Here is a 70,795-nt window from a genome sequence, read left to right on the forward strand (position 1 = left end):
AAGTAACGTCCGAAATAAACTGTAACTGCACACGCAGTTTTAAAACTTCATGGCAATAAACCCCACAGCTCGCATGAAACTGACACATTCCTTAGAAAAACCTGGGTCACCAACCCTTGTGCAGGACAAGAGAGACACACGGGAATGAAGTGTCCAGCCTTCGCAGAGGACAGCCTGTGGCAGGGTGAGGAAAGTCCCTGTCCTCCAGCTCTTGCAGCTCAGCCCTGAGCACCCTGGCAGCAGAATCCGCACACTCACAAGACAGACTTTGCAGACAGGCATCTCTCCCGAGCGTGCACACGAAGTCTTCTGAAAACACGTGAACCACGGCGAGGATGTCACATTGTCACCCAGGAAGGCAAGGATGCCTTTGACCTTCCAGCTGCTAAGCAGCGGTGACCATGGTAACAGAACTAGACACGACGTCATTGGGATTCAAACTTTATCATTGAAACTCTCAGTAAAGGAGGAATACAAAAGAGGGTTCTCAATCCGATGAAGGTCCTCTGTGGAAAACTTGTAAGTGACATCCTAGTTAATGTGAACTATTGTATGTCTTCTCCTTAAAATCAGAAATTAGGTAGAAATGTCTCTCTTGTTTTCAGTCTGTTACCAGAAGTCTTCACCGATGCAAAAAAGGCAAGAAAAAGACACAAAGAGCCAGGTGCCTGTGGTTCACACCTGTAATCCTAGCCACTTGGGAGGCTCAGATCAGAAGGATCTTGGTTTGAGGCCAACCCAGGCAAATTGTTTGCCAGACCCCACCAAGCTCCAAAATAACCAGAGCAAAATGGACTAGTGGTGTGGTTCAAGAGATAAAGCACCTGTTTTGCAAGCCCTGAGTTCAAACCCCAGTCCCATCAAAAAAGAAAAAGAAAAAGAAAGACACAAAGACAGGGAGGAAACAAAATACTCTCCATTAAGAGGTGACAGGTTTATTTATTTAGAAAATTACAATAAATACATAACATGACTTATGAGAACAGAGTGGATTTAGCAAGGTCACAGGACACAAAGTCAATATTCAAAAATCAATTGTTTCTCCATGTCAATGGCAAACACTGGAAGTAAAATTTAGAAAAGAACAATTGCAGCAGTATCAAATCCCTAGGAAAAATCTAACTCGCACCCAAGACTGTTATGTGGAAAGCAACAGCATTGCTAAGAGATGTATTTTTCAGGTAAATAATGGAAAACCCATGAGGGTGACGAAGCCACTGGGCCTGAGCTGGTCCTGACTCAATGCAGCCTGGCGTGATCTCATCACTAACTTATCTATTGCCAAGTAATTTCCTCGAAACATAGTGGCACAAAAGTTAATTATGGGGTATTACTTTTTATTTGGAAATATTTCAGTCTTGGAGGAAAGTTGCAAAACTAAAAGCAATATACAGAATACTCGAGTATGCTGTGCCTGTACTCTCCACCTTCCCTCCATCATCTCTCTCTCTCTCTCTCTCTCTCTCTCTCCTTTTCTTTCTCTTTATCTCCCCCTCCCTCTCTCTCCCTCTCTTCCCCCCTGTATCTCTCTTCTTCTCTGTGTGTCTCTCTCCCTCTATCCCTCTATCCCTCTCTGTCTCTCCATCTTTATTTCTCCTTCTCTGTTTCTCTCCCCTCCTTTCCTCTCTGTGTCCATCTCTGTATCTGCCTGTCTCTCCTTTCCTCCCTCGCTCCCTCCCTCCCTTTCTCTCTCTCTCTTTCTCTGCCCCCTCCTTTTCTATGTCTGTCTCTCTCTCCCCTTGTCCATACAGGCACAACCGAGCCGATGTTTTGGAGAACAAAACAGAGTCCTGCTTTGTCCTAGGTGAGGTCCAGGCCACGAGTAAGCACAGCCAGGATCTGCAGTGCCTCCCGGGACCCCAGCTGACCTCAGGTGCCAGGCCCCGCAGGACCCACTTGGCCTGAGAGCTGTGTAGCCACCTGAGGGCACTGCACACAAGCAACGGTTGATGCCGTGTGGCTCTGAGGTTTTGTCATCCCTAAGCAGCATCATGGTGACAGGTAGCTGATACAATGGCCCACAAAAGCCAGTCTCAGAGCAGCACCTTTGAAAGATGGTGTTGAACTCATACTGTCACATGGAGGTGGAATGGAGGACATGCCAAGGTCTTGGTGCTGGCCAGGCAAAAGTGTGGAGAGACAGAAACCACCTCTCAGGCAGAGAGGGTGACCTGCTGTCCCCAGAGAGATACCAGCCCCACGGGGAGAACCAGGTACCAGGTGCAGTCCCCTCCTCGATCCCCCAAGAATCCCTGTGTGCACCTGCAGGAGGTCCACTCTTACCAGTGGTTGTGAGTGGCTTCTGTCCCTCCCACCCACTCTCTACTCCTGTGGAGTGGATGGAGCTCAGTGTTCACAATCCCATAAAAATCACACAATTTTGCATACACGCGTGGGCCCAAACGCGGCACAGAGCTAACCACATGGCCAGAAATGTCAGGACATAGTTCCAGGCAAGGCTAAGCCCACACACATGGTCAAAGTCACTGGGTCCCCTGACAGGCACCGGTTCAGCAGGTACACAGGGGAGCCAGCTGCACATCGAGCTCAGGCATGGTGAGCCAGACCAGCTCCGATCCAGGCCACTCTGGGCCTCTCGAAAGCGTCCTTTCCCTGGGCACAGTGGGGACCTGTCCTTCTGCAGTGCAGAGAGGTCAGGCTCCCCGGGAAGCCGCAGGAAAGCACACAGCTTCTTCACACAGTAGGAAAGGCTGGCACTGGGAGTCAGGGCGCACCTTACACCGCACCTGCGACTCCCGCGCCATCCTCTGGGGTTCACGTGGGAACTCTGCCTCTCCACGTTTAGACAAGCGCCAAATTCTTTCTGGCAGGTGTTCATGTATGTGAGCAAATTAATTTGGAAAGTGTGTGCGTGTGTGTGCATGTGCATACGTGCACGTGTTCTTAGGCCAGCAAAAGAGCAAGTCTCACTCCTGCTGGAGTCCCAGGTCTCGAGCTGAAGCAGAGGAGGAGGAGAAAACTGGGTGGATGACATCATTAAGCGAAGTTAGCCAGACTCATGTGCAAGCTAACCCTGCAAGATAAAGGCACTCTTAAGCACATAGGTGACCTTGCGTGTGTGTCTGTTGGATGTTGGATGCTAGGGGTGCAGGGATGTAAGAGGAGAGAGTAAGCGAGGGGGCTTAGCGTGATTGAAGCATGATATACACATGGCTGAAACTCCAAAACAAAACACTTTGAACTACCAATGTACACTTTGAAAAACGAAGTACTGGAAGGTAAAACAGGTCCTTCTAGGGTGGGTATCAGTGAGAGGGGAAGGACATAAGGGAAGGATGAAGGAGGGTGAATATGGTGGCAGTATTTTATATTCATGTGTGCAAATGGGACAATGAGACCTGTTGAAGCTGTCCTGAGGAAGGGGCCACACCACCCTGAACGATCACACGCCCGGTGATCTCAGAAGCTAAGCAGAGTCGGACCTTGGATGGAAGAAGGGGGGCCAAGGGGATGAGGGAGAGCAATGGAGGAGGTAAATCTAAGATACATTGTAAGCACATATGTAAATGTAACCATGCATTCCCTGTACAACTATTATATGCTAATTTTAGAAAGGAGAAAAATAACATGTGGAGCACAGAATCAGAAAGTCCTGGGTTTGAGTTCTGAGAGGCTTCTCAGAAGCTTCCTGAGCCTCAGTATCCCCATTTGGAAATTGGTAGAACAGTCTCCTTGCCAGGGTGTGTGGCCATCCAGCAAGATGTCTCACGTCCAGGTCTGGCTCAGGGCTCGCACTTAATAAATGGTGGTGTCAGGATTCTCGATTGCAAGCTGTGTGGTAATCAAATGGAATTTATTGGAAGCCTATCAGGGGCTCATGGAATTGGCAGAGGCCATGGAGTCTGAAAATGACCAGAAGCCACGGGATGGCTGGAAGGTGAAGCAACAGGGCCTTTGCAAGGTCATAGGAATCCTGGCCTGCCCACCACCTGCTGCCTCTGGAGAGGTCCAGATCAGTCACTCTGGACTCCAGGTCCCTAAGGAACATGTGACCACCCTTGCCTAGATGGAGGGCTCTGGTGGCAGCTGAAGCAGAGAAGGGGAGACAGCCTGCACTTCCAGGTAGGAGGCAGGCCCACCATGGGACACAGTGACTCCAGGAGAGCCCGTGTGCACAGGTGCCCGAGGCAGGCTTGGCTGTTCATCCAGGAGTGAGGACTGTGCTTCTGGGTTAGATGGGGCCCTTCTAGGGTGGGAAGGGGAGCTTGTGTTTCCTGAAAGCCCCTATGCAGGGGGTTCAGTGCCCAGGGTGAGGAAAGCTGAGAGGGGAAGCACCCAAGCCTCCACCCATTGGACCACGGCCTCTTCAAGTTGTGTCCCCGCAGGTGACAGGCCTGGACTGCACCTGGGGCAGGTACCTGGCAGATCCTGCAGGGGATGGAGGCACTTCTGTGCAGAGAAGAGGGGCTCCCCACAGCAGGGGAGAAAAGAGGGGCTCCTACAGCCAGGGACAACGAGGAGCTCCCTGGAAGCCAGCTGAGGAGAGAGAAGGGCTCCTCACAGTGGGGAGCAGGCAGAGAGCAGCGGACCCCATCTGGTGTTATGGGAAGACGTGGGCTTCAGTGAGCACAGCCACCAGCTGTGGGGGGGGACCCAGGCCCTCTGGGGCCTCAGGCAATGACCCTCAACTGTCCAGCACCCAGGCGGGGGCCCCATGCTTCTGTCCTAACAGACTCCACACTCACCGACTCCTCAGAACCTCGGCTCTGTCCTTGGAGGTCTCCAGGGACATGGAGCAACCTGCCTGCCGCTCAGCCTGGCTTCCCCCCACTCACTCATGTGACACTCGTGAGCCCGAATGTCAGAAAGCCCCCAGCCCAGTGTTGAGAGTGAGCACGCTTCTGGGTGGCCACCCTGCACCCCGGGAAGAGAACCTGGGTCAGGGGCAACACTGGAGACCAGCAGACACACACCTCTTGCTCTTTTTTCTGAGAGATGGCTTCCTAAGTGAGGTGCAAGATCCGTTTCCTAAATGAGAAAACAATGGCTTGTGCGTGGCTTCTGGGGGCCGAAGTCTTGTCATTTGTTAACTGAGGTCCCAACTCCATAGGGAGTACTGCATTTATGTCTTTAAGCAATGCTAGGGGAAGGCCAGACACCCAGAGCCTGTCTGCCCTGCATTTTCTCCTGATTCCATGTCCCACCCTCCTTGTTGTCTTCTAACATGAAACACCACTGACCGTCACACCCTGGCTCAAAACCCTTTACTGACTTTGCAGAAGCTCTAGGAGCCTCTCCATGGTAGGCAAGGCCTTGCAAAGGCCTGGCCACCACCCTTGTCTCCAGCCTTCTTTCCCTCTCCTGCCCACCTGTCCCCTCGCTCATGTCCTGTTATTCTCTCGTTCCTTCCTTAACCAAATACTTCTCGGGCAGCCACTCCAAATCAGGTGCTGGGTCAACCACTGGGGATCCAGCAAGAGGTGGCCAGACAGATGACACCCCTTCTCCTGAGGCTCACATCCTAGGGGACAGACTGTAAATGAGGAGAGATAGGACCTTTCAGATTGTGACAAGGGCCACAGACACTCCTAGGGTGGTGTGAGGCAAAGTGACCCAGGCGTTTTAACGGGTGGTCTGGGAAGCAGCCATTCCAGGTCACCCGCAAGTCTGAGGTTGCCAGTGCTTAGTCCGTCTCCAAAGAGCGTTCCCCGTCCTTGACCCCCAGTCCTTCATGTGCCTGAGGCGGGTTCCCTGTCATTTCCACAAGGAAGCTGCACCCCTTCTCTGTGTTCCCCACATTTGCAGAGCCTTGCTCAGCTCATGCTGCACCCAGTGTCACCCCACTTCCTGGGAAGGGCCAGGGAAGGAGGAAAAAGTTTCAAGGGTACGGGGTGCAGGGGAGACCCAGTTAGGATCTAAGCTTGGTGAACAGCAGTGATTTTTCCAGCATTTTTTGTTTGATTAAATCCCAAAGGACATTTTTTCCTCCAAGTCTTTTTGTCCTTAAACTTTTAAGCCATATGGTTCTGATTCATTTATACTTAACTAATTACAACACTGGTTTTGTAAGAGCTATTTGATGTCCGCGAGTCTCCTAAGCCCTTTCATGCAATTTTCGAACTCTTTTTACTGTGAAACCAAAGTGCTCTCTGGCCAGCGGTAAACAGTGTCCAGTGCCAGGAGGTTACGGTGTGGTCTCGGTTTGGTCAGCAGGACTGGGCCCTGTGGTTACAAGGCCTCTGAATTTGGCAAAATGTGTTTTTTCACTCACAGTGAAATTCTGAAGAGGTTTTCAGAAAAACAGAGATGAGAACACGTAAATAAGACAAGAGGGCCTTCAAAAGCCCTTCCTGTCCAAAAGTCATCCTGCAGCCATGGTGTCCCCCACCCTGCCCCGCCCCCCGGGGACCACAGCCAGCCCTGTGGTTGCTCAATAAAGTCCTGCAGCAATTTCACTCAGGGCCCTGTCTCCTTGGCCCTCAGGAAGTGGCATTTGTGCCACTGGTGTTGGTCCAACTTGAGGGCAAAGAACCTCACTTTTGTTGTAGGTGAGCCGACTCCAGCTGAGGGCACACCATGTGCCAGGACTTGGCAAGGCCCAGGGCGAACAGGAAGAGCAAACACAGTCCTCGTGCTGAGGGCTTCAGTCAGTGCCACAGTGACCTGCAGAAGCGATGGCATCCGTGGATCACTTTGAGGTCCCAGTCATGGAGCATAACTGTGGCTAAGGTCTGTGGTGACTACAGAGGTTCGGCTGTCACCGTCTCCCACAGTGCATGAGGACAGTGAGTCTTGGGGTTTCAATGATCAGTGGGTAAGCAAAAGGACTGGGACTGGACCCTGAGTCCATCCCACCTTGTGACGGGCCCTATGTGGTGACACAGCCAGGGGGACCCTCGCCAGGACACCAGCTGGACTCTCTAGCCATAAGACGTGTGAGCCAAATAAACCTCTTTTCCTTATAAAGTACCCAGCAGTGGGCACTGGCTCTATCCTCAGCTACACCTCACACGGGAGAAAAATGAAAGCCCGGGGACCTAGCATGCTTCCCGAGGCCACAGTCTTTGGACGTATAATTGGATGGATCCACCGCGGCCTTGCGTGCACTCAGAACAAAGCACACAGTGGACCAGGACCCACGCACGAGTCGTGCCCTGCTGCCCTCTCTGACCACATGCTACAGCACCCTGAATGTTCCCATCACAAACCAAGGTCCTTTCTTTAATTTTTTTCCGCTTTGAGGCTTTCCCATATGGCCTTTCTCCCCATGCAGAACAACCCTCTGGACTGTGGGTGCTTTGGCTCCAGAGCCGTCCTGGCCTTCGGAGTCTGTCACGGGCCCCCCTCTGCTCTTGGACAGCAGCGGTCAGCTGTCACCATATCACAGACCATGGTTCATCCTGGAGGATTCTTGGGTCTGCTGTCCACTCCCCACTCAGGCCGTGCTATACTTTGGATCGTGAATGCTCTCAGGGCCCAGTATGCAGCCCATTGGGAAATAGAGGAGCCTTCACAGGGTGGAGCCTGGTGGGGGAAGTTAGGGCACAGGGCCCGGACCCTACAAGGGGGGCCCTGGCCCCTTCCTATTGCTCTCTGCCAAGAATGGCTTCCATGAGGTGAATGGCTTTGCTCCACCACCCACTCCCACCACACGCAAAACCAATGGGCCAGTCCACCATGGACTGAAACCGTGAGCCAGAGCAGACCTTTTGCCCTGTACACTGATCACTTCAGGTACTTTGTCACAGTGACACTCAGGCCATGGACTCCATGGCTAATGACTCAGGAGTCTGAGCCCTCACCAGACATGTTCTTCACTGACTCAGTGGGGGTAGGGTTTGCTCAAGTCCATCCTTGCTAGCAAAGTCCGGCAGCCCCTCCCCAGGGGAGCCTGAGGCATCACCTGACTGACAGAGACCCTCAGGTGTCAGTGCTGAGTGACACAGCTGTTGGACCTGAGGTGGCAACAGAGCTGAGAATCCCCACACGAACAACAGCCTCAGGTGGCCAGGGAACGGTTTGCTTAGCCACCTGTCCCTCACTGGACAGCTTCCACCAAGAACCAAACCTGAAGGGACACCATGGGGCCTTCGGGGATGAGGTGGGCACCCTGCTTACAATGATCCAAGGGAGTGGGACTCAAGAAGGCGGAAGGCCATGGTGGATGAACGGAGCCAGCATGGCACACGGGAAGCACCAGCCCCCGTCCCCTGGGCCGTCTGGGTTTCTGCCTGCACCCCAGCTGTAGTTCCCATCACGGGGTTCTTCTCCAGGAGTAACTCACAGACACTTGTATCCAAAAGAGCCAAACCGGAGCAGTTTCCCTGCCAAAGTTAAAAGCCAAAACCACGAAGGGGGCGTGTAACTCACGTGTCCTACATATGTGAAGATATGGAGAACTTCCAGGACATTGGGCTAGAGTGGACGCCTCCATGGCCTTGGCCAGCAGGTCATTGACTGGGCAATGGGTGTATGAGTCAGTACTGTTCCCATTACGCAGTCAGCTTCAGGAACCAACAGATCTAGGCGCTCAGAGGGCCTGTGGTTATCTCCCGTTTCCGTGCGCCTCCGCTTCAGCTCCTCAGACAGGGCTTTGCACTCAGTCCCCCAGCGGAGAGGAAGAAGCTCACCTTTCCCAGTAGTGCCACACTTGCCCCAGGTTGTGGATCATGAGACGACTTGAGCACCTGGCCTTGACCATTGGTCAGGTGGAAGGGACACCAGGTCACATGACCGTCCTTACTGGGAGGGCTGGAAGTGAGGGGAGAGGGGAGTTGCCAGTCTCCCCAAGTCTCCACGTGGACTAAGAGTGAGCTGAGGACACACTGGGATGCTGAGCAGGGAACAAGACCCACCGAGGCAGAGGCCACTGGGGAGAAGTCGCTCTGCCTCACCTCACCCGGGAGGCCTGCGGGACCAGAGCTGACCACACAGCCTTTGATCTGAAGAGAGAGGGACAGCCAGGGGACAAAGCCAGGCTGGGAGGTCCCATCTTCATTCTGGCACCTACCAGCTGGGTGACCTGGGACAAGTCCTCCCCATTCTGAGCCCCAGTGTCCAGTGTGCAGGATTTGGTGAGAATGCCCACCCTGCAGGACTGTGGTGGAGACTCAGCGTGAGCTACACGGGCGGGGACGCAGGACAGTGCTCGGGAGACGGTGATGATGACATCAACGAAGATGACAACAATGACATGACAACAACAAATGCCACTGTGAGGGAAGAGAGGAGGCAGTAATGCTGCAGAGAGACTCCAGCCTTTACAACGTCCCTTCACCAGCTATCAAGATACACACCAAGACCCTAAGACTGGACTTTGCCCAAGATGGGGAAACTGAGGCTCAGAAGGGAAAGGAGCTTGCTGGAGGGCATCAGCCGAGGGAGGGACATGGCGACCCCATCAGGAAGCTCCTAAGCCTGTGCTTCTACCTTGCCACCCAAATGGCACCTCCACCTTTGTCCATCTATCCATCTGTCTATCAGAACACGCTTTGTGACTCCCGGCCATGACCTCGGGACTCGGTGCCCACGCGCGGGGGCAGGGAGACCCCTGCATAGGATCCACGGGCTTTCTTTCTCTCCACAGTGTGCACCTGACCAAAAAGAGAGCGCAAATTCTGTCCAAAGCAGATTCCCAGGCGCCCTGAAACCCACACACTTACAGACGCCACAGACAAGAGCAGGCCTCCGTCCCTCGCGGCCACATTGGGCCTGGCCGTCGTTTATTCCATGAGCTGTTCGGAGAAGCGTCGTCTGGCCATGAAAAGGAGACCACGTAAAAACATCTTCAGACGCATTCCGAAGAGCTGAAAAGAGCCACGCAGAGCCAGAGCCAGCCCTCGCCGGACTGTGGGACTCGGCTTTGCCCAGGTGCCTGTGCTACCGTGGCTCTGCCGCCCGTGTATCTGGGCTTAGGAGGCTTCGGGTCACAACGTGGTACGTGATGGTCTCTGGACTTCTTGGACACGGCACCCTGACCATTAGCTCACGTAGGACGCCATGCCCCCCTCTCAGGGTGGCAGATGGGCTGGGTTGCCTTTTCAACAGCCATCCCCTACACTCCCGTCCTCCCTGGTGAGGTCTCTCTGATGAGAGAAGTTGAAAATTGAAGCTGGTCTGTCAGATTCCCTTGCATCTGCGGTACCGACTGGTGAGATGTAGGAAGAAAGCTCTAACGACTCCTTGAAAGAAGAAATCCATGGATAGCATCCTGTAAAGTTGTGACCACTGGAGCGGTGGCAGCTGTTTTGTAACCACAAAATGAAAAAAGCCCAAAGACAAAAAAATCTCACAGGCTAAAGATGGAAGAGCTGAAAAGGAGAAAGGAACTGGCTTCTTGGTGGTAAGACTGACACACGAATGGACCCTGGCACAAGTACCTCCAGACTTCTTGTTATAGAAGACAATGAAAGTATTCGATAGTTAAGACACTGTTAGTTTGATACCCTGTGACTTGCAGTTAAAAGTTTTCCAACTAATACACCTGGGAAACCACTCTTGTAAACTGAGGCAGAGAGAGGGCAGGTCTGCCCAACTCCCAGTGACTGTCCACTCACAGAAGTGGGGCCCTGGCAGCCATATTTGCACCATGAGGCCTCACCTCCCTGCACCCACTGACTGGAGCAGCAATGGCTCCTCCTCCAATGGAGTCATTCTGAGATGCTGCTGGGAAGCGAGAATTGGGATGCAGCGGTTAGCCAGTTTCTACGTGTAAAATTGGGAGAGCCAAATGTGGACATGTAGCAAGACGATGGCATACTGACTCCCAAAAAGGCGGATGTAGAACAAGTGGCTTCTGGTGACCTTGAGCCGGTTCCAGGCTCTTGTAATATTCCACCTGCATATTCTCCACCCGGGATCCCATTTCTTTTCCTTACACCAGCTTGAAATGGATTATTTGCTTCAAAAGCCCTGCCCTGACCGCAGGTGGCTGGCGCTCACCTCTCCTGCTGTCTGCAAAACCCACAGCTTCTATTCAGCGTTTCCTGAGTACCAGGAGCTCTTTCCTCACAGTGGTCCTCAGGCAGTCCCACTTTGCAGAATAGGAAACTGAGGCTCAGAGGTGTTAAGTAACTTGCTTAAAAACACACAGCTGGCACGTGGCTCAGCCATGATTTGAACTCACTCCAACCCTCAAGCTTGTAACCACTGGGCTTATTGTCTCGCTCTCAGCCTCCTGTCCCTCTTTGCCCCCTGCCACCCAGAAATCTGGCAAATAATCCATATGTCTTCGGTGGTGTGCTCCAACTGTCTCCTGTCTTGTTATGCCCCCGGTAACACCTTGTATGCACCTGAGATCCCAGATGCTTTAGGTACTGAGGAACCCTGGGAGGCTTCCTGGAAGAGGTGTTGAGTAGTGTTTAAAGATGAGCAGAAATTTGCTGAACGATGGATGGGAGATAGAAGGAGTCTGGTCCAGTCAGGCTGCTGTAACCAAATGGCACAGACTGGGGGGCTAAAAACAAGAGAAACCTGGTCTCACAGTTCTGGGGGCTGCAAAGCCAAGATCAAGGTGCTTGTAAACATGGGAAGATGTGGTCCACGGACGGCCATCTTCTCACTGGCAGAGGAGCTCTGCCTTGGCCCCCTGTGTCTCCCAAAGGCCTCCCCTCCCCACACTGCTGGTCTGGGGTGGCGTGAAGGTCAGGTCTAAGAAGGCCGCACCGGTCAGAGTTCATGGGCAACCACAGGCACTCTTTTAAACAGGTAAAGAGTGTGTGAAAAGGAGGCTGGGCACTCGAAGCTGCCAGAGGGGTGGTCAGCCATGTCTCCACAGCACGGCCCAGAGCACTGCCCCAAAGTGTGTGACAGAGTTGGCCCAATGAGGACCCAGCATGGGATACCCAGCTCTCCCACCACCAGCCCCCTAGGGGTGTCCCAAGGTCCCTAACTGTTCCTTCTTCAACAGCTCCTGCTCTCGAGGTCAGTCCTGGAGCGCTCGACGAGCAGAGTCAGCCAGGCCCAGCGCAGGGGTCTGGGGAAGATGCCACTCACATTCTGAGTCCGGGCCCTGAACCTCCAGCACTCACAAGGGCATTCGGACACTGGGGGACCAAGGACAATGGCAGGTGGCCACGACAGGAGGTACCTGAGGCGAAGCCTGCAGAGGCTCAGGGGGCATGTGCTCCTCAGAGTCCATGTCCAGGGCCGACGTCTGCCTCCTGTGCCTGCGCGGATGCCTTGCAGGTCAGTGTCTGCCATCTGAAGGGCACACTCCGCTCCTGGCGGCCCTCCGAAAGCCTTGGGAGCCATGCGTCCCAAAAGGCTGCACTGCTGCTGAGAGGAAGGAGGTGAGGGTGGCATCGGGATGGGGAAGAGGAGGGGGGACAAGCCAGGCGCAAAGCCCTCCCCTGCACAGCCTGAGGCCTGGCTGCTGACCCGCACAGCACCTCCTTCTCCAAGGCCCAAACCCCAGAGGTCCAAGTTCACAGAAGGACCCCAGCCTCCCCAGGAAGGTCACCCTGCACACAAGCAGCCTTTTCCCAGAAAAGCCAAAGTCCTGCTGAGAACAGTTCTTAAAGAGCCAGCTGTAGCCTGGCCAGTACTCTGACCCCAGGACCTCCTCCTGCACTTGCATGAGGCTCCAGGAGGGGGTGGTGACACCTTCTCTAGCTCCCTGTCCCTCCCCCTGTCTTTAACAACCTAGGACTGCCTTCGCCCTTCCAATACTGGCTGGAATCCTGCTCCAGGCGCCAGTCCACTTAAACCCAGTTGAACAAATGTCAGACAGTAGCTACGGAAGGACAGAGCAACATTTTCTGCTGGGAAGAGGCAAGCTGCCACAAGGGCGGTCCTACCTGGCTCCACACAGGCTCCTGCCTTGGACAGCAGTGGCCAGAGCCATCCTCCAGGATGCTGAGGGGACAGATCTCATGTGACTGGAGAGGGCAGGGGTGGCGGAAGGTGGACTGGAGTCAGACTCTGCCTGCACCCCTCCTGTCTAGGCACCCTTCCCTGATCTGCACCGCTCTGCAAGTCAGACACCAGCTGCCACCCCCGCTCCTCCCCCCACCACGCCCTCAGACCCCACAGCTCCCCATCCCTCCCCCTCTCCTTTCCACAGCCACCCCAAGGCCTTCGAAGGAACCCTGCTCTCCAGTTTAGCTCTCTCTAAATGATGGTCCACGTGGCCCAAGCTCCATGGCAGTTTCTATGGTCTGGCAGAATGTGGTCACACGGGGAAAGTCCCAGTGCCACTCTGCCTCTGAGAGATGCTGGTTGCCTGCCCAGGGCTGCATGTGGAGAGCTTTCCAGGCCTCCCCATGGGGAGGAGCTACTAGTGTCTAGTGGGCAGGGGCAAGTGCACCCTCAAATGCACAGGACACCCCCACACACAAGGAGACCCACCTACCCAAAATGCCCCCAGTACCCAGTGGAGAAACCCAGCACGGGAGCCTCGAGGCCCCCAGGGTCTCACTCACCACCTGCCATCATCCTTGCCTCTGTGTCCGGTTACAGTCGTGCCTGTGCTGTCGCTGATGGCTGTCAGACCTGGACAGCCCCCCTCCACCCACTCTGTCCCGCTGGGCAGCCTCCCAGCAGATCCAGGGAGACCTGAGACCTCCCAACCCTCGCACCATCCCGAGACGGGAAAGGCGCCTTCCCTGATGCCACGAGACAGGGCCAGGCCAGGGCCACTCCCCAGGCGCCACTCCACTTCAGGGAAAAGTACGCTAACCAAGGAGGGCCTGCAACGAGGCCTGAGTCATTCCTGTCTCCCGAGGCCCAGCGTCACGCCCGCTGCCAGGAAGGTCAGCCAAGGTTGGGCCACAAATGGCCGGGGTTCGGTGAGAGCTGAGACGAAGACGACCGGCCCCTGCCTGACCTTCCCTGCCCCGCTCCCGAGAGCCCAGCCAAGTGACCACCCGGCTCCACTTCCTGCCTCCTCGTCTGTGCTGACCCGGGGCTCCCCGGACCTGCCGGCCGTGAGAGCTGCTCGGGCTCGGAAGGCAGTTTCCCCTTTGGTTTCCAGTTACGGTGTTCATCCATCTTCCTGCCTGCTGCTGGTCCACCCTGAGCCCTCGGGGCCAGGACAGGGCTGGGACCCAGGGAGGGACGGCTAGAGGGGAGCCATGCCTCACAGGCAGGACCCGTCCTTCCTCTTCCTCTCCTAATTGCGTCCCTCTGCCTGGGACACCGCTCCCTCCCTGGGGAAAGCAGACAACCCGAGCCCAGAGCAAGGAGACGCTTATGCCTGCCACACACGGGTCGCCTTCCTGACATTCACTTCCCTGCCCTTGGTCCTTTCTGGTACAGGCTACATCCCTTAACAGAGGCTGAAAATGGCAGTCACTGCTTTCCCAGCCTCCCTTGCAGCAGGAGCACAGTCACGTGACCAATCCTGGCCAATGGGAACTGAAACTAGGCAGGAGGCTTAGTCACGTGACCAATCCTGACCAATGAGAGCTGAGAAGTAGGCAGGAGGCTTAGTCACGTGACCAATCCTGACCAATGAGAGCTGAGAAGTAGGCAGGAGGCTTAGTCACGTGACCAATCCTGACCAATGAGAGCTGAGAAGTAGGCAGGAGGCTTAGTCACGTGACCAATCCTGACCAATGAGAGCTGAGAAGTAGGCTAGAGACAAAGTCACGTGACCAGTCCTGGGCAATGGGACCCAACGGAAGTCAGTTGTAGGCATCAGGGAAGGGGCTCCTTTCTTGGCTGTGTGTACCTGTGTGTACCAACTGCTAGATGCGGGAGCCATTTAGGACCATGAGGACAGGCATTACTAAATCTCTGAGGATGGCAGAAAGAGATCCATGAAAATTTCTGTGCCCTTGACACTGCTGAGCCACGGTAGCGCAAGGTCCTCCCGGCCTCTGACCCTCATGAACTAATGCAGGTCTTCCTCCTCGAGGCCAGCGGTCCTCACACTGTGGGCTGCACCCCATTAGCGCATCCGAGATTATTTTAGTGGGTCATGACCAGCACTTTTTTCCAGTAGAATGGAAAAGATGGAGTAGACCAGAAAGACATCAGGTAGCATCACACAAAGCTCTTTGTTGTTTGAGGAATGAGTTTCAGCTCACAGGGTGTGCTTGTCTAGGTGGCTGTGCACAGAGCGACCGTGTAAAATATGCTTCTTGCTCTGTGTGACTTTCAGATCGCATGCCGTGTGTGTCTAAGGGCCTGCCACAGTCACTGGAGGATGCGTGAGCAGCTCCCGCAGCTTCCCAGTTTCCATGCAAAATCACAGGTCCTTGAGATCCACAACAGTGAAAAGCATTTCAAGGTGTCTCGCAACAAGGAGCCTCGCCAGGCGAAAGTTTTAGCAAGGATTTATCTCAGTATAACAGAATGAAGTATAGACAGTAGGGGGTGGGGGGGCAGACAGACAGAAACATTTCCAGCCCTGGTGCAGGAAATGGGAGCAAAGGCTCAAAACGGGGTCCTCATCTCCTGGTCTTATACTGGAGAGCAGGGGGGATGCACATGGTCAGAGATAAGGGGTCCATCCTGGCCCAAATCAGAGACTGGATGCTTTCGAATGCCTTTTGCTAGCTGTGATTATTCTCCACCCATCCCAGGATCCAGGTGGCATGTTCTTATCTGTGTTGCTTACTGTGTGTGAGTTTCAGTCCATATTATGCTGTGTATCCAGGGCTTTTTATAAAGCAACCTTGAAAAGCTAGTTTTAGTTACAGTCTGTTACTTGCAGCCACATGTGTGGTGTCTAATACAACCACCCACAGCTGAGCGTGAATTTCTCCAACCAAGGAAGTTGTTGTCTGACTGAAAGGCCATTGCATTTATTTATGGTGTCAGTTGTTTATGGCACAGGTACTCAGTATCATGACTAAATTACTTCATAACTATTGTGCAAGTGACAGAAATATGAGCCTTAGAGGGACCATGCTCTTTCTAAGTTGACTGCTTTGAAAAGAACCAATAAACGCAAATCCCAGAAAAGACATTATTGGATGGAGGAGGTGAGCGAAAACTAAAAAAACTGGTAAAAATAATCATAAAACTAGAAATATTCTGTTCTTGTGTTAACTCATAAACATCTTGTTTCACCTTAAGGAAAGTGGCTCATGCAAGAAAAAAGTATACAGGAATTCACTCTGCAAACCTCAAGAAAAAGGCTCATGTTTCTTGGTTTTTGCAATACTGAACTCAGGGCCTCACGCTTCCTAGGCAGGTGCTGTATCACTTGAGCCATGTCCCAGCCGTTCTATCTTTAGTTATATTTAGGATAGGGTCTCAAGTTTTTTTTGCATGGGGCTGGCCTCAGACCTCAGTCCTCCTGCCTATGGCCTCGCATGTAGCTCGGATCACAGGTACACACCACCACATCCAGCTTACTGATTAAGATGGGATCTTGCTAACTTTTTGCCCAGGCTGCTCTTAAACCTTCATCCTCCCTATCTCTGCCTCCTGAATAGCTGGAATTAATAGGTGTGAGCCACCACACCTAGCCCAAAAATAGTCTTTTTCTTCATCAAACCACTGGAATGAGTACACATGTAACCGTGTTTAGTTACTATAAAGTGTTTAAGGTTGGTTGGGAATATATCTCAGTGGTACAGCACCTGTGTAGCTTGCACAAGGCCCAGGAAGGGAGGGAGGGAGGGAGAAATAAAAAGTGCTTAAGGCATATAAATATCATTTTGTAGTTTCTTACTGTAAGCTCAATTTTTTTAACTGACTACCATTCCCTCAGTCTGGAGTGTAATTATCCAATGTCTGTCCCAGCAACGATCATGAGCTCCATGGAGCACGACCTTGTTCCTCACGCTGTGCTCCTGTCCAAAGCCAGGTGCACAGGGTTCTCGGTGATGTTTGGATGGACGAGTGACTAAAGAAACGAAAAAGCAAAACCCTGAGTATTACCTCATTGATCCTTACAGAAGCCTGGCTGGAGAGAGAGCCCTTGGACACTCTGTCCTTCACTGGAGGCAAACGGTCTCATTACACACTGGTCTCCAGGGCCAAGCTGAGCACCAGAGTCCTTGGAGGATATCAGCCGTCACAGGTCCCCTTCCGGGGCGTTGACTTTGATTCACTTGGAGTGCTGCACAGAGATCTGAGGTTTGTGAGTCTAGTAACATTTTGAGGTTATTGATGAGGTTTCATCAGGAAATTGGGTTTTTAAAGTGTGAGCCCACAGCCAGAGGCCAATGCTTGCCCTCCCAAACACAAGGTGTTTTCAATTTAGAACAGGAGTTGAGGGGGAAAAATCACTTTTGACAGAAACTCACTTTGTAGCAGGCTTTGTGGGTCGCATCCCTTCAATTAAGTAAAAGTTCCTGATCCTGCATTGTCACCAATTTCATTCCAACAGTCAACAGGTGTCAAGCGTTGGATGTCCTTAGCTTAGCTTCGATCGCCACCCTCCTTAAGCCCCCGCTTCTTTTTTTATTCTAGGACATTAATGGCCTCTTACAGGAGAAAATGTATAACAAAAATGAACTGTCTTTTCGTTTATGCATATATGTGCAAAATGTGTCAGGAAGCAGGGCACGAAAAATCCCATATCTTTATCTGAACAGTGACTATCCAGAGCAAACGTGTGAGGGACGTTTCTTAATCTTACCGAGAGCTACAGCACAGGGAGACAGAGAGTATCCCAGAGCAAATCAACTCGGGTCTACAAACACTTATTAGGCACTTAGGGTGTACAAGGGGCTGTGCTAGACCCTGAAGAGCCACAGGGCTCTTAGCACCGATGCTAAGGCCATCAAGCAGCACTGGTGCAGTCAACGAAAGAGTTAATAGTGAGCACAGATGGAAGACACTGGGCCCTTGACCACAGGAAGAGGCACAGAGAAGAGAGAGTGTACTGCACTGCAGGCTGGATCTGGGGTGCCCCAAAGTCTCCTGTGTTGAGGGCTGGTGGCACTATTGGGGGTGTGCCTTGGAAGGAGATACTGTGTCCCTGGCCACTTGGGCATTCTCTCTCTCTCTCTCTCTCTCTCTCTCCCTCTCTCTCTCTCTCTCTCTCCCTCCCTCTCTCTCTCCTTCCTCTGCCCTTCTCTCTTTGTCTCTCTCTTTCACACATACACTCTCTCTTTCACTGTCTTTCTCTCCCTCTCTCTTCTCTCCTTCCCTCCCCTCCCCTCCTCTCTCTGTCTCCCTCTCTTCTTTCCCTCCCTCCTTCCTCCTTCCCTCCTTCCTCTCTCCCTGCCCCTCTCTCTCACCTTCCTGGGAGGTGCGCCCTTCACTGCAGCATGAGCTTCCCACCATGATGCTCGCCCCCTCAGATGCAGAAACAGTGAAGCAGCCAACCGTGGGCTGACACCTCTGACACAAATCTTTCCATCCTTAAGTTGAGTGTCCCAGGCATTTTGTCACAGCAGAGGAAGCTGGCTGCCATGACTGGTGTCCCTGAGGTCCCAGGAGCAAATCAAGCCTCTGTGAGCACTTGGTCTAGCTCTAGAACAGCGGCGTTTTCGTCATGTATGTGAAGATGAACTTGAGACTCACCGCAGCTCGGGAGCGAAGCCTGGCGACAGACAGCAGCCAGTGCGTCCTTTGCGGGACGGGATCTGGGGTGGGCTCTGTGGGGCAGAAGGAAATCGCAGGACTCTCCCCTGTGGAAGAGTGGGAGAGAGCGGGAACAGGAACGCCGAGACCTGAGCTGGGAGCTGAAATAGATGTCATGGTCTCCGCCATGGTCAGCGGTTCCATCGTCTCTGAGGATGGTGAACCCTTTCTCCATTTACCATGAGTCTCTCAGACATTTGTCACAGCAGTGCAAAACAGACAGACTTGAGGAGCTTTTGAAAAGTCTCGACAAATATCGGAGGAATGCAACCTTACAACACGTGCCCTGTGACCATAGACAGCCCCCCAACTCCTCACTCAGCATCTCTGCTTTGAACTTCAGTTTGTCATCTGTTTCTCTGATTTTCTTCTTTCCCACTGGGCAGTAATGCTCCGAAAAGAAGTCCTCCCCTCCTTGTTTGCTGTGGAATCTTCAGTGCCTGGAGGGCTCAGCTCAAGGTCAGCTTGCAGTAACTTTGTTCAATGAAACAACAGTGCTGATGGATGTGGGGGGTGACAAAGAGCCAGACACCCCGAGGCTGGAGCACCGAGGACAAGGATGGGTGGTGTGTTGGTCACATCGATCAGGACATTAGTTGGCAGTAAGAGAAATCCAGCTTAAACTGACTGAGGAAGGAGAAGGGGATCTGCTGGCCTCCTTAACCAGAAGTCTGCAAGTAAGCACTTCCTTCAGGAAGAGCTGGATCTAGGGGTTCAAATGATGTCTTTCTTTCTCTCTCCATCTTTCAGAACCATGGTCACTACATGTCCCCATGTAGGAGTTCTCCCCATGATGCAGAGAGACCCAGGAGGAACTTTCAACCTTTCCCACCTATCTTAGCCCCCCACCAGGAAGCTAGCCACTCATTCCCAGTGACTCTTAGGGGGTTCTCGCTGGACGTTCTTCAGTCGTGCATGTATTCAAAACCCCGTCAGCCTGGCCAAGGAAAGCAGCTCTGCATACTGGACACCTAAATCCAGACAATGAAGTCACTCCTTGTCCAAACCAGACAAACTCAGTCAGCAAGAAAACAAACAAATGCTGGTGAGGGTGTGAGGGAAGGGACCCTTTCACACTGTCAGTGTGGACATCGGGATGGAGGTTCCTGAAAAGGCAAAGACAAGACCACGTGTTCCTGCTCTGTCCTCCTGGTCGTGTGTCTGAAGGAACGTGAGGCGGCCTTCAACAGAGACGCCTGCACTCCCGTTCCCAGCAGCCCAACTGTGGAGTCAGTCGAGATGCCACCAGTCCATGAATGGATGAGGAAAAGGCAGTGTGAAGAATGAAATTATGTCGTTTGCAGGAAAACGGATGGAACTGCAGATCGCCATGTTGAGTGAAACAAGCCATGTTTTCTCTCACATGCAGACTCCACACGTATATGTGCCTGTCTCCTTGACGTGAGCATAACAGGCGCCTGCCTGGGGGAGACCTTGGGGGATGAGGAGAAATTGATGGGGGGATGAATATGATTGAAAATAGCATTAAAAAAAAAATCCCGGACAGGTGTTTTAAAAATGGGGGAGAGAAAAAGAGGAATAAGATAAAGTGTTAGAGGGAGTGTGATCAAGCACATTGTATGTGTGGAAGCTTCACAATGAAACCCATTTGTACGAGCAATAGAAACTAATTTTAAAAAAATAGAGGGAGAGGGGTTCCCAAAGGGAAACTGAGATGCTATCACCAGGAGGACAAGGACCTACAGAGATGCTCTGTGCAGACGTAACAAGTTTATGGGCAACGAGAGCAGGACGTTGTGAGTGACACCCCCAAATGGCCTCCCTGGGCCAGCACGAAGGAGACAGTGGAGGTCTGTGAGAGGCCGGGATTAGCTGGACAAAAGCAAGACAGGGCTGGCCATCGGCACAGCAGTGTCTTCACGAAGTCTGGGTCCTCCTCCTTTGCGTGATACTCACTGTGAAGGAGACCATGGCTGAGATACAGTTTGAGAGGATGGCCAGGCTTGGAGACAGTCTCAGCGTGTACCCCATGGATTCCTGTGCTAGAACCTTGGTCCCCAGTGTGGCAGTGTGGGGGTGGTGGAACCTTTAAAAAGCAGGGCCTAGTGAGAGGTGATGGAATCATTGGGCAACGCCTGGGAAGGGGTTGCTGCTGGCTTTCTTTCCTGGAGTGACTTAGTTTTTGAGCGAGCATGTTGTAATGACATAGCTTCCAATCCCTTCTCTGGCCTCTTGTCTCACCAGGTGACCTCACCCTGTCACGTGCCCTCCACTGTCAACTTTCCCTTTCTGGTTCTCCACCATGTTGAAATGCAGCCACAGGGAAGCCAACAGAAGAGGCCGTCTGCTATTAGACTTTCGGTTTTAGCTCTGCAAAACTGAGCTAAATAAACCTCTTTTCTTCATCAAGCACAACTTCAGGTGTTCTGTTACAGCAACAGAAAAGATTGAGGCAGAGAGAATCTGAAGACTGTGCCTAGCCAGCATCTACTCTCCTTTACTCTTGAAAACTAGTACCTCTATTCTGTTTTTGTTTTTGGAGAGCCACCCGTCTCCATGTTGATTTAGGAGGATGGTGTGATGCCGATCACACCCAGAGTCCACAGTGGACATGCCACAAGGCCTTAAAAAGCTACCATATTTTATTCTCTTGTCTCCTAGGGAGGACATGTGACCCAAACCAAGCCAGTGAGAGCCTTGCCTGAGACCGTTGCTGAGGCCACTAAGAAAAAGTCTTTTTCTTTCTGCCGGAAACATTAACATGCTGCAGTCTGGATCTGCTCAGGGCCTTCCCACAACATCAAGGGCAAGACTGTAAAAGGAAGCCCATGAAGAGTGAGGAAGACTGGAGGAGAGAAAGAAATGCCTAAGGATGTCCCTGGTGCTTGGAGTTCTAGGTCTGTCCTTAGACATTTCACGTCTTGTAAAGCAGACACTTCTATCCCCAGATACCACAGAGGGGACTGCAGCCGATCCCACCCCCTTCGAGAACAAGGGAAAGCTGCACCAACCTTTTAAAAAACAAACTCATTTAAAGATTTCGAAATGACACAACCAGAACTGGGGGCCCAAGATTCAGGGAGCAGGAGGTGCGAGCTGACTTCCTGAGGCCAGTGAGGAAAAGAGAACAAAAATCCACTTTTCTGGGCAGAACTCGCCACTGCGGGACAGAGAAACCAACCCAGATGCCAAATTCCTCAGCTACTCAGAAACCGGGTCTGTGCTCCTGCCTCTCAGTGCAGTGTGGGGAGCAGGATGGCAATCCAGGCCTGGTTGGTGAACATGCCGACTCCCAGCCCTGGGGAGCAGAATCAGAGCCTCAGCCCAATTGCCAGATCGCTGCACGCAGCTCAACAGGCACAGAGCCTGTCTAGCAAGCCTGGGGCCCTGAGTTCAAACCGCAGGACCACCAAGAAAAGACCCAGCATGGCAAAATTGCCACTGTGGCCTTAGCTGGAGGCATGGCTCAAGCTATAGAGCACTTGCTTAGCAAGCTGGCCTTGAGTTCAAACCCCAGTACTGCCAGAAAACAAGCAAAAGCCAAGTAAGTCAGCCCTCCTCAACTCGAGTTGGTGAGGTGAAGGGGACCAGCCCCACACTCTGCCTGACACAGGAAAAGTGTACAATCTTTCCTGAGGATAACACCATCTGGAGACTGCAATTTTTTTTGAATAAAGGTCTGATATTGAATCAAAAACTCCAGACATGCCAAGAAGTAAGACATGTGACTAATCGAAAGTGAAGTAATAAACCAAAGAAGCAACTGTGTGAGCCAGTAACCCCCACCTTTCCGCTTAAGCCTCTCAGAGACAGGGTCCTGTTCCCCATCATGGAAAGATTCCCGCTGACTCCCTGAGAGCCCGTCACCGCTCACTCCGGCGCCACACCGCACACTGCAGAACGTGTACCACTCTATCCCTTGTGTTTCATCCACGCTCAACGACAGGGTCCTAATTTTTTACTAAAATACTACTGCATTTCCGTAACCTAAGGTGCCATGTGTTTGTATTCCGTTGTCCTGGTTCGTGCAGCCGCTGTAACAAAATACCTTAGACGGTGCAGCTTCCGAGCAACAGAAATTTACCTCCCACCACGCTGGAAGCTCAGAAGCCAAGACCAAGGCAATGGCGGGTCCTGTGCGCTGGGACCCGCGCTGCAGGTGCCTTCTCCTCACATCGCAGGAGGGAAAATAAGCCCTTACCACGCGGCCAGCTTCGCAAAGGTGGCATCTCCTTACACCGATACACCGAGAGCAAAATTTCAACCAAGGGATCGTGACGTTCAGAGCTTTGCCCACGCCAGCGCTTACTTACAAGCTGCTTCCGATGCCTAAGTGGCGAGGCGCACCCGAGGGACATTGCAGCCTGGCCACTTGTAGGTGAGTTGAGACCGAGCGCATGCCATGGCCTAGCTGTGGAAGAAGCCCCTGGAGAAAATGTCCACACGGCTGAGGAAGCAGCCTGAGGTTGCACAGAAGTGACAGAGGGGACCCGAGGTGACACAGAAATAACAGAGGAGGCTCATGCCCAGCCTTCCTAGTTCCACTGAACAATGAGTACAGCGCCCTGAGCTCTGGTCCCAGGTCTAGCGATTTTTGGCTGTGCAACTTTGAGACAGTCGCTTCCCTTCTCAGTGCCCGAGTGTGTTAACTGCCCTCCGAGGCCAGCTGCATTGCCCTTGTCCCTTCCTGACTTTTTTCACAATGTATTAGTCTGTGTTTCCAGCTTTTAGGGCAAGAGTATCTTAGTGTGAGGCGCCAGGTTTCCCATCTCCACGGTCCAGTAACACCTTGGGATTGTGAGTAACTTTCATGTGAGGGTACGAAAGTGTATTGGTGAGCTTGGGTCAGAGTAACGAAGAAGTCTATGGCCCCCAAAAGTCGAAGAGCCCTGCGCTGGAGCCATGATTCCTGAGCAGCTGCGTGCACTGGCGTGTCTCCTCTTTGGTAGATTTGCATGTGAAGGAGACCATGATCACTGTCAAACTTTTCAGCCACCATGGCAGGGCCGGTACAGAGGACAGCTTGAAATGGAGGTTTGCTTCCTTTGATGACTCAGTATTAGTCACGATAGCACCTCACGACTGAGACAGGTGTGGCTTCCGTGGGACAGCCCTGACAGGTCGGCCCTCCGTGCCTGGCTCCTTCTTCTCTGGTTCTCTGCAGAGCCAGGGTGTGACAGCGGGGACTCCAGATCAGTGGCCGTGTGCGTCCACGATTCCTCCCCAGCTTGGAGCCCGTGCGGTGAGGAAGGAGGCAGCGCCCGAAGCACGGTTCTTTCTTCTGCTCCCGTCCTGCCTTCTGCGGTCCCACGTAGCAGCCCTCCTGAGACAGCGAGGCCATCCGCAGGCACAGAGGGGTGGCGAAGGAGCCAAGAGTCACCGCATGGGGTTAGCAAATCACATTTGCTCCCTAGCATACCATCTCCTCGGTCACATGCGTGTTTGTGGGCATGCTGGAGATCGCTAATGAAGTGCAGCTGGCCTCCTGCTGACGGCCAGGACACACGCGTGTGCACAGGCGCGCGCACACACACACACACACACACGTTTACAGGATTTCTTGTCTGGCAACCCAGAAACATTTTAGTGGTTTATAAATATGGTCTCAATTCGTCTTGGGACGCTTCTCAGGTTCAAGCCCATCTGTGTCAGGTGCTCCCAGGGCTCTGAGCCTTTTTCCATCCCCACCCACACTCCACCCCACCAGCCTTCCACATCCCATGATGCACAGCGAAGTCTCAGCCCCAAACTTCCAAGCTGGGCGTTCCTCAGGCTGCATCACCCCCGTCTTGATTTGTTCTTTTTTCTCTCGTGTTATTGAAATGTTATTTTTTTTTCCAACACCATCTTACACCCCTCCCAAACTGGCCTGCTGGAAAAGATGTTTATTTTGCTTTTCCTTGGCTAACTTAATATCAGACAAGTGCAACCTTGATGCAGACAGTGTATGCTCAGGGCATACATTTGAAATTCTGGTTGATTAGAATTACAAATTTGTCATGCAGTCCTGGCCAATTTGGAATTTGGAGCCCTGACATCATGCTTCTGTCCTTTTGGCCCTGCCAGCGGTTGCTAGGGTTGTCGGGGGGCTTTTTTCAGCAATAAGTTAGGATTTTATAAATAGTTGGCAGTGCCTTCAAAGACGCCTGCTCTTTACCGTGAGACAGTGTATGTTTTCTTTCTACTTGGAGTAGGTCACATTGGGAGACGTCCAATTCGCTTTTAAATCATTTCCCCGCATGCCAGACGTGGCTTTTGAAGTAATCTGTACCAACCCCAAAGAAGCCAGCGCCCCGGCCTCTGCCCGTGGCCCCACTGTGCGCCCCACCGCCCATAACAGGAAGGGTGTCACAGCCGGGTGGGCACAGGGTGGGTGGAGCAGGCCCACAAGCTCGGAAAATCATCTGACATGTCCTCAGCGGATGTGTCTGAAGTAGGAGCAGGTCAGATGTCACCCTGGCCTCCAACTCTCCACACGCCTCTCTGGTCTGCCCTGTTGGCCTTCAGACGCCGTGCATGGCGCAACAGCAGACTCCCGAAAGCACAAGCCACAGGAAATCTCATCTGAAGGGCCTGGGTGGAGGGTATTTTTATACCGTTCACTTTTTCCCTTTCTTTTCATCTGTTTTCTGCATTTTTTTCAGTTTGCTTTTTCTTCTTGATTTATTGTTATGTTCTATTTTTAAAGCAAGACGTACTTTCCCATCAGACTCTTTAATGCAACTCATATGAAAGTCAGGGATGGGCAGACTCAGGCGGGGCAGGGGCTGGATTCGGGAGGAATGGACTTCCCAAAGCACAGATGCTTACCTGAGTCCGCTGCGGTTGGGGGTGCAGAGCCGCCCCTCCTCTGCCTCCCAGCCCACCTGTGTGTCCATGGTGTGGGCCCCTCACCCCACACTTGGGCATGCCCTCCGGTGGCTGGAAGTCACTGTTGGCTTGGAACACAGGTGCTTGGTAGGGATCGTGAAACACTCAAGACAGAAAGAAGAAAATGAGCCCGGCCAGCCTGGCCTGCCCACCCGAGCCACAGTTCGAAGCAGCATGGGATGGGGTCAGGGTACACACGGCCTTCTCTGTGGCTCTCCCGAACCTCCAGGAGGCCAGCTCAGCTTTGAAGCCAGGGAGACCTTCACTGGTAACCATGTGGCCTGGGGTGAACCACTGACTCCCTGTGCCTTGAACAAAATACAGTTGGCCCTCGGTGTCCATGGGCTCCCCACCCACGGAGTCCACCACCCTCAAATTGAGGACATACAGGAAAAAAAACTGTATCCATACAAATAAAGTGCAGACTTATTTCTTTGTCATTATTCCCTGAATGAAAGTGTAACAACTATTACTTAGCATTTATGTAATTAGATATTACAAGTCATTCAGAGATGGACAGAAGCTTACGAGAAGACCTGTCTAGGTTCCCTGCAAACACTGGCCAGTTTATCTCAGGAACTCGGGCACCTGCAGATTTGGGTGTCTGCAGGGATTCTAGATGACAAGCGTTGGTAGAATGGTCAGTCCTCCGTGTCGCCATGCAGAAGTGTGGAGCTAACACCCCCAAGGAGTCTAAGGATGACTACTTTTGTTCTAGCATTGAAAAGCTTACAGCCATAGGGCTCTCAGTGGCCCAGCGCTTGCCTAGAATGTGTGAGGCCCGTTTTGATCCCTAGTACCACCAAAAAAACGAAAAAAGTTAGAGAAAGCTTGCCAAACAGATGGTGGATGGTCAGTGAAGTGTAGGTGGCCTTCCTCCCTCTTTGGTTTTTGTGTCTCTCTCCCCAAGCTGCCCAGCTCAGAGATAAGGAAGAGTGAGGACCATGTACCATGCAACCTGGCCTGAGTCTGCCTCAGCGTCCTCGTGAGTTGAGCATTTACTCACACAGGGCACTGCTGAGGGGCCAGTGGAGAGCAGATGACCCTGGCCCTTCAGGGGACCCCCAGCCTCTCCACTGACTGCAGTCCCAGTATGGCAGGCATCCCTGTGCAAATGCAAACCGAGCTGCCTCATTGCACCTGCCAGGTGCCCAGCATAACACAGCTTCCTGTCCAAGAACTCATCTGTGGCCAGAAGAGCCTAGGAGAGCCTTCTGCAAATGTGGTGTGGACAGTTGACATTCCCAGGGGCCACCCCCACCACTAGGGGACACACTGGTGGACAACCCTCCTGCATCCTGTCCTTGTCCTAGACAAGTGCTGGAGATATTGTAAATGGCAGGACCCCCTTACCCACAGTTTCAGTTCCAAAGTTTCAGTCACCCCAGGTCAACCATAGTCTATAAATATTAAAAGGAAAATTGTAGCAAGAAACCAATAAATTGAGCACCTTGCTGAGAAGTTGGTGAACTCTCACTCTGTCCACATGGGACAAGACATCTCTCGTCCAGCACATCCATCAACCCTCAACTCCTTTAAAGTCTATGTGACAGTCAACCTTGATGGTCAACTCGACTGGATTGAAAGCCAGCGAGGAAACAAGTAAGCCTACCTGTGGATGGTGTCTGCAAGGGTGTTTCCAGAGACCATTAGATCAGGAGGATGACCCGGTTATGGTCCACTCCACGACTCATTCAAAATGAGGAGGCAGAACGTGGAAGGAGGCGCCTGGCTGGAGGAAGTGGCTCCTGGGAGTGTCTTGAGGGTAGAACTTGGTCCCCCACACCCGGTTACTCTTTTCTGCATCGTGGCCGCTATTAGGGGAGCAGTGTCTGCCACATGGTCCCCACCGTGATGTTCTGAGCCAGACCCCAAGCAATGCAACCAGTTGGCCATGGACTGACACCAAGGGCAAAATGAACCTTTCCTCCTTTAAACTGCTTCTCTGAGTATTTGTCACAGCACCAAAAGGTCTAACACAATCTATGAGTTTTCTATTACATTTTGAAAAACTAATTGGTTGCTTTTCATGGACAATAGAAATCTATTTACTCAGACTTGAAAACTGGGTAAATGTGGAGAATCAAGCATGTACTGTATCTTTCCTATAGACACTTGCAAGTAAGCAATCAAACAGCCGATCAGAGAACATTCTCCTTAAAAATCATTCCAGCAGCATTCAGCCATTGCCTTTGGTTGTTTTTGTTTTTGTTTTTGCTTTGGTGGTACTGGGGGTTGAACTGGCTAGGCAGGTGCTCTATCATTTTAGCCACTCTGCCGGCCTGAGTTTTTACGACACTAATGAATTAATAGGTGAACTAATGACTGTGATATCATCCGAAAAGCCTCCAGATGAAAAGCCCTCGATTCCATCTGTGGTCCTGCCAGAGGGGCTGAGCTGAGTCTCTCCAGGCCCCTGCCAGCTGCTGGTTTGCAAGAATTGCCAGGGGCAGAAATTTGTGTCACACTGACCAAGCAATCACAAGATGTCTACAGATTAAAATAAACACCAAGTTTTTAATAAGTGAGGAAAGTTAAACTACCTTGCCTCAGCATCTTCGTCCATTTTCTGTTGATACAACTAAATATGATCTGGGTCTGGTGGTGCACATCTGTAATCCCAGCTCCCGATCGGCAGAGAGCAGGCCGATTGTGGTTCGAGGCCAGCCCAGGCAAAAAATTCGCTATGCCCTGGTCTTAACAAAAAGGCCGGGTGTGATAGTGCAAATGCCAGCTGGGCAGGATGCATGGGTAGGAGGATCACAGTCGGTCCAGGCAAAAAGCACAAGAACCCCATTGAAAAATAACTGAAAGCAAAAGGTTCTGGGGAGGGGGAGGGATAGCCCTTGCTTACCAAGTGCAAGGCCCTGAGTTCAAACTCCAGTGCCAAAAACAGTGAAAAGAGGTGAATTTAGCTAACAGTTCTGGAGCCTGGGAAGTGTAAGAACCTGCTGGAGCATCCGATGGGGACCTCCGGTGCACCCTAACATGGTAGACGGCTTCACACGGCGGGGGCAGAGCAGGTGTGCTAGCTTGGGTCTCACTTTCTTTTGTTATAAAGCCACGAACGCCACCATGGGTGCTCCACCCTCACGACCTCATCCAACCCCAGTCAGCTCCCAAAGCCCCCCTCCAAATACATCGACGCATGAGTGTGAATCGAGTATCCAACCTGACAACGCTCTGGGGACTCTTAAGCCACAGCAGTGGGGTTGACATGGAGATGATAAAACCTCGTGAGGGCTGACTCAGGATGGGGGTCCCCTTGGAGGAGAGAGAGGTTTGGGCTCAGGACTGGGCACGTGGGGGGCCGAGGTGACGATGAAGGTGCTCTTGTGATCATCACCGCACAGATGTCTGTTTTGTGTGATTCCCCCCACACCCCCGATTTGTGTTTTACTTTACAATTTAAAAGTGAAAAAGACCAAGACCAAGCAAGTGGACAGAGTAGCCCTGTTGGCTTTCCACTGCTGTGACAAAATGCCTGAAAGAAACAATCTAAATAAAGGAGGGAAGGTTTGTTTTGGCTCTATTGATGTGGGCCTGAGGTGAGGCAGAGCACCATGGCGGGAGGGCAGGAAGGAGCAGAGATGCTCACTCCATGACAGCCAGGGAGCAGAGGGAGCAGGAAAGGGGCCAGGGACAAGGCACACTTTTCAGAGTAGCCTTCAGTGACCTCCTTCCTCCACCCATGCCCCGCCTCTTGGTTTCCACCATCTCTCCACGGGGATTAACCCACGGATGCAGTCAGAGCCTTCAGGATCCAAACACTTCCCCCAAGCCCATCAGCTGGGCAGGCAAGCCTTCAACACAGGAGCCTGTGGGGGACACCGGATCCAAGCCACAGGGGTAGCACTCGAATGTGGACTCCTGCTGGCTGGCTGGATGACTGACAGACTGACGGAGAGGCTAGAATGAAAGGTCAGGACCTCGTCTGTCTTTTGGCACCGCTGCCCTTCCAGCATGTGCAGAACCTGGCACATGGACGGGGCTCAGGGCTGGTTAGCTGAGTGCCCGGCAGTTGTCACCAGCAGAGGTGAGCAGTGATCTTACCCCACGCCCTCCTCTGAGCCTCCATGCTCCCTGTCCTCCACTTCTTCACGATGCTGAGGATACAAGCTGACTTCCTTCTCCACGCTGTGCACCTCACTCTCTGAGAGCGCTGCCTGGACACCTAGAGCTCAGTCGCCTTTGTGCATGACTTCCGCCTGGTTCTGTAGCCAATCCCATAGCCTCCTCATGGAGCTGTGCCAAGATCTGGCATGGTCTGACCACTCCTGTCCTCTCAACCTGGCCTCCCACTGCCCTCCTGCAGTCCCCCAGTGAGCCGTGCTCTCTCCTCTGGGGTCACCCCCTTATCACACAGACTGTGCCCCCTGCTCTTTCTGTACCATTGAGTTCCTTCCAAAAGTTTTTTTTTTTTTTTGGCAGTTCTGGGGTTTGAACTCAGAGCCTCACACTTGCTAGGCAGGTGCTGTACCACTTGAGCCACTCCACCAGCTTTTTGAGTTCCTTTCCAAGTTGACGCTTCCAGAGGCCTCTTTTGGGGTCCATCTGCAAAGGCTCGGACTGAGGTCCTTCTCCGTGTTCCCTGGTACCTGTCATACACTTATACTGTAGTGTGATAGTCTACCAAGAGGGCTGACTTCCTCTGAAGACCGTGAACTTCGAAGTCAAATTGGGTCCTTTGTCTCTGTACCCCAGTGCCTGGCAGAGCTCCCTGAAGTCTCCATTCCTGAACCCACAAGGACCCTTCTCTAGTTTCCTCTTTTGAAATGCTGTGAGACCCTCTTGGGGTGGGGCTGTCACCTGCTCCGCACAGGTAATAACCCAGATCCACACTTTTCCCTGGTGGTCTTTGTATGGATCTCCATCAACAAAACCTTGGGCACTTGGGAAAATACTTGTAGGAAAGAAGAAGGTGGGGAGAGGGAGGAAGATGAGTGCAATGGATCAGAAATGAGGCGTTAAACTTGCTTATCCTGAACGGGAGTGAAACGGCTTCCAGAAAACGCAGCTCCCGCGTTCACCCACCCACACGTACACACCCTTCTCCCCGCCATAGTGCATAGTCTGACTTTTTAAAGCTAGGCGTTCCTTTCTGCTTGAAAGACTGTGTTAGCTATTCAGGGAGTACTGGCCCTTTCCTTGGACTCCCAAAAGTATTTTATCCATTAAAATCTAACCAGGGTGTAGTAACCATAAAACCAGCCGCTCGGTTAGGAAGACGGATATCCTCTAAGATTTATGTCGGGCCGGCTCAGGGCAAATGTGCAGATGGAGTTTTTCTCACAGACTTCCTGGCTGGGCTCCACCCCACACATAATTTCTGTTTGTATAAACCTCAGATCAAAATTCAGGAAGGGTTAAGGGAAGCCTTTGTCGACCACAGGTTACGTCTGCTCACCATCCAGGGTTGACGGTTTGGAACAAATTAACCAGTCCCTGACCAGCCCACAACCGGCTCTTGGGCAGAATGAACCAAATCTCTTCAGTGCAAATGGTGGAAGCATTTAGGGTCTCAGATTCCATCCAGATTCAGGGCGAGGGTTTAGAGCACAAGCGACATTCAGAGTTGTTTCCTTGCTCCCACGGTGGTGGCGAGAGACCATGACAGCCTGCCTCACTGTGGGTCTGCAGGGTGTGGCAGAAGGAAGCCTTTGGGAGGGAGGAGGAGGTGTGAGCACATCCCAAGCCCTTCCCGAGCCTTCCTTCAGACGGGATTTCAGTTCCAACCGCTCATAAGGTTGGAAAAAGTTCGGCAAACGAGAACTATAGACACTTGTTTAGAGAAGGTTTTTCTCTTTAATTGCTGTTTTTGTTTCATGAAAGAAAAGCCTCATAAAATAAAAGCCTGTTTGGGGTTCAACAGGTCAGGGACACTCCTGAGAAGGCCACAGGGCTGGCTTGACGCTGGCCAGCCGCGAGTCCTGAGGACTTGAACGTCTGCATTTACCCTCTGTCCTAAAGGTCTCCATACGTTTGAGACAGCTCAAAAAATCCGAGCTGCAGGACCGTCACCAGACGGCTGGCAGACATTCCAGACAAGTGGTTTGCTAAGAAGCCAAATTCTGGTTCGACTCTTTGATTGGAAAAGTATCTATTTCACTAGGGTGATAGCCCTCTGGATCCTTTCTCACCAAAAAAACCCATAAACCAATACTTGAAATACCAGCAGCCAGCAGGGAATTCTTTTGGTTTGCCTTCAAGGACACAAAACATCGCAAAAGGTCTTCTCTTTGGCAGAGGGGCCTGGCGTGGAAAGCTGGCCCAGGGTGTGTGTGGAAAGAGTCAGACGTGGGAATCAACAGACCTGGGTTCGAATCCTGGCTCTGCCACCAAGAAGTCAGCTCTGCTGTTGGGGGGTAGGGGGGATTGTCAATCTTCACCTCTAAATCGTGCTTTCCTAGGCTGCAAACGGGGGCTTCAAACTCAGTCTCGGTCTCAGGGCAAAAAGGTGGTGGGAAGGGGGTGGGGGGCTCAGTAAGATATTTGCATGATCCCTTCCACCAGGCCTGGTACACAGCAGGCGCTTAGTAAGAATTAAAGAATTAGTTTCACATCACCACCCACCATGATAGACCTCTCTGACGTCACGGAGTCCCTGAATCCTGTCCCAGACCTCTGGGTAGGGCTGCCTGCTTTTATGAGCCTAATAATTACAGGTCATGGACCCCAGGATCACACAGCCCCATAAAGACAGAGTCTAAAAATACTGAATTTCCCTTGCATAGGAGCTGGCACCCTCCCAGGACAGACTAAAAAAAAAAAAGGAAAAAAATTATATAGGAAGTGTTCACGAACCACCCAAGGCAGTAAGGTAAGATAACAAACTTGGGAGCAAGATTCAAGGTCGGAATTGCAGCCAGCCAGGCAGCACAGCACCCGGGCAATCTGAGCCCACCTGAAGGTTGCAGGGACGCCTCGCCCCAGACAAAGGCGTCATGCAAGACCCCGAGTGTCTGCAAACGCACAGCCCATCCTTCCAGGAAAGCCAGGAAGATGGATTTGTGCGGGGAAACTCCTGATTTTTCAATATTGACAACTTTTATTATAATTTATACATACATATTCCCGTGACTCAGACGGGTAGGGAGCGACCCCCGAGGTGGGGGCCTGCATCACAGAGGTGGGGTTCTCACCGGGCTGCGAGGAGAGGGGGATTTATGTGTGTCTGTCTGTGGTTGCTGTGCAGATGCTTCTTGGGCTGCTTCTTCATCCACCAAATAGAAAGATGGCGTCTCTCTAGAGGGCACTGTGAGGGTAGAGTGAGGTCAAGCTGGTAGACACAGTACCGTTGAGAGCTGGCCTACTGGCTGTTATCCTCCTGTTGATCTTGATGGCTATCATTGCTTTCACAGCTCTGTCACCTTCCTCTTCGAGCCATGGCCCCTACTTTGCCACACTGTGACGTGAATACCAGCATTGCTCCCCATTTTACAGATGAGGACACTGAGGCAGCACAGAGGAGTGAAAGAACCCATCGTGGCCACCCAGAGAACCAGTGGAGAAAAGACTGGAACCCGGGTCCAACCTCTTGTGAGTGGCCGAGGACACCCTGACATCCGGGAGCCCCACGTCCCTTAAAGCTTCCCACGGGTTCAGTTCACGCAGGTCTGGGGCATGCCATCCTGCCCCAGCCCCACCCCACCCCGCAGTTCCGTCCAGGTGTCTTTGAACTTGGTCACGAGGCTTGTCCACAAAGCCTAGGAAGTGTCCTGGCCACAGATGAGAGTGCCACGACGTTCCTTGTAAAAGCACAGCCACCGTGTCAATGCCTCCTCTCTCGGCAGCTGCCAGAAACCCAACGCAGCTTAAAACAAAAGGACTGGCTCAAGCTCTGCGGAGCCTGCTTTCAGGCCAGGTCCACACACCCACTGCTTTTACGAACTTGGCCCGAGGCTGCCGGCCGCGTCTGGAGCGGGCCTCCTCACCTCTGCCTGCTCCAGGCCCGTGGGGCAGGGGAAGCCAAAGCTGGAGCTGGGCTGCACTCTGAGCCCAGAAAGTCCCAGGCACGATGTTTTGATCTTCACTTGAAGCCACTTCAACTCAGAGGGCTGGAGGCCAAGGCCAGACACCCTCAGCCATGCTCTCTTGACAGACAGACGCTGACTCTCTGCGTGCTGGGAATACCACGTGCTCACAGTGCTACAGGGTCTGTCCATCCCAGGGGTATTGGTGGATCTGCCCATCTGGACGCCCTTGGTCATATATTCTCTACCTGAATTCCCACGCACACAGTCAGAGAGGGATAGAAACATCCGAACGCACAGAAACTGGTGCTCTCGCAGCCCAGCGCCAGGGAGCAAGCATTTGCCCCCTTTCCCTGGCTCTGCTGTCCCTCCTGGGCTGGGCGTCCTGACCTCTGAGGGGAGCTTGCTGCTGCAAGGGTCGTTTTAGTTCACCGTGTCCTCGTAACACCTTCCACTTTCCTCAGCCGAAGACCCTCCCATCTTTCCCATGGCCCCAGGAAGGGGCAGCTGGGTTTCTCAGGAGACAGTCCCTCCTCTCCTCCGCTCAACTCACCTGTGCTCCTCAAAAGACCCACGTCTGCACAGAAGAGAGTAGAAGATAAGAACTCTGGCTCTGAGCTGGGCGCCAGTGGCTCACGCCTATAATCCCAGCTACTTGGGAGGCTGAGATTGGGAGGAGTGTGCTTTGAGACCAGCCCAGGCAAATCGTTCAAGAGATCCCATCTCCAAAACAACCAGAGCAAAATGCACTGGAGGTGTGGCTCAAGGAGTAGAGCGCCTGCTTTGCAAGCACAAAGTCTTGAGTTCAAAACCCTAGTCCCACTAAAAAAAAAAAGAAAAAAAAGAACGTCCCCTCTGGCATCTGCAGGGGGGAGTCTCCCTCTGCCTCAGTTTCCTGTCTGTAAAACAGGGAGTGCACACATTTCTCCCCTGATTCCACGAAAAGGTGGGTGCCCTGCACCCAACAATAGTGTGCCAGCCTCAATACAACTGTCCAGAACTTTTGCACAGGTGAGCTTCCGTGCCCACAGACATCTTTATCCTCGCCTAAGGTTCAGTGAACAGTTCCAGGTCTCACAGGCAATGAGTATGGGGTTTGCTTTATGGTCCAGCCCTTATCCGTGGCCTAGGGACACCACTTGTCCTTCATGCCCGCTGTCACCCCAGCAGTTCTGCAGCCAGCGCTGACTGAGCCCATCCCTCTCTGCTGGGCATGTGCAGAAGAACACCGGGCTTCTACCAGGACTTCCGGGAGCACTGAAGCCACACGTTTCATACTGACACATGTGGCAAGGGAGACATTTGCCCTTCAAGCTCCAGCGACCCTTGTCTGCTTGGGGTTCCTCTTACCTCGATGCTCAGCCCAGACCCCTCCCTGCTTCTCAGCATTGGGTTACCTTGAGAGGAAGGGTGTCGGACTGTCACATGTCAGAATCCTACTTCTAGTTAATTTTCCATGAGGAGTCTTGGGTCTGGCCTTAGGGATCCAATCAGCCCTGCGGGGTTTCTCCTTCACCTGCAGCCTGAGACCCAACTTAACACACTCCTCTCTTCCACTGCTGCCCCCACAGTCATGTGCGGGAGGCCACAGGTGTCAGGAAGTCGCAGTGTGCTGTCCTTGATTCACTTGTCTGTAGCCTTGCTCGACTCCATGACTCCGAGACAGGCCAGGCCCCCCGCGCATGACGAGGTGAGCCTGCCTGGTTTTCCCCTCCAGAAAACCCCACCACCACCACACTCACGCCCCTTCTTTTTCCTTTTTGGCCTCAGGGCCCAAAGTGTTCTGGACATATTTTTCATTTTTCCAAACTTCAATTGCTCTGTTATTCCCTCTCCAAAGCAGTGAGTAATAAGAGTTGTGTCTGGTCCTGAAATTCCAACTGAAATAAATTAGTCCAATGACCAAAGGAGGTGCCTAGAACAATAACAGCAGAAGAGTTGGCACGTCACAAAAGAGGCCTGGGTGTCGAGATACAGTAAGTCTAGAAGCACATCGGGGTGGCTGTGCCAGGACAGGGGAACAACGAGCCATCCAGGCAGTGGAACACCTCATAAATTAATCCTGGTTCTTTTTTCCCCTTTTGGTCTTCCATTCACAGTTCTTTCAGCCTTCAGGTTAACGGGCCATGAAGAAGGGTATTTCTGGTGTGGCCTGTGTCCCCAGCAGGCAAGCTTAGACTAAGGCCATGTGCAAATGGATGCATTTGTCCCCTCAGCTGCTCTGACATCCCGGGACCCACTTGCTGCTTTCACAGAAGGAAGACACAGCCGGAGGCAGCAAGCTGTCGTCAAACACTGTGCACCTACTATGCATCAGGCTTCATGCTGAGCTCTGCAGAGGCCGGGAGGGACAAACACGGTCCCTGGCCCAGGGGTGCAGGCGGCTTAGGCATCCCTGAGTCTCTGTGTTAGCACCGTCTCAGTACAGACAGGTGACACAGCCCAGCCTCCCGCTGCAGGAGCCCTCATCTTCTCCACTGCTGGGCAGCCTGAGAACGGCTCGGCCTCAGGGCTATGCCTGCACAGAGCTTGTCCCCAGGATAGGGTAGTGAGCTGGAGAATGCCCCCCCAAGGATACCCAGGTCCTAATTCCTGGGGCCTGTGAATGTCACCTCCTACCTCAAAATAGGACCTCGTGAGCGTGTTTAAATTAGGGATTTTGAGATAAAATTGTTCATTGGCCCCCAGCACAATCCCATGTGGATACATGAGATTCAAAGAGAGCAACAGGGGGGTTCCACACCCAGAGAAGAACAGGCTATGTGACCACAGAGCTAGAGGTTGGAGGGATGTGACCAGAAGCCAAGGAACATGGCGGCCACCAGAAACTGCAAGAGACGGGAAGGGTTCTCCCCAGAGGCTGGTGAGGAGGCGTGGGACAAGCCGATTACTGAACAGCTCACCTTGACTGATTAGGGTCTCCACGTCTATTGTTTTCAGCCATCTATCTCTGTGGGAGTTGTGACAGGTGCCAATGAGGGTTAGGAAGTCTCCCACAGCACCTGACCCACCCTCCTAGGGCACATGCTTGCCGTACACAGCTCTGGTCCGGCCGTTGTCTGACAGCAGCTCCTCCCTGGTCTTCAGCCTCCACATCGGGTCCAGAAGATCCCGTTGGACCTCCCTCCAGAACTCACCTTTGCTGACTTTAGGGAGCACTAGAGGTATCTGTGGCATCCATCACACGTAGAAACTCCAAGGGCAAGACCTGGGCCCAGCATGGCACCTGCTGTCCTGCAGACACACAGTAAATCAGTCTGCAAACCCTACCTGCATTTGGGCCACACTGTATATTTTTCTCTAAAGTTGAATTTGTGGCCAACTTTAATAAGTCAGGAGATTTCACATGAAAGACCAACTTTCTGACTTCTCTTGAAAAGCTCTGAAGCTCTGACAACACAGGTCCCCAGGTTCTCGGGGCACGCATTCAGGTGGCCTTTCTAGACTCACAGGTTATAACCTTGCCACTGTCCCCACCCCACTGTTGTTTTGTCCCTCACTGCCTTTTACTAAAGGGTTTGCAATCCTTGTTATAAATGTGCCTTGCTTCCACCGCTGAAGCACCGGGTTCTGGTTTAAGGCCTGAGTCTTGGCCCATAAACTCAGTCTCCCCAGATATCCTTTCTCCTTGGGCCTCTTCCCTTAGGAAGCTGAATTGGCACAGGAGGAGGGGAAGGGGGGAGGTAAAGGAGGAGAGGGGAGAGGAGAGGGGAAAGGAGGGGAGGGGACCATCAGGCATCCCCACTTAGCCCTCCCAGGAGCCCACAGGCATACATCATGGTTGTCCTGGTGTATCAGATAGTGAGACTTCGAGACATGATGTCACCTTCCCAAGTGACATGTCACAGTGGCCAGGATTTGAACCCAGGTGTGTCTGGGAGACAGGAGTTGAGCACGGAGCCCGGTTTGGTCTCACTTGTTGGGCTCGAGACAGATTTCTCCCTTGGCAGTGTAAGTTCTCAAGATGGTAAGTTAATTGCAGAGCTCAAATCATTCTCGTTTTCCGTTCATTCCCGCCCTCCTCCATTCATCCCTTCCTTCCTTGTTCCAGGCCACATGTCCGCTCCTCTTTTCTCCTCCCCCACTTCTCGACTGCCCTCCACCCCGCCAGCTGCTGCCCCCAGGACCTGTCCGCCAAATCCCCAGGAAACGCCACGCTTCTCTGGGGTCTCCCAACCGAACGCTTGGGGTTTCCCAGAAAGCTCCCTGGTAGTTTCTGGTTTTGTGGCTGCAGTTTGTTCTTTGTGCCCTGTGACTAGTTTAGTGGGCAGTGCTTGCCTGCCTTGTCGTGAAATGATCAGGAAGAGGAGTCACAGAGGCCAGCGGCTGTGCGCAAAGAGCGCCCTGGGAACACAGGAGCCTGGACTTGAGCCGCTTTCCTCTTGACTGGTCTGGCCGGTCTCATTCTCTCACTGGACTTGAGTTTTTCCACGGAAGGGCAGTTTCTTGTGGCATCAGAGCATGGAGATCGGATCTCAGTCGTGCGTCTCGCCAGCCGCGTGACGTTGAGGATGTGACTTTGTCACTCTGAGCCATCTATAAACGGGGATGGCCCTGTTCCACCTAGGTGCACACGCGTTGAAGCAGTGCAGGTCGGTCACGCTGAGAAACTTCTTGAGATGTTTTCGTCACAGACGTTGGTGACGATGACATACAGGAGACAGGTGGGGAGGAAGGGGTGCAGGTTTATGAAATATCTGGAGGGAGGAAATGGAGCTACATGTGACATTTCAAAAAGTTTCATGGAAACCTCACATCTACTTACAACGAGGATGGCACCTTCCTTTGTTTGAGCTGAACTTGCCTCAGCTACTGTGGTAAGCTAAAAGGTTTGGAATGAAATGGAGCTGCACTCGGGAAGGGAGTGTGACATTAAGGACTATGATGACCCCAACAGAAGCAGGTGATGAGGATCAAATGAAGGATTGTAGGGGAAATACTTAGCACAGGTCCAGCACACAGTAGGTCCAGCACACAGTAGGTCCAGCACACAGTAGGTTGGCCAGAGTTGGTCATACTCTCCTCGGTCTCCTTGGGCCACAGCATCTTCATTGGTAAATTAAAAATCATATCATCTACCTTCTTCATTCAATAAATATTTATAGAGCCAACTACCATAAATTCGAAAGTGTATTCAGCGGACACAGCCCCCAGCCTCAGGGCCCACAGTTTGTGAGTGTTCATTATTCATTCTTTCAACAAATATTTTTGCCGAACATTTCCTCCATAGCAAGCTGCTTGGTGGACATCAGAAATACGATGGTCAATAACACAGATTCAACCCCACCACCTGCAGAGTTGCAGCCAAGAGGAAGACACAAACAATTCCATGAAATGCTTCATAAACAGTAGGTGTCGATAAGGAGATTATTGGATGCAAATCATGTTTGGGAAAATTAGCACCTAAAAATGTGGGAAATTAATGATTTCTTCACATATTTAAAATACGAAGGAAGCCCAAATAAAATGAAGTATTTTTACGTACATCTAACAGAACACGTACAAGATCTTTCTGTCGGAAACTGAAGATCACAGAACCAGGAAATGTGAGCGACTGCAGAGGTGTACCATGTTCATGGACTGAAGACTCAACCCGGAAAAGAGCATTTCTCCCCGGGAGGTCTGCAGGTTCGGTGCAAATTGAGTCCACGGGGAGGCAGGGTGTACAGGGATGGGTACTGAGATAGCTCTGCAGCTTGTGGGTCTACAATGCTCTTCATAAAATTCTAAGTAAAATGGCTTTTATTAGTTTTATATTTTTAATATAAACTTGCAAATACAGACTAAAAGAGGTCAGGAAGGTCACCCTCCTGAAATGTAATCTAACAGATTTCTTCTTGGTCTTCATGAAAAAAAAATGTGAAGGAAGGTAAAAAACTCAAGTGGGTGGGGAGGAAGGTGGGGCTTTGATGTCCCCCACCTTCTGTGACATCAGAATCTATGCTTGAGGGACACTTGGTGACCAGAGGAGGGCGGGAGTGCCCATCTGCCTGTCCATTGGTGGACCTCTGTCCAGCCAGGCAGCCATGGCAATCCAGCAGATGGGTGACAGGGGACAGGTGGCTGCTGAGATGCTTGACCGGAGAAGGGGCAGCCACTGTGAGGACAGGAAGCAGGTGAGGTCAGGCCCAGGGCTTTTTCCCTCCTTCTAAGCAACTTTGTCCTCCAAACACATGGCCAGGCTCTCCCTCAGAGTCAGGAATGGGCCTGGCACCAACTCTCCTGCACCGCAAGGAACCCAGCCTGGGGCTTCTTATCACAGCCCTCCCCAACCCGCTTATTGGATGCAGGAGGTGTGTGTGTGTCCCAGGAGGTGGGGTGGCAGTTGGGGTCCTGCCTGGAACAGTGCAGAGTCCGTCATAGGTGCTGGGTGAGGGCATGAGTGAATGAATGCACGAATGATGGGTGACCCTCACAGGAGAGCAGCTGGAGGGCTAGGGCTGAGGGCTGGAATTCAAACCTGTCTGGGGTTTCGTCATAGCGGAAGACATTTCACTCGTGGTGGGCAGCCTGAGGCTCCCGTCTCCTCTGTGCTCACAACCCACAACTTTCCTGAGAGGCAGGCACCCCATCTCTGTCACAGACAGGTCAACCGAGACTCAGAAAGACCACAGGCCATGCACCTGGGACATGTCAGGATTTGACTCCAGAGTTCTGAGCAGAAGGTGCCTGCACTCCGCTGCCCCCACCCCTGGGTGGAGAAGCACAATGGACAGAATGGGATTCTGCTCTGAAGATAGTAAGAGGCAATTGAAGGCTTCAGGCAGAGCAGCGAAAGGCTCTACTCATGCTTTCAAAATGCTCACACTTACTGAGCACATGCTGTCTCTCCTGCGTGCTGGGCCTCATGGCTTGAGGAGGTGACCGACTTTAACACAGCAGCTTATCCTGGAAAGCTTCTGCGTGCACCAAAGGCAGGGATGTCCCTTTTAGGAAGATCATAAAGAGCTCGTCCCCGCTTGGAGGTTTATCCTCCTATCCCATAAGGAGGACACTGCAAAGCCCCACAGCCAAGAAACCCGCCAGACTTTGTCTCCCCAGACATTTCCCAGACGGACTCTGTCACAGGGCTCCATCTTTCCTGCTCAAAATATTGTGAGTGTTATCTTTACATCTAAATCCGATTTTGCAGATAAAACTGAGCATAACCAAGGACAAAAAACTGATTTGACTCAGGCCCCACGGCAACACAAAGAGAAAGACCAAAGCTGAGTTCTAGCCTTCATTCTGCACAGAGTCCTGGTGGCGAGCAGGCCACGATGGAGGATAAGCAGACAGAAGGATGTCCAGACACAGACACTCGTCTGCCACTAGGAAGGGTGGGCAGCTCTGTGTGCCATCTAGAAGGGATTCCTAAGATCATAGCTAAGGAAGGAGAACTTGCACTCCTCTCAAGTAAGTGTATGGGGTCATGACCTTACACAGGGCCACCAGGCCACCTCCATGCAAATTAAGCCATAAAACCCTCTCAGTGCCCCTGCCCCATAACCAGGGCTCTGAATGCTCTCAGCATTGATGAATTTTGTGCGTCCTGGAACTTCAGGTAAATGGAGGCACACGGGGTCTGGCTTCGTCCAGCACTGGTGTCTGTGGAACTCATCGTGCACCATGCAACTTCTGTTCCCTTCTTACGGTCAAGTTCCACTGTGCACCTTCTTGTTGTTTTTATAGTTAGCATGTCGTAGTTGCTGGTACGTAGGAAGCCATCCAGGCAGATGCAAATTGTTCAAGTCTTCACTTTCTTTGTGTGTTGGCAGATTTAATCTCGCCCCATGTGTAAGATTACAGCTGCATGTGTAAGAACCCTACCATTTCTTTAGGGCAAACGCAACCTGACGCAGCCTAAATCTAGCGAGTTTGCAGAATTTCAGTGCCACACAATGTGTACACACACACGCACATACACGCGGACATATGCACACACCACCATGCACATACACCACACATATACACACACACAGAATAAAGAAAGCTTTAAAAGCAGTGTTCAAAGTTTCCACAGAACGAGGCAGGAGAAGAATTGAAGTCATTGGGAGAGGAGAGAAAGAAAATCAGAAAAGACTGAAATACAAAGCAGATAAATTAGAAGATTAGCAAACCATTTCTTCAAAAAGATTAACAAAATTGGTAAAGTTGTTAGTGGAAAATCAGAGACAACAGCGCAGCAGCGGCAGCCATGCAGGAGGGGCGCAGCTGTCCTTGCGGAAAGGCCTCGGTGTTCAGGGCTGCAGTCGTGTCTCCTCCACCATGTCAGACCCCCGGCCTGGCGTGGCCGCCTCGTTCAGTCCCAGAACAGCGAGGGAAAATAATCAATGGCGAGTGTTAAGGTACTTGGGAGGCTGAGGCAGGAGGAGCCTTGAACCCATCGCGGGACGCCAGCTCGGGCAACATAGCAACACCGCCAAAAACAAACACAAGGATGTGAAGAGGAAAGAAGGCGACACCCAGCCGTCAAGCTAGGTCAGTGGATGACAGATGCAATGTGCAAAACTGACTAAGCCGGAAGTAGACTTAACAACAAAAGGCCCCAACGTTCTCACCAATCTTACACAAATTCATTCATAAAGAAGATGAGGAAGAATCTTTGCCAGCTCGTTCTAAGCAGGTAACATAACCTTGGTGGCAAGATGACAAGCATGTAAGAAAAACTTCAACCAATCTCCCAGGGATGCAGACGCAGAAGGTTTCAACAGAGCAGTTGCAAATCAAGTGCAGCCATACAGCCATACAGTTGGTCCTCTGTGTCTGCGGCCTCCACGACTTAGGACCTGGATCCCAAAACCTGGAATCAAGAATATGCCCCAGAAGCGTTGTGCTGTTGCTAAGACGGGCTGGGTAGCTAGGCCTCCAACGGCTGCGTCCGTTCTGAACGTGTGGCCCCTTCCCGTCACTGTTCCCGAACAGTTCGGTGTAACAGCTATTTCCGTGTCGTGTGCCTCTCACCTAAGTTGCTAGAAATGACTTAAGTGCACAGGACATGTGTGTGGCTTAGAGACACATTTTATGTCACTTTAGACGAGACGTGATCTTCTCGGGCCTTGTCTGGAGAGTCCTGGAGCCCATCTCCAGCGCGTCCTCGACACCTGTGTAGAAAAGGGCTAACGTTCCACACATGTCCCTGCCCTCCAGAAAATCCTAAACGCTATCAGGAACTCCTCACATGACGTCACACAATGCAACTCAATTTGATTTCGATGGACTAACAACAATTGGGAAATGAAAAATTTTAATTTCACCTACGCTAACATCAAAGACATAATAATTTGCAACCATGTACAGACATTGTTGAGAGAAATTGCAAGATAATGGATCCCTATCCGTGGATACAGTATTTTAAGACATTCCTGCCCTCGAATTGATCTGTACATTCATGATCTACCAATCGAAATCTCAACAGGTTTTCAGAATAGAAACTGAAAAGGATGACTCCAAAATGTACAGGAAAAATGCAAAGAATTACAATGGCCAAACAAATCTGAAAAATAACAAAGTTGAAAAAGTACAGCATCTGACTTCAAGTGTTAATATAAAAGCAGCAGGGATCTAGACACCTATACAGACAGACACAGGACAGAACAGGGACAGTGTAGTCGTGGTGAACATGCTTGTGTCTCCCAAAATTCATACTTGAAGCTTAATCCCACAGTGACTACATTTCTATAGGTAAATAAGGCCTTTACGTAGGCAATTGAGGGTGGGTCTCTTATCCACAGGACGGGTCCACGAGACCCGCTTCTGCTCTTTAGGCCTCCGAGCTGTGATCTGGACTCCCGTGACGACTGATGCTGGGTTATCCAGAAACAGAGCTGCACAGCTCACGGCACGTTATGACAGAGCCGTAAGCCCAAGTCAACGAGGAAAAGCCAGCCTTCAAAAAGGAAGAAGTCTAGCACAGCTGATGTCTGTTGGAAGAAACACGTCGAGCCCTACTTCACGTCATACGGCAATTAATTTCAAGTGGGATGGAACACCTAAATGTCTAGAAAAAAATCAACAGAGAAGATCAAGACCCAAATAGGAAAAAAATTCTAAACTTCACACACAAAGCAGAGCCAGAAAAGCAGTGTTTGATGAGGGGGACCTCGTGAAGACTGAGACCTTTCAATTTTCAAAAGACGACCAAGTTGTCTGAAATTAAGATTGACAATTCCAAGTGTCGACATGGACATGGAGCACCTGGACCCCTCGCGGATCGCTGGCAGGAACAAAAAGATGGGACACGCTTTGACAGCAGTTTGAAAGGCTCTCACACAGGTAGGCATGCATTCACCACATCTGGCATTTCCATATCTGCATATTAACAGAAGAGAAAGGAGAACGGGTGTCCACGCAATTTTTAGGTGTGTGTTCACAGCACTTTTATTCATGGTAGCTCCAAACTGGAAACAGCTGCCCAACTGTCCATTACGAAGTGAAGGTTAGTTCTGCCATATTCAACAATATTAGTGCTCGTCAATAAACTGAGCACACACAGACCCCGAGGCATCTCAGGCAGGACAGTAAACCTGTGGGTCCATTTATACGAGGTCAGGGAACAGGTGCAGTGATGGCAACCCCTTGTTCCCGCACCCCAGGGGTGAGGAGGGTGTCAGCCTCTAGGATGGGAGATGGACACAATTCCATCTGCATCGAGGTGACAGCCCACAGGCGCAGACATCTGCCAAAGCTCATCAAACCCCATTAAAACGTGTGCGTCTCATCCTGTATGAACTGTACGACAATAAAGTTGGTTCCTTTTAAGGATCAATTAAAAATTGTACTAGGGCTTGAACTCAGGGCTTTGCACTTGCCAGTCAGGTGCTCTACCCAAGGCTTTTTGTTCTTGTTAATTTGGAGAGAGGGGCTCACTTTTGCCCAAGACCTGGACCACCACCCTCCAATTTTAGCTTCCCCCAAGCTGGGGGGATAAGTGTGCACCCCACACTCAGGTATCTGTTCAGATGGGGTCTGGAGAACTTCCTGCCCCAGATGGCCTCAATCCATGACCCTCCCCATCTCAGCCTCCCAAGTCACTGATTACAGGTGTGAGCCACCAGTGCCTGGCTTAAAATAAAAAAATCAAAGGTGACTTAAGGAAGGAGAGCAGGGTTGGGTCTTCCTTCTCAGAAGTGAGAAAGAAGAGAAAACACAAAGTCAGGAATGTCCTGTCATCTACTAGAAACAGGCCGAGAACAATGCTTGGGAGTTTGGTAGCGAGTGTGTGTGACTTAGGTTACCAGAAATAGAGTTAAGCTCTAAAAATGACCTTGCAGCTTCCCCATGCTTGGCCTGTGTCAGGGAAGTGGGGCCCTCTGCCCCCCAGGAATTCACGTCCCATTCCCCTTCTTGTCCCCAGACGCTGTTGGCCTTGCTGGTCTTGGTACTGTACTTGGGCACAGGGATCTCAGGTGAGCACTGGAATCTGAAAAGGGAGAAACCAAGTCCACTGGGAATCAGGCAGGGGATTTTAGGTGGACACCTGTCCCTGTCCCCCTCCCCATTCCCAGGGGGGAGACCAACTGTGTTCATTGCTGAAGGCGTTTGTGCCTGTTTCAGGGAGAAGTTGGGATGTGTCAGAAATGGCCAGAGAGTGTAACTACCCCCAGGATCCCGTGGTTTCCCAGGTAACATTCAAGAGTGCCTGAGGGGGCAGCTGGGGTGTGGGAACCCAGGAAGCCTTCCCAGAGGAGATGTTGTTGGCAAGCTGAGTCCAGACAGCTAAATAGGAGCTGGCCAGATGGAAGAGGTTGGAACGGGTACTCTAGGAAGAACCAGTAGCATGTGCAAAGGCCCAGGGGACTTTCTGGAACAGAACACCCATGTGAAAAATCTCAAAATACAGCTTTGGTGTCTGCCTTTCAGGGGTTTGAATATCACCCCAGTGAGCCCACTGGTGAGCCGACCACGGTCCTGAGGAACTGGCTGAAAAAGAACTTGCACGTGTTCCTGGAGAAGGTAGAGGAGGAGGTGCGGGAGCTAGAACAGCTGGTGCGCGACCTAGAGTTTTGGCTGGACGCTCTTCTGGGGGAGCCACACCCAGAGGACCCCTGCTCCGCCCATAGGAGTCACTTGTGAGGGACTTGTGAGGGCACCAGGACGGGTGCAGGGCAACTCTTGGGGGGGGAACAAGGCCAAGCTCTCACACTTGAAATTGAAGGCCTGCAAGAAAATAAAGAGGTTGGCAAACGGTCCCCATGGTGCATGGTGTTCATGAACGCAGACACAGACCGGGGCTCGCAGAGATGCTCTCCTGCACCACGCTGCAGCCCCAGGGGACCGACAGGACTTCAAGGTCAGCCAGAGGTCACCATGCTTCTCTCCCACTTACTGGGGGCGCTGGACAAACTTCCTTAGCCTCTCTGAGACTATGCATCCCCCTTTGTGAAAACCGAGTGTGCCCGGTGCCCGGGGTGGCAGGGCGTGGGAAGGGACGCAGAGGGAGCAGGTCCTGCCGACCTCCTCCTCCTCACCGTGCTCTCGCTCCCTACAGTGCCACAGGGTGCTGGTTCGAGTCCCCAGAGCGGCTGGCCCCTCTGACTGTGCTGCTAGCAGGGGGGTGGAGGAGCTCGTGCCAGGTCGCTGGCTGGCAGCTGTCAGACTCACGAGTGCATTTCCTATTGCTTCTCTCACAGCTTCACTTGCACACGCGTGGACTCACACATACACAGGCCATTCACTGAAACTCCAGTTACAGCAGCATAGGGGACAGAAGCCACCCAAGTGGTGTCAGGAGGGCTCTGGTTCAATAAATTACGGCCCGGCCCGTGACTAAGGAAGAGCTGAGTGTTGACGTTCCCTCAAACCCGAGGGATGGAGTTCAACACGCAGTGTCAGTGTCGTGGGATTCGGGTGCCAGGGCTGTGGGGGACTGGGGTTAGGACCCTTACAAAGGAGGCTCCAGGAGTCTTCTGCCCCTTCTGCCAGGCCGGGACACAGCCTGAGGGAGCAGTGTGGGGGGCAGACCCTGGTCACCAAGTCTTCTGGTGCCTGCGCGTGGGCTTCCCGGGCCCCAGAACCTCAGTGATATCAGCTGCCATTAACCCCACACGGGCTCAGGATGCAGAACTCAGGGCTGTGCTGATGGATTTTCCCATCACGCAGACCACCTTCCACTAAAGGCATGCCACCTTCCAACTGATCTCAGATTGTCACTTGACCACTTCAAGTCAAGCACATTGTGTGCCCTTTTTTGACTTGCAAGGATGACCTAACTTTAACCTTGCTCTTTGGGCACCATTTGCTTTTCTGAGGCAGATTTTCACAAAACGAAGAATCACAAAATGATTTAAACGTGGGAGCTTCTTTGCATCCCCTGAGCTTGTAGCAATTTAAAATTCTTGTGTCCAAAGTTTCTTTTGATTTTTTTTTTTAAAAATTTATTATTGTTTTGACCCAGCATGGTCAAAACCATGTGTAATAATCCATGAATAAAGTGAGCTTACTGTGCGTTTCCACTGTTTGGAAGACATTTTCTTATAGCAGCACAAAGACTTAGCTCTCCTGTGAGAAAACCTGCAAGACATGGACAAAAAAATCAAGAACAAAACCAGGTGAGGGACCAGCTCTGCTCTGCTGGTGTCGGTGGTGAGGTCACCCGAGTGGAGGATGAAGTGCGGGTGTGCTGCTTGCACGGAGCAGGACTGCATACGAGAAAAGGAGATTGTGTGTGACCGGCTTTCAACCTGTGCCAAGAAAAAGTCCCCCCTCAATTAATCCCACAATTAAAGATCACTTCTCTCTAAGCGTTCCCTTCACCTCCAGGACGCTTGGTGTTCAGTTGTTCATTGTTGGAATTTGGCCACCTCCCTGTAGTTATTTATGGTCCCCATCCTATGATTTTTTCATTTCCTATTTTAATGGAGTCATTATATATGTGCCAATCATTAAAACTACCAAACTCTTTGGAAAATGATGAGGGCTCCCATTAAGCTAATCTCAGAGGATGTCTGTCATGCAGGGAATGGCCCAGAGGAATTAATCGATTGTCGTCTGGGATGGAAAAAGTCTTGAAGTTATGACCACAATTTTTCCACTTTGGACACGTGGCAGGGATGGGAACCAGAGCCCGTGTTTCCTCTTCACAGCTGTGTAGCAAGAGCTGGGGGGAGGGGCTGCTGCCTCCTGCGTTGCCGTCCAGGACCGCGGCTGTGCCGAACCAAAACCGTGTACCTGTGCTCTTCACGTGTTACCCTAACACCGGTCCCCATCCACGTCAAAATTCTACTGTTTCTGCAATGCGTCTGTGTCTATATTTAGCACACATTATATTGTACATAATACAGGTTTTGCACCCAATGCTCAAAATCTGATACTCTCTGAGCACTTGCACACGGCCACAAGTACCACATTCCACAGTTGAAATGTAGGTGCACTAAAAATATTATATAAAATTATCTTCAAGGGCCAGGCACGATGATGCATGCCTGTAGTCCCAGCTACATGGGAGGTGGAAATAGGAGGCTCTGGGTCTAAGCTGGACCAGGCAAAAACTCAAGACTCTCCCTGAAACAAAGCAAACAAGGATTGGAGGAGTGGCTCAAGTGGTAGAACACCTACCTACTGTATAAGAAACAGTCATCCCAGAATCTGGGAAAGAGGATCTAGACTTTGAGACCAGCTTGGGCTGCATAGAGAGATCCTGTCTCAAAAAAGAAAAAAGAAAGAAAGAAAAGAAAATGAATTTGCAAACCTGTAACCTATCCCTAAGATACCTCATTATGTGTATACAAAGATTTTAAAAAATTCAAAATCCAAAACAGTTCTGGTTCTAAGAAATTTAGATAAGGATACCCAGCCTGCATATAATGCAGTTTTAAATGTGTTTGTAAAAATTATACTTAAAATTTTGGATACTATTTTGAAAAAGGAAATGCAGCCCAGACCCTCCGCTGTGGACAGAGCTCTTGGACACCGCTCCAGCTGCCCCTCACCACCCATGGCCTAACATGGTGCTCCCGCTGGTGTGGCCCCAGTCGTTGGCAGTAGAACTTATCTGAGGTTGGGAATTTTTTTTGAGAGCCCATAAATAACAGCAAACCACGTAGGACAATCAGGCAAAGAAGGTTGATCAAGGTACAACAATGGAGTGACAAGTGACAAGCTCCCAGAAACCCAGGTGCCTTTGACAAGTCAGGATGATTCTAGCACCCAGTGGTAAGAGCAGCGTCCCTCTGGCCAGCCTCCTCCTCCTTGGCTTGACCTTCACCTTGGCTTGGCTTCACCTTGGCTTGGCCGCTCTGTTGTTGTTTCCCTGTGTGTTGTCTCAGGCACACTACAGATGATCTTGGGGTGAACACCCTTGATCCAATCAACTGTGTGGAGGGAAGGGGAGGGTCAAGTACAGTCTGTCTTCCACATCCACAGAACCTGCAGTCCAAGGATCAAAAGATTTAAGAAAAAAAGACACTGGTCCTGGACACAGACTTTCTCTCCCTTGTGGTTTCCCTGAGCGATGCAGTGTAATAGCCATTTACACACATTTGTGTTGTATCAGGCATTACCAGTCACCTGGGATGACTTGCAGCGTGTGGGAGGATGTGTGTAGGTTATGTGAGTGCCATTTTCTATCAGGAGACCTGAGCATGCCAGGTTTGGGTACCCACAGGGGTCCTGGAACCAATCCTTGTGGATATCAATGGCAGGTCGTACTCATCTAAGAAGCAGTGGAGGCCATGTCTCCTGGGTTGCAGTACTGTGCCATAAAGCCAAATGCCCCCAAGTCCTAAGAGTCAATACCAGGAAAATCGACTTGTGCGAGACCAAGTAAGGTCAGACCCCAGGAGGATCCCAGACCTGAGGCAGGGCCGACATGAAGGGAGACAGATGGGAACAACTGCTGAGAACTGTCAGCCTGCCTGAAAAGCATAAAATCAGTCCAGGAAGAAATCATGAAATGCCATCCTCTGCCCTCTGTTCCTTCAAGGAAGGAAATGATCACCGTTCTTTGTTTTTGGTCAGCACTGGGGTTTGAACTCCGGGCTTCACACTGGCTAGGCAGGCGCTCTACCATGTGAGCTACACCCCAGGCCTATTACCTTTTTCAACTCTGAAGTCTGCTATGATCTGAAGGAGGTTAGCACAAGGTTGTCGGGTAGACATACAAAGGATCTCACTTTTGTATCAACTGGGTAGATGTCCCCTAGGGAAGAGGAGAGAGCGCTAGCTTGAGAACCACAATCTACGGCACGAAGGCTTACTGGGCCATGCCTGCACCGGCCATTGGCAAAAAAGACACGGGAAGGACCCGGAAACCAAGTAGGAAAGTCAAGACAAGGTGCTTTCAGAGGGTGGCAAACACAAAGCCCTCTTCCTGAGGCTGTGCAGATCCCAGGTGAGAAGTGGAGGCTTGGCAGTGGGACCCACTGGGGACATGCTAATGGATGAGATGGAGGGAGAGGGGCCCAAGCAGCTCTTCGCCAGGCCTCAGGCCTCCGGCCTCCTCTCTTGTCCACAGAGACCATGACTTCAGGTCCTGACCGGGTAACCACAAGGGTCATGACTCCCCAGTGACTCTCACTTACTTTTTTTGTTCCAGGCACCTGGAGCATGAGGTCAGCATCAGATAAGTAAAAGCTTTTAATTAATTTTAACAGACGGCCTTCCCCCTGTCTCTATTTTACTTAACAGATGTATTGGGTAACCTCCGTCCTCAGTCCCTCAGGCTCTCCTATTTGGCTAAGACTGGCTTAGGCTCTCTTTGTTGGTTTCCTGGCTTCTGGGTCAGCTTCTTCTTTACTCCTTTAGTTTAGAGGAAAAGCAATCATTCAGATCATTCATGTCTTCAAAATAATCTGATTCTCTAGAGAAGAGTCGGGAAGGTGACGACCTTTCAGTCACCTGTATGTGCACTTTCACAAGTTTGTTGGGAATAGAGCTGTGCTAGCTGGCGTCTGAGGACGCCCCTCGTGTTCCAGCACTGCCGTGGGGGTCTGGCCCAGAGCCTGGCTCTTTCCAGCTTGTGAGGTAGAAACTGAGGCATGGTGGGGGAGCCAGGATTCAAACCCGTGTGGCATCCCAGCCTTCACACTAAGCCGTGTTCTCGGCATCCCTTCCATGCAGCCCCGAGATACTCTTCACTCTCACCAAGTTCTCATTTTATTGTACATAGAAGGACACAAATGGTCACTGCATGCTTCCACACGTAGGGTACAGAGGTAAGCGAGTAAGATCCCAATCCCTGGCCACAAAGATGGGGAAGATGAAATAGTCACACCAATTCATGAGCACAGGAGGTCAGTTAATTACCAATGAGCTACATAAATACTTATTGACCTAACTAAGAGTTCAGAGACAGGCTAGCCACCACCATTAATCCAACTAAAGGAAAATACTGGCATATTGACCAGGTTCTGACCAGTGGTGATGGACAAAGGGTGGGGCAGAGCAGGTCCACACCTCAAGCATGGATGCTGCCGCCTGGCCTCAGCCTGGGGACCACTGCCCAGCTCCCAAAGTCAGGAGTCTGGCTTCTCGAGGGTCTTCGTGAGACCCATCTGCAAAAAAAGTCTGGGAAACAAGGACTGAGATCTGCTGAATCTATTTCAAGGCCAGGAACGTCCACTTCCAGTCTGCATGTCACATTTTAATGATGCCAAATAAAAATGTGGATTTAATTTGTCCCTTAATCCACAAATTTGTTCAACAAAATTGTGAAATGCACTAATCCAATTTGGTTCCAATCCGGCTGTCAAGAAGACAATTGAGGGATGGAGCCAGAGAAGACGCCTTCCAGGGACACGGGAAAGGCTTGTGTTGTGACATTTCCGTGAGGAAACCCGTCCCCCGCCCGAGGATAGGGAAAGGCAGGAGACGGGTTTGATCCAGACGTCCAGGCGGCCTTCTAAGCAAAGTGGCCATGCCTCAGCACAAGGGCCGAGTCACCTGTGTGTTCCGGCCACGTGACGGCAGACCCTGGGGTCTTGGTTTACTCCTCCGTGTGGGACGGTCCCTCTTGAGGTCCTAGAACGCAGGGCTGCAGAGTACGCAGTGGCCTAACAGGATGGCGCAGGCAGACCGAGTCTCAGGCCCAGTGAAATTCAGAGGATGCTGGACTTATCCCTCTCCGGCTGTCATCTCAGCTTGTCTCTGGGCCCCCTTCTCACACAAGTTGTCCCCACTGCCCTAAAACTCTCTTTGCACAGTGGCAAGGTGACTTCAGGTGCTCCACGCTCCCCAGAAGAAGGGAAAATGCCTCTTCGCCATTAGCTGTGACCTGGGGACTTCTCTCGTGTCACGTGCCCAGCCTGCACTGAGCCTCCCAGCTCAGGGGACATCATATTCTGATTGGCCTGAGCTTCACTGTCACCCCCCAAGGGAAATTGGGGTGCTGTTACCGAACGGGGGGGGGAGACAAGTGCCTGGAAAACCATTTTAAACACAGCCGTGCCCTGCATGACGACGTTGAGGTTCACAGTGGACCCCCAGAGTGTGCAATGGGGTTGAAAAGTCCCTGAGCTCAGTAACATCACAGTGCTCCTTGCACAAAATACAGCACACACGATGCTGTACACGAACTTGGCTGTGACAGCAGCCATGCCACTGGTTTATGCCCTTGCCACAGTGTCCTTGTCACTGTCGTGTTTGCACCGTCTCCTACCTGTGGCCGAACACCTGCGGTAAAGCAGTCTTCTGCGTTACTCTGGCAGCAGCCTCACCTCGAGTGACTGACGTGGACCAGTAGGTTTGTGCCAAGGCACCTGTGATGTTCCCACAGGACAGAGCCAACAGGGCACGTCTCAGAACACACTTCTGTCATTAAGTGACCCATGGCTATATTCTGGTCAAGTATGGATGGCACAGTCCCTTGCATTTCCATCGTTTTCTGGAAGTACACAGGGCTTTCCCAGCTACACTGCCTCTTTGGATCTGAGCCTGTCTGGCCCTGGTACACCGGTGCCCTGCAGGAGAATCTGCCAAGTGCATGTCAGAAGGGTAGCATGACAAGCTACAAGGACAGGACCTTAGAGTCACAGACCTGGTCCTGGCCTAGCCCTTTACCCACACCTCTCCCCCATGTGACTTCAGACACCATCCTTATGAGCCCCTAAAATAGAGTCTGTCTGCACACCTCCTGGGCCCGTTGTGAGGATTAAGAAGTAAGAGCCAACTTTCACTTAGTGTCTGCTGCGCTCCAGGCGCTGCTCGAAGTGACTTCCAGGCGTTGCCTTGTTTCCCCATCACAGCAAAAGCCCACGACAGTCACTATCAGCACCGTCATCACACGCGTAAGGAACCTGGCACACGGGTGCATGAATGTTCCGCAGTCACACCGTGATTAAGTGACGGAGCCAGGACGCAGACAGACAGGCTCACTGCAGAGCCTCGGGCTGAAACCCCATCCTGTGCTCCTTCCGGAGAAAGTGAAGTAATGTGCGTGCAAAAGCCACGTCAACGGTAACACGCTGCATGAATGTCACTCGCTATTACTTCTCTCCTCCGCCCTGCTCTGAAAACCAGAACAATTCAGGTGTTCTCCCACAACCCTGGACCACGCACCTCCCCCCAGCTGCGGTTGGGGCCATCTCCTCTTTGCACGCTAGGGAAGCTGCTCGGTCCTTTCTGGGTTGGCTGGTTGCACGTGACACAGTCACTCAGGAAGCAGTGGCGGGAGAGAGGATGAGTGAGGGGGTGGCAAGGAATCCAGCTGGGGAAGCTTTTCTCACACTTGTGACAACGCTGACGGCCAACTTCGAGGATGCCCTGGGGTCACACTGAGCAGGAGAATGGAACCAACACGGACACTGGCCTCATGGAGTCTCTGGTGTGAGGACGCAGAAGTCCCACAAACTTTTGTCACAAAGACATGTGGCCTGGAGCCGGTGTTGCAGGGGAGGAATCCGAGGTCTCAGTCTTAGCCCATCTCTGCCACCACCTTGTAGTGGCCTTACATGAGTCCCTGGCCCTCCCTGGACATCTGTTTACTACCTGTGAGATGAAGGATTGCACTAGTGGGTTCCCAGGGCCCTGGGTGGTTGCCTCAGCTATGGTCACATAGGACGCTGCAGGTCTATTTAAAACCACTGTTTTAATGCTCTTGAGACCTGCAGGGGACCCGTACATGTGGGGGGATATTTTATTCACCCAACTTCTCTTTAGCATGGGGACAGGGGGAGTCCCCATGGGCACCTGCACGTGCCGAGACGGGGCTCTTGTAGAGGAAAAAGAGAAAAAGAACTTAGCTTATTTCTGTAGAGAGAGAAGAAGGCAGAGGAAAGAAAGAGAAATGCAGATGGCAGAGGCTGCGTGGTCTGAACGGCCGCTTCTGATGCCCACAATACCCATCCGCACAGCCTTAGGCTCGCGACACACTTGGGGACAGTCTTTCTGGTGGAAACTGGCGAAGGCGCCATGCTTCCTTTGCGGGCAGTCGTGAGCTGCCCCAAGTCATCTCCTGGGAGCACAAGGCTCGGAGGGAGAGGGCAGTGAGGAGATGCTCACGCGGGACTGATGGAGGACGGGCAGCGACTCTGTGCTTAACAAAACCCAATGTCGGGGCCACAGGGCAGCCGAGGTGGTGCGCATGTCACACTTTTTCTATGCTTCAACCTGCATAAAACAAACCCGGGGACAGACAGGGCCCCTCCCATCTCATCCTCCACCCCACTTTCTAAGGGGTCCCCTCACCGGCCACCTCTCCCCCCCACCTACTTCCTGTCTGAGGACACCTGCCATGGGTGCTCTGTATCCCTGGGAGAGTGAGGCTCGGCCTTCACCACCCCTCCCACAGCTTTGCATGCCGAAAACCATTTCCCCTCCAACGTACAATTCATAATTTTACAATTTTTCACAACTGCCTAACTCCAGGGGGAGGGGGCTTTGGGTGACCCCATTCGGTAGCCGAGAATTAGCAAGGAAAACACAACTTCCCTCTCTCACCGGTGCCTCTGCCAAGGGCTCCAGGTACATTGGGTCTGAACACCCGTCTTTGGGGGGCTTCGCCTCGAGAAACGTCCCCTCCTGGGCCGGGCTAATGTTCTTAATACAAACCCATCTCTCTTTTTTTTGAAATGAAAAATGACTTGTTAAACCCCTCCCTGGTCACTTTTTCCCCCTCCCAGAAAAACACATTAAAGTAAACAAATGTGAGCTGCAAGGCGAAAACAGGGCGCGCTCACAGCACCTGCAGGGTTTTACTGACTCGTGTTACAAAGCCCATCTGAAGTGGCAAGAACTGTTTCCATTACAAATAGCCAGTTCTCCTGAGAGCCGGGCGAATGCCAAATTAGTCAGATTACATCAGGACAGATTTTCCTGGAGCACGAGGTCTTTGGAAACACCTGCCTGACATATTTCAGACGTGTGCCCAGGCAGGCGGGCCACAGTGGTTTCCAGGGCTTGTCGAAGTCTCAACAAAAATGAGTGTTTGGGTTTTACTGAGTAAAACTGAGTGAGATAGCCCTGTGGAATTTGAACGGCAACAGACTGACTTTCTGGCACCTCTTAGATGACAGAGTTTAACCACGTCTCATCCTGGACCTCAGGCAACCCGAAGCTGACCCTCTGTCAGAGGGTGGGGGGAGACCTGGGCTGCTGTGGTCGGGGTCTGGGAAAAGGTAAGCTCAGGCGGAGAACATCCTGTCCTTGACAAAGTTTCTGATTCAGACTTTAAGATTTGTCTACTGCCACTTGGCAACCATGCAAAACTGACCTTTTCAAACAACCCGTGTTGTTGAGAAAACACCCTGCCAAGCAGATTCAATAAACCAACGTGAATTCATCCACAATCTGGAGTACTATGCAACCATTAAAAATGAACAAGAGAGGACAGCAGGGCCTCAGATGGAAGGATTCCTAAGACACATAGAATGAAAAAAAAAAATCAAGTTACAAACCAATACAGATGAGGCGATCCTGTTTATTACAAAAGAAGGGAAGCAAAGCATGTGCTCGTACGCACACATCAGAAAATGCCTGGAATATGGTGGGGTGAAATGGCAAGCTATCAACAGTGACCACCTCCAGGGAGGGACTGGTGGCAGGGAAGGGAAGGGGGCGTCCATGTTGACGCTCATGTTGGAATATGCTTGAGATGTTTACAATGATGGAATCATGCGTGACTTGTGTGAAGAGAAACACCCACTCCAAATCAAATGGCACAGAAAGTGTGTGTTGGGGGTGGAGTGCCCTAAGTTCTGAAGGCTTGTAGCCTGGGACCTTGTCGGACTGAGTCACTGGATTGTCACAGACACACACACTCCAGATTGTTCTGTCTGCTGACCAGGGATGCACAGAAGCATCCAGGTCGTGGAGAGTGTTCAAGGTCGTGGTGGCAATTGGCGTGGCCCATGCAGCTGTGGGTGACCTGAGCTCTGGGCTCCACCAGCCTGGATTCAGACCCCAACTCAGCCCCGTGTGACCAGTGAGACTCAGGACAGCCTCCCTGACCTCCCGCGCCTGCAGCACAAGCTGCTCAGTAAGGCGTGCACAGTGCCTGGTGGAGGCCACTCAACCGCGAGTCCTTGTTAGCATCTGACACACAGCAAGTGCTTTCCTCCTACACGTGTGTGATCCAAGCAAACAACTGGTAGGGCCCAGTTCAGTGGATGGTGGGTCCAAGAATGACAGAGGGAAGCCACCCTAAGCAGCTCACAAGCAAACAGAGCAGGGCTGGGTTCCTCTGCACCAACCCGAGACCTCATTATTCTGTAGGGAGAGCCAAGATATGGCCCCAAAACCCCAGCTGTCCTCAGGTGAGGCTTTCTTATGGGACCCTCCAGAGGCAAGGAAGGCAGAGCGTCAGTACTGAGGGCACCCAGACTTCAAGGTTTGCAGGGAGGAGGGTGGGGAGGGGCGTGCCAGCTGAATTCGAAGGCCAGAGTCTGCTTACAGCCAGGAAATGATTGACCTGGAGAGTCACTGAGACGGTCGTCAAATGCACCGTGTGCACCCGGTGCGGCCCTGCCCGGTCATAACCGTTCACACTCTGCAACGGGCCCGGACCCCTTTGTCTCGTGCATGCATCACACAGCCCAGATGGCCAGCACAATTCCCCCGGTGGGGTTTTTACGACTGCTGATGATGTAAGGAGGCAGAGAAAACACAGCTGGCTTTGCGTGCCGTTTACAGAGAGGCTGGGGGAGCGCGGCCCTGTCCCCAGCCGCCGCCCTGCACAGCTGCTCGACACCCCCCAACCAGAGACACTGAGGGTCCCACCGCCTCTCACGGAAGGAAACACATGGCTCAGGCCAACGAGACATTGCTTTAATTAAAAAAAAATCAAATGCAGACCTTGTAAAATCACGTAGATGTTTGAGGTCCTCCTTCCTCCCCGCCATCACCCCGTCCTTATTGTGGTCAACCTTAGCTACTGCAGCCAGCTCCCCATATACAGGGTTCTGGGTCTGTAGGTCAGGGTTCTGTGTCTGCACAGACTGAAAACACTCAGAAAAATGCATGTACAATGAACACACGCAGAGGTCTTTCCCGATCACCCTTCCCTAAGCAACACGGTGTGACAACCGCCTCCCCGGCTTTGCATTTCGCTAGTGCTGGCAGTCGCCTACAGGGGATGTAAGCACATGGGAGAGCTGCATGGGGATGACAAACACTCACCTTTTAGAACGGACCTGGATCTCGGGAGTCAATTCTACTTCTCTCTCAGTGTGTCTCCTCTCCCCAGGGTCACTGCCGGGTTGGGGCTCATTGCCTTCAACTGGGGTTCTTCAACTGCCTGCCTCGGGTCTTGACTTCCCCTCAACCCCTTCCTGGCTTCCCAATCACAAATCCTGTGCATCTCTCAGCTGCACAAACCCTCCAGTGGTCACTGCTGCTTCCAAGACATGGTGTGAGCCGCCTCACCGGGTGCCCACCCACTCTGGTCACTCACCATGTCATGTTGGAGAGTGTCACTGCCACCAACAGTGACTTAGGAATCCTGAACAGTCACCCTACTGGCAAGACAGCTCAGGCTCCTACAGGCGTCTGGTCACTCCCTTCCTCCCTTCCTTCCTTCCTTCCTTTCTTTTTCTTTTTAACTGACACTTAGATGAAAAAAAATGTGCATATTAAAAGGTACTGTGGAATCTTTTGCTATATTGTGTAATGTTTAAATCAGGTTAAACAAATCTGTCTTCTCAAACATTTATCCTTTTTTTTTTTTTTGGTGGAGCTGGGGTTTGAACTCAGGACTTTGCACCTGCAAAGCAGGCACTCTACAGCTGAGCCACCCCTCCAGTTCATTTCACTCTGGTTATCTTGGAGATGGGGTCCCATGGCGTCTGTGGAGGATGAATTGCAGGACTCCAAGGACACCAAACCCTAGGATGCTCAGGTCCTTCCTATGAAATGGTGTGGTGTTTGCATTTCTTTTGCTATGTATTCTGCTGCACAGAAGAGGTCACCTCTGTACGTGCTCCGTAAACACTGCGTTTTAGACCCGCATTATAAAACAGCGTTGCACAGTGCTGGACTAAGTGGTCTTGTTTAGAGAACAGTGGTTACAAGGAGAGGTCTGCACATGTCCAGCTTGGATGCCATCATCTCCCCATTGTGACTATTTCAGTCACAGGTGTCGACCCACCAGATGGGGCCCGTGGACAGCAAGGATGGCTGTGTTTCTTACCTTTGCCCACTCAACACCTCTTTGCCATCTCCACCTGGGAGCAGGATGAACACAGGCTGGGCTCGTGACCCACGGAGCCAACCCTAATGTCCCCTCCCCTTGGCTGAGCCCCGGTTGATCGGAGATGCCCAGAATTTTTCCATTGGAATTAGGAGGGGGAAGTCTTGAACTTGGAGGGTGACTGGGAAAATCTGACTCTGGGTCTCTGGTGACCAGGCTCCTTGCCATGCTGGTCACTTGTATGGAGGACAGGAGGCATGAGGGAAGGCGAGGATCAGGTCTGGGCTTTGGAGCTGAGCCCTCGGCTCTCTGGGTTCCCTCTGGTCTTTCAAGAATCCCTTTCTGGTCACCACACAGGTAAGGGAGCAGACGCTGTGGTTGACTTGGCAAACCAGGTTGAAATTTAATTCCCAGTGTAATGGAGAAGAAGATGGTGAGGCCTTGAAGAGGTGAGTTTCCAAGGCCAGCTCCTGTCTTACCTCACAAATGACACTGTCTTCACCGTCCGTAGACCTGAGCACACGAACAGCAGAAGCAGCTGTCACGTGACAGTCGGGGCCTGACACCTCTTGAGTGAGTTCTGGCCTGAAGCCCAAAGTCCGGTCCCTGACACACTCTTTCCCGAGTGTCAGCAAAGCTATGGAAGTCGGCCTTCTTTTGAACACACCGCATCTGAACGAGGCCTTCACCTGCGGGCTTTCTCATCAGTTCATAAAAGCCCCTGAGGCAAGCATCCCGTTGTCTCCCTTTGGGGAAACTGAGTCTCACAGAAGTGAACCTCCTGCCCCGGCCATGTGACTTGGTGGTGACACAGCGGCCTCGAGGCCGGAGGGCTCTGGTCTGTGATGAAGAGCTGGGCCCCCTCGGGGGCGCGGTTCTTGAAGCTGGGAGGCTGTCAATGTCATGGCAAAGTGGCTGCGTGACAGAGGCAAGTGGCCTGTGCCGTGTGACAGGGGACGCAGGCTACATCGGAGGAAGGAACAAGCCAGACAGTAAACGTCGGCTCGGCCTTCCTCGTGCTCTCCAGGTGTCTTGGGTGCTCTGCAGGCCCCGTCTCACTGACCTCGCAAGCAGAGGACCGGCTCAACCCTGACATCCTGCCAATGTCTGCGAGTGTCACCCTGATCGCTCTTGTTCCCAGGCCACTCAGGGTGCTTGGTCCCCTCACCTAGCAGCCATGCTGAGGGAGGTGTTGGAATTGTCCCCACTTTATGGATGAGGCGACTGAGGCTCGGAAAGTGAGAGTGACTTCCAAAGGTCACACAAGCAACTGTGGTGATGCAAACGATGTCCCTCGTGTCTGGTTCTAGAGCTGCTAACACGGAGCCCTCGCTGTGACGTCCGTCATGGTCTTACAAAGCTCTTGCAGGGAGAAGTGTGAGCCATACACATGGCAGCCATGTGACAGGCAGGTGACGTGTGCGACTGCCGTGTGAGAGGCAGGTGATGCGTGTGACAGCTGTGTGAGGCAGGTGACGCATGTGAGAGGCAGGTGACACATGTGGCAGCCGTGTGAGAGGCAGGTGACCCATGTGACAGCTGTGTGAGAGGCAGGTGACCCGTGTGACAACCGTGTGAGGCAGGTGACATGTGGCAGTCGTGAGAGGCAGGCGACGTGTGTGACAGCTGTGTGAGGCAGGTGACGCATGTGAGAGGCAGGTGACATGAGTGGCAGTCATGTGAGAGGCAGGTGACGTGTGTGGCACCTGTGTGTGTGAGGCAGGTGACATGTGGCAGTCATGTGAGAAGCAGGTGATGTGTGTGGCAGTTGTGTGTGAGGCGCAGGTGACATGTGTGACAGTCGTGTGTGAGGCAGGTGACATGTGGCAGCCGTGCTCACTGGATCTGTATCTCCCCAAACCTGACTATGGACACCTCAACAGACCTTCCCCCTCCAAACTGGCCAATGATGCCACTGTCACCAAAACAGCAGGCCGGTAGTGACTCCATTGGCCAGTTCAGTGGAAAGAGACCAGAAACAAGGCCGGTCATCTGCAAGGGCCAACCCACTTGAGGATGGGCTCTGGCTGCCACTTGAGGACACCAGGCAATGAATTGGGCTGTGTCACCTTGAGGCCCTGGGGCGGACCTGGGTGACGCTAGCAGAAGCACCCAGTTGCCTGTGACAAGCCGTGTGTAGCTGTATCTGCTCCTTGCAGGGCAAGGATCCCGTCATGTGATGGCCGCCCTGGTATTCGCCTGCCTGCTGGGGATAATTATTTTCAAAGACCTCTGAGCTGTGTTATGTAAGAGGCACTGGCCCCGCGTTACGAGCAGACCCGGCATAAATGACATTTAAGACATTGCACAAGCTTTGAAAACTAGTGACTCTGCAAATAAACAGTGATTTTTAAAAGAAAGGGGAAAAATAGAGTTTATAAACCCAATAAAGATGTGGCAGCAGCCAGGCAGGATGAAAAGAAGTTTAAAGCTGGTGGATGCCCTGGGGAGCATGTGGTCCAAATGAACGGTCCCTCACAATAACGACCAGCCCACACTCCCTCTGCCCAGCCTCTGCCATCACAGAACCGCTTGTGTTCGCTGTCGAAAGAAAGAGGGAGCAAAAAGTCATCCATGCCTTCTGTGACCTGGAAACAGACCTGGCCACCAGCTCACCTGGCCCAGCTCACCCGGCAAGAGCCCAGAGCTCCAGGATGGGAGAGAGACACCTGCTGTGCTTGTGCACACTCAAGCTCACACCAGCCTGTTCCTCAGAATAGCCCATGACACAGAACATTTCTGAAGCACTTAGTGTATACCTCCCCTGCTGTCGGCACCACCATCGGTGATACCCATGGATTTGACCAACCATGAATCGAAGGGTTGCAATCGTGAACAGACACAGACTTCTCTCATCATCGTCCCATGAACGATGCCACCTGACTATTTGTGAAGCATTTGCATTGCATTTGATCTCACGAGTAACTAAAAATGACAGCAGAAATGAGGATTTGAGCAGGTCACAGGCAAACACTGGGCCACTTTGTAGAGGAGCCCTGAGTGCCCAAGGACTTCGGTGCCCTCGGGGGTCCTGGACCCAATTCTCTGTGAGACTGAGGGGTAGGAACAGGCATTATCTCACTCAGTCCTCAAGACTCTGTAATGACTCCAGTCCCCAAACCCAGTTTAAAATAGAGGGAATGCTCTGCCCCGGTCTTACGGTGGTGGGGTTGGGGTTTGAGACTGGAAGTCAATTCCAGAACTGAGGCTCTGCTTTTCATGCTGAGTACAGTTCTCAGCCCCTGGACTCCCTAGCCAGGGGTATGGTCCTCTGCCTCCCCTTAACTGCTCAAGCTCTCCTTAATTAGAGGAGACCCTGGAGCCCTAAACTGCATGTGAGTTGAGGCTGAGGGTGGCCACAAGGCACAGATGTGTTGAGGGAGAGGAGAGACTTACAACAGCAAAGAACGAAGTCTTGAGTCCTTCCAAGAGGAGCTAACGTTTAAAAAAAGCTACGTAGGGTCAAAGTGATTCAGCTAGCAGAGAGAGTGAGACCCAACTCAAACTGGCTTCAGATGGCCGATGTGTCTATCCTGCCCAAGCATGGCAAAGTGGGGCGGACTTTAAACGTTATTGATCTGAAGAAGTCTCAACAGTGATGGCCAGGACGTAGTGCCTTTCTGTCGACCATCTGTGGTCATATTCTCTCTGTGTTTGAAGGATAGCCATCTGTAGAGTCATTACTTGGGTGTCCTCGCTATACTTGGGGGCAGAGAAAGAGCACCTCGGTTCTTCCTAGGACCCTCTCAAGCAGTGGGAAAGTCCCTCCCCACTCTTCCTGAAATCCCCATACAGTCAGCATCTCCTATCACAGAGGTCACCAATGGTGTTGACATTGGTAATGCACCACCCTCAACAGACATTATTGAGGGGACTATGGAATCACCTAAAGGACTCTTTGAGACTCCCACAAGGACTTGCAAAAATAACCAGAGAGACATCAGAGAGCCCACTATCCTACACTGTGTGAGCTGCAGAAAAAGGCCACGAGAGCAGAACTGGGTTGCACCATAGAACTGGAAATTCCTGGGAGAACTAGCTTACATGTGCTCTTCTGAGTCCTTTGGAGCCACTTGCACTTCTGCCTGACCCACAGCCTTGCCCCAGACATGCCTGTTTCTCTGGCTCCCCGTAATGGGAAAAGACGCCCTTGGCTGGCACTGCCCATTCCAGATGGTCAATTATCTTTGCTTCCAGTCGGGAGAGGCCCGGACACCAATCAACTCAATTTATTCATTGGCTGCTACAGCCTGGGTGGTGTAGGAAGTTGGCTTAAGTAATCGAGTTTTGAGTTTCCAGTCTGGCTCCAATCATTTCTGTAACTCCATTTGTTCTTTCTTCAGCCTCTCTTCTGCTTGACTCCACCCAGGTCAAGAGATCAGAGAAATGCAAAGGTCAGAAAGTGACCCCCACTTTCTGAGCAGTCTGTAGACAGAGGGAACCCTGCCATCTGGCACAGTGACCCAAGCTACCTGCAAGACCAAGGAACTGGCTCCAATCCTGGTGATGACTTGGGACACAGGCCCATCACCGTCCCTCTGTGAACAGCCTTGAACAACCTTGACTTAGGTGCCTTGGGGTCCTGCTCTTGCCTAACTCCAGGTTTGTCCTCGTTAAGAAAGGACTTAGCAAGAATCCTGCTCAGCTTAGCACCAACTCCCCCACTCTTGCCTGCTAGGCCTGCTAGGCAAGAATCCCTTCGCCCATCTTTCATGTTTCATCTTAGCAATTTGCCATCTGCCAGCCCCTCCCCTGCTCCTTGGCCATAAATCCCCAGGCCTTTGCTGTATCCAAAGTCGAGCCCACCTCTTGCCCCTAGGGCAAGTCTTGAATAAAGAAAGTCCTTCTTGCTGTTTTAACAAGTGTCCAATGATTTTTTGTTTGACACCCTCTCCACAGAATGGCTGGTGGCTACAGACACACAAGAACCCAGGACCTGTCTGACAGGCACATCCACGACAGTGTCCCCGGCAGGATCAGCTGGCTTTTATACTCCAGGGAACCACAGTTCAGCTGTCTCCCCACCGGCCTTGCTTTGTCTCTGCAGGGTCTGCTCCTGAGGGCTGTCCCCAGTAGCCCCTGACTGGCACCTCTGTCTCAGCCTCTGTCCTGGGTCCAGACTAAGATGGCCAGGATGGAGGCAGACTCTGAGATAGAGCTTCAAGCTGGGTCTCTGCTGGCCAGCTGGCACTGAGAGGCCCTCACTGTGGTAGGTGGAGCGCGGTCAGCCGCCCGTGGAGCGTTGCAGTGCCTCGGTCGATACCGTCATGGCCCTGCAGGCCAGGGCAGCTGTGCAGGATTGCACTGCAGTGCACTGTTCCGAGGTTTGGGGAAGTGATACTCAGAAGGACAACAGAACAGCAAAGAGGAGCTAAGACTGAAATAACCACAGGTGTCTTTCGGCAGAAAACAGAGGAACTCTAATCCCTACAGGAGCGGTGAGATGAGGATTCAGCCCAGAACTTCCCCTGGGGAGAGAACCCCAAGGTAGAACAGCCAGTGCCGGCCAGGTGCTGGCCTCGGTCAAGGCCTGACTGGGGGGAACAGACCTTTGGAGGACCGGTTGGATACCTTGACTCCCCAGAATCCCAGAACCTTAGCCCACACCTCCCTGTTCAGGGCTGGAGAGACCTCATTGTCGAAGGTAGGGCAGAGGCTCTGCCCAGCGCGACAACAGTGGCCTGAGGACCATGCTCACTGCACTTCTGGCCAGCTGGCCAACAGCTGGGCTTCAGAGACAGCGTGACCCAGTCAGGGGTGGGGGGGCGTGGGCCTGCTAGGGCAGAGGACATTCTACCCTGAAGGAACCACAGGGCTGGCCAATGTGTGCCAGGAAAAGGGATGGTGTGCGGTAAACGGGGAAGAATACAGATTTTTAAGGGGACAGTTTACCAATGCAGGCACACTCTCTTAGGATCCAGGAGGTAGCAGCCTGGCAGGGACCCCGGCACACAGCAGTCTACTGCCGCTCGATGCCTTCTAGAGGGGATGATGTTAATTTGACATAGAAATGTCAGAGCTGATGTCACAGGGATAGAGGAAGGACTTGAAGGACGGGGAGCTGGAGCAGACATGTTCTCTACACTCTGCTTGCATTGTTGTGTCAATATGCTGACCAGGGACAGAGGCCATTCCCCAAAGTCAAGGCCATTGGAAGGCTCTATGATAGCAACTGGACTGCAGAGTCATAGAGGCAGGTGATTCTAGCCAGGGACCCAGCAATGAGTGGCAGGGATGGGACTGACGCTGGCCCCAGAGAACGGTGCGAACACAGAGCCCTGGAGCTGAAAGAGAGGCCACCAGAAGGGAGAACTCTCAGACCACTCGACTGAAAGAAATTTTGGACTTTGATCAGGAAACAGAGGGAGGAAGACTACCTCAAAACAGAGGTGACCCCTTGCTCAGTCCCCAGACCTGGAAACTGAGCTGAAGGAGAGAGCAGGACCCAAGAGGAAGAGCCCTACACACCGCCGTGAGAAGGGGCCATGCTGGTTCCCTCAATCGTCCCACAGGGACCCAGAGCAGGTAAAACGGCAGACCTACCTGGACTGTGGGACCCTGAGCTGAGCTGCAGCCTCAACAAGACCCTGGTGAGAGTGGGAACCTGAGTTTGCTGGGGGATGGAGGCCTGGCTCACAGAGGACACCTGTGCCACTTCCCTGCCTCTTAGGGTTGAGTGTAGTGGGAATTCCCGTGTTTGGTCCTTGACGGGCAGAACGAACCTGGTGGAGAAGGCCAGGCACAAACCCTTAAAACTGCCCTGTCCCTCACCAGGACGTGAAATCAAGAGCAACACTGCAGCCCAAGGAGAACTGTGCAGATTGGTGCCATCCTGGTGTGACGGTCCTACCACATCCCATTAATTCACCCCAGTGGTCCCTAGAAAACCAGAGGGACTCTGGAGGATTCTGGTGGAGCCCACAAGCTGTGCTAGCTGAGGTCAAGATGAGGAGAGGACAGAATGACAACTGAAACTTCCATCCTCCCACCCCGCTTGCAGTGAGGGAGACTGCAGTTCGTGCCTTCTTGTGAATTTAAACATTTCCAGGAAAACAGACGGGAGCAAACCCCCGAGGAACCCACCCCGATGACGTCACCTCTCTACTGAGGTAAATGGACCTGTAAGGTGGACCACAGTGGATGTCGGAGTCACCCAGGACCGAGTGGCTCATCCTGAGGCTGTGACTGTGTGTGCTGCAGGTGGCTTTGCCCCACCCCACCGGCCTCCCACCACGGAGTCCTCACGGGGACGCAAAGGCTCCACAATTCTCCTGGACACTTCTGAAGAGTGCCGTAAGGAATGTGCTGGGGTCTTTGTCACAAGTGCACGGCAGCTCCCGTGCCTCATCTCTGTCCCTCACTCCCTCCCGGAGGCCGTTCCTAACCCACTCCCCATACTCCTGTCTTCATCTCAGAACCTGTGTCCAGGACAGACAGCAAGCACCTCCAAGCAGAGCTCAAGTTCATCTGGAGCACAGGAGGCCAGACCCTCAGCATTGCCCTGTAGTCTCACAGCCAGTGCTCCTGTCCACTCTTGGCGAGGACACCATGAGGGACAGACAGACAGACAGAGAGGTTCGTGAAGGTTCACACCCGCCTCCAGCCGTCACTTCCCGCCCATCCTTCCAAATCCCTGCGAGAACTCAGCTTTCTTCTCCCCTGGAAAGTCTGTTCAGGGAGCACGGAGAACACTCAATAAAAATGCAGATTAAAGAGCAGAGATTTTCCCCAGGGGGCTACTCTGGGGCTGGTCTGGTGTGCACACGCCGCCCTTCCACGATGGCCAGCCTCTGAGGGCTCCTCGGCTTCCCCTGGGTCCTACTTGGTTCATCAGTGGCTATTGAAATGACAAACGACAAACCCTCTGCAGTGCTCAGCCCTGGACAGTCACTGCTCCTCACCCAGCAAGCTCGCTGGTGTCCACTCCACTCTTCCACCGAGTCCGAAAACTGGCCTCTTGAAGTGCCCCTGGCTGAGCTGAATGGGTTCATGAAAAGAGAAAAAAAAGGCAGAATTTCCCACTGGGCTGCACTGGTGATGCTCTGTCTGACCTTTCCCACAGCAGGACAGCCATCTTTATAGAATTAAATACCCCACAGCAAGGCACACCACTCAGCATTCTGGAATGCCAGAGCCCATTAGAGCCTCGGCTTCCACTTATGCAAAATGGGGAACCAAGACCCTAAATGGATTAAAGGAGAGACAGGCTGGGCGGGGCTGGCACACAGCAGCCTCGCTTGGAGTCCATTTGTCATGACTGGATCAGCTTTTCACAGAAGCACTGCTTGGCAGACTGGAGTAAGTCAGTGTCTTGTCCAGATTTCAGCTCAACAGTCAACGGTGTCAACCCTGAAGGCATCAGTCTTTAGGTTGACCTCATCTACAGTGGGTTGACGGGTCTCGAGAAAGGAAAAAGGAAAAATTCAGAAGGTGTGTCCCCTCTCCCCCGCACCTGGGACTCCGCTGCCGGAGTGGCTGCTGGACTAGGACGGGGAGCGGAGTGGAGGGCGGAGTAGGGTGGACGGGGCTGGTCCTTGGCAGTCCTGCAGGAATCCACGATGACCTCCACATGTCCCCTGAGCACAGAGCAGAGGTATAACTCAGAGCCCGCATCTGCAAGATGGCTGGAAAAGACTTCCAAAGAGAAGAAACGGTAGAGGCAGGAGCACTCTAAATCATTTAGGAACAGTTTGTCCCCATATCACGAAGCCAATGAATTAAGAAGCTTACTGGCTTCAGAGACAGGGAAGGTTTCAACAGAGCTTGGTTGGGGCTCAGTGTAGTTGTCTCTTTCTGCCTTCTGCCCATGTCTGTCTCTCCTCTTGGCCACAAAATGGCTGCCAGTAGCAATGAGGGTTTCCTAGTCCAGTGGGAAAGGGGGAAAAAAAATGCCCCAGGATCCTGGCCAATCCCTCAAGTCAGTGCATTGAGCTGAGTGCAAACTCAGGCCAGCTGTGCTATGCTGTGCTCTGCCTCCTGGAGGTAGCACAAGGGTTATGTGGCAGACAGCACCTGTGTGAAAACTGAGGCGCTGATACCGAGATACAGGGTAGAAGAGGCCGGAGCCAACCACAGCCAGTACTCAGAGAGTCACCGAAGTTTTGCCTGTGCACAGAGCAGCTCTGATGCCTCGATGGCACCTACGACTTTCCTCTGTGGAGGAAATGTGTTGCCCTCTCACGGGGCAGACGTGGCTGAAGCTGTCAGGGAAGAGGCCCAGAGCTGTGACTCCACACTCACCACTCCCAAGCCTTGTTCCATGGAGCTGTCCCAGGACTGCAGTGGCTGCCACAGAAATGGGTGTTTGGGGACAGAGGAGGCCAAAGAAGTCGGGCTCTGAAGGCCTCTCCTCCACTTGAGGCTCAGACACCTGCCCAGGTCTCTCTTATCCACTCATTTCCTGCAGCTTTGGCCCCAAATGAACCTCTGCCCTCAAGAGCCACCTGACCTCCGTCCTGTGCCCTGTAGCCCTGAGCTGCTGCCGAGGCCTGTGAGTCACAACTGCTGCAGGGCCAGAGCCTCTCCGACCTGACTGCCCACTGGGACAGCACCTGGCCTGTCCCAGCTTCAGAGCAACCTGCAATTCACACCCACAAAAATGCTGCCTGTGGCACCACTGGGCTGATGGTTACATCTGCAGAATCTTTTTGTCAGCAGCGGTGGGTGGCACAGTTTGACCTGTTCGATGTTAATATCCGGGGTTCATATAAAGAGAACTCAGCCAAGTGGGCCCCGAGCGGCCCCAGGCTGGCTTCCAGAGCCCCATGACTTCCCGGAGCCCCACAGAGGTGCCGGAGAAGAAGCAGGAGAGATGAGGACTCTGTGGAGCCTGATGTCAGCGTCTCCAGTGTGCGGCCACCTTGACCACGGCGGCAGAGGACACTGTCCTGTCCTTGACATTGGCCACATGACTGGCTTCCAAGAGGAGGACCAACCTCTTTGCACCTACCTGCAGCCATGATAAGGCAAGGTTCGGCTAACACCAATCGTGGGGGCGCTGAGATGGGTAGGGGGCAGGCCTGGGACTCAGCACACAGCCCAGTCAGCACTGTGAGCCCAAGATCTGCCACCCACACATGGATGTGCAAGAAGGACGCCCGCCTGCCGTGGCGTGAACAAGAATGACGCATGCTCATGGTGACACAGTCATTCGTCTCACAGCAAATGCCTCTGTCACCACCTGATGCTCAGAGACATCTGGAAAGCAGAAGACCACTCACCAGTCCACAGGCTTCCCAGCTAAAATGAGGCCCTGGAACAGCTTCAGGCCCCGGGAACACCCTCACCAAGCCTTACTGGTGAGCCGACAGAATCGCGCACCTTTGCTCCAGCTAAGGAGCAAAAGGAAAAAGAAACAACTCCCACTTCAGCCGTTTCAGGGATCCTTTCATCTGCCTCTGTCATCCTGTGCAGAGCCCTCACAGAACAGGCCAGATCAGCAACTCTTTTCCTCTTCGAGGAAAGAGCGCATGTGTCATTCTTGTCGGAGCCCAAGAGTGGGGAGGCCATGTCTGCACGGGGTGGTGGCCATGGCAGGGTCGGCCCAATATTGATAGGGCTATTGAAGCCTGAGCGTCCATGCAGGAGGGTGGCCTGGCACAAGATGTCTTGCTAGGCAGTGAGGAGGGGACCCATGTAGGGAGGTGGTGTTGGTGGCCGTCTGTGCGGGGACTCAGAGCCTGAGTGTGTGAAGAGGTGTCCTCAGGAGCCGAGGTCACTGCAGTGACCAGGGGGTGCCAGAGCCACACATCATGAGAGAGAGATATGTCCCTGGCATGCCATTTTGGGGGCGGAGTTCATGACCCAGCCTAGCCCTCAAAGTAGGCCACGAGTTTGGCCACAGGGATGGCACTTGACCTTGCCTGTCCAACCAAAGAGAATCTCAAAGTTTTGTAGGGAAAACCAAAAGTCTTACTCCTTTTCCCTTGGGCTTGAACTTGAGAGGACATGAGTATGGGGCTGCCCGGCCACTTGTCACCCTAAGGGTGACATGCATGTGGGGACCCCGTGCAGAGCTGTGGGTGGCTCGCTGTGTCTGTGGAACAGCCCTGCTGTGCTTACAGAGTCCATGGCCTCGTGATGAGGGATGCAGAAGCCAGCCCCTGCCCTCTTTGCACTCGCCGAGCCTGCATTCTTGGTGCCACAGATGGATCTGTGCACACGCTGACTATAGACAGGTGACACGAGGGAGGGGACCCTGCTCAGAGCCACTCTGCTGGTTAGGGCAGTGGTCGTGGCCTCACTGCTGGTGGCAGGGGTGTTGATTGACCTCCTGGTGCCTTCAGGCTCCAGGTGCTTGGTGGCAGCAGTGGCAATGGTGGCAGTGGTGACAGAAGTCTTCTCATCAAACTGGTGCTCTGCGTTTCGAGGGTTATGATTTCTGGAAACTTGGCTTTGAACCTGACTCTTCTATCTTTGCAACAATTGTAAATTTTCTAATACCCTCCTTATTAATCCGCTTATCAAGCCGAGTCCATCCCATTGCACACGACTGGAAGTCCTCTTGATGTAAAAAAATTTCAGTTGGTACCAGGAGGGGGGTAACAAAAATCACAACGTAAGACCTGGCAGAAGGAAGACGTGCTCATGACCGACTGGTGCTGGTGACCCGTTTTATGCAGAGGCAACATTGGGTCCAAGTGTTGTCTGCTCTGCCTTAGGACTCGGGTGTCCATTAGAAAATTGCAGGACATTTAATCCCCATTACCTACTTCCTGCCATTTGTGACAAAGTCCCACAACAGAGGTGGCAGCTGGCCGGTCTGGACACCACCGGGAGAGATGTGACTTGCTCAGAGAGCTCTGTACTCTGAATCCTATTCGGGGTTGAAAAGCCCAGGTGACTGTGAGCAAGGGGAACGGGCGAGGCATGCACGAGGGGTGGCCATGAGTCTGGCACCTTCCCTTGAAAGCTCAGCCAAGTGGGGTGCACCCAGCGCCCCGAAGAACCAGCTGAACCCCGAGGGCGAGAGGGTCGGGCAGGGCACAGAAACAGCGGGTTCAAAGCACGGAGGGTCAGGATGCATTCCTGAAATCAGACACTGAGGTCTGATATGTTTGCAGGGGACACTCAATTCCAAAACTGCCCAACCCTGGCCCATGCTAGCTAGGGACTGCTAAAACCAAAAATAATCTTTGGGGGCCAAATTTATACCAGGAAGAACAGGGTGGTAAGTGTGGACAACCCCCAGAAAAGGCACGACCCCAGTGCCTTTGAGACAGGCAGTGCTGGCACCTGGACCCGAGGGACAGCGCCTGGCGTGTGGGGGCTGCGTATTAAGCGGGTGAGTGATGAGGAAGTTTTTCGTTGGTCACCCAAAGGCTACTCGGACTCTTCTCTGGAGTCCCTGACTAGCAAAGGTACAGCAGTCACTTCTTAGCCTTTAGGCTAAAGTCGTGTGTTGTACAAGACAGCCACCTTCCCAGAGTCCTTTGCAGTCAAGGGTGGCCATGACCCAGCTCTGACCCATACGGTGTAAGGGAAATCTCTGGGTGGGGCTTTTGTGAAAGAATAGGCTTGGCTGATGCACGTGAGGTGATGTCTTTTCTGTGGCTACGTCAAGATGTTCGAGGCTGAGAGCTACATAAAGAAAAGAAGTTTGTTTGGCTTACAGTGGTGGAAGCTCAAGGTCTGCTCGCTCGGCTCTGGTGAGCCCCCTCGGCTGGGTCACAACGGGGCAGACAGTGTCACGATGGGAGTGTGCGAGAGGGAGGGGTCACATGGTGAGACAGGAAGCCAGAGAGACCAGGAGAGGGCCAGTCTTGCTTGTCTCCAACAACCCCCGTCACAGGCACTTAGTGGGGTCCTGTGGTAACAACCTTAATCCCTTCCTATCCAAGGGCAGCATCCGGTGACCTCACCACCTCCACTACCAGGGCTCAAGCTTCCATCACATGGACGCTGAGAACACAAACCACAGCCAAGCCACAGCAGGCACTCAGCATTGTCATTTAAAGACATCAAAGATAGAAGCGAAAACTGAAGTTGCTTTGTCTCCCCTTCAGCT

General features: G+C 52.4%; 1 protein-coding gene and 1 long non-coding RNA gene across 2 annotated transcripts; both read left to right on the forward strand.

Moving 5' to 3' along the window:
* The first annotated feature begins 3,892 nt into the window (after window positions 1-3,892).
* LOC141418019 (uncharacterized) lies at window positions 3,893-25,719 on the forward strand. The gene is made up of 4 exons (XR_012442657.1): window positions 3,893-4,083; window positions 6,510-12,147; window positions 16,812-16,992; window positions 20,653-25,719. It is a non-coding gene; the product is annotated as an uncharacterized lncRNA (long non-coding RNA).
* Window positions 25,720-39,277: 13,558 nt separating this feature from the next.
* Smim23 (small integral membrane protein 23) lies at window positions 39,278-45,305 on the forward strand. Its single transcript, XM_020180315.2, has 4 exons — window positions 39,278-39,367; window positions 44,587-44,638; window positions 44,787-44,854; window positions 45,093-45,305. The coding sequence occupies exons 1-4, from the start codon at window positions 39,278-39,280 to the stop codon at window positions 45,303-45,305; spliced, it is 423 nt and encodes a 140-aa protein (XP_020035904.2).
* Window positions 45,306-70,795: the final 25,490 nt, after the last annotated feature.

Source organism: Castor canadensis, chromosome 16 (genome assembly GCF_047511655.1).
Source record: "Castor canadensis chromosome 16, mCasCan1.hap1v2, whole genome shotgun sequence".
Classification (NCBI taxonomy): Eukaryota; Metazoa; Chordata; class Mammalia; order Rodentia; family Castoridae; genus Castor; species Castor canadensis.

Excerpts from the sequence above, each read along its gene's own strand:
- Smim23 (XM_020180315.2), top strand. The coding sequence starts at position 39,278 with ATGGCAATCCAGCAGATGGGTGACAGGGGACAGGTGGCTGCTGAGATG. Across the intron at positions 39,368-44,586 it reads ACTGTGAGGACAGGAAGCAG|ACGCTGTTGGCCTTGCTGGT; the intron begins GTGAGGTCAGGC and ends TCTTGTCCCCAG. Across the intron at positions 44,639-44,786 it reads CTTGGGCACAGGGATCTCAG|GGAGAAGTTGGGATGTGTCA; the intron begins GTGAGCACTGGA and ends TGCCTGTTTCAG.